General features: G+C 28.3%; 8 protein-coding genes and 1 pseudogene across 15 annotated transcripts in view; 8 read left to right on the forward strand and 1 right to left on the reverse strand.

Moving 5' to 3' along the window:
* Positions 1-11743: 11743 nt before the first annotated feature.
* Positions 11744-20581, reverse strand: LOC149878520 (uncharacterized). 2 transcript variants are annotated; one of them, XM_090073343.1, is made up of 8 exons: positions 20447-20581; positions 18199-18508; positions 15687-16215; positions 15350-15426; positions 14271-14375; positions 13022-13088; positions 12443-12522; positions 11804-12337 (listed from the first exon to the last, which is right to left on the reverse strand). In XM_090073343.1, the coding sequence occupies exons 1-8, from the start codon at positions 20547-20549 to the stop codon at positions 12247-12249; spliced, it is 1362 nt and encodes a 453-aa protein (XP_089929469.1). In that variant the 5' UTR covers positions 20550-20581; the 3' UTR covers positions 11804-12246. The 2 variants fall into 2 exon arrangements, with proteins under 2 accessions (XP_089929470.1, XP_089929469.1); XM_090073344.1 differs by lacking the exon at positions 13022-13088 and having other exon boundaries at positions 11744-12337.
* A 4110-nt stretch (positions 20582-24691) lies between these two features.
* LOC145193046 (proteasome subunit alpha type-7-like) lies at positions 24692-28749 on the forward strand. The gene is made up of 6 exons (XM_090073349.1): positions 24692-25385; positions 25592-25718; positions 27331-27455; positions 27558-27680; positions 27759-27878; positions 28055-28749. Exons 1-6 carry the CDS (start codon positions 25284-25286, stop codon positions 28223-28225), a joined length of 768 nt encoding a protein of 255 aa, XP_089929475.1. The 5' UTR covers positions 24692-25283; the 3' UTR covers positions 28226-28749.
* Positions 28750-30159: 1410 nt separating this feature from the next.
* Positions 30160-33258, forward strand: LOC145192941 (armadillo repeat-containing protein 7-like). Its single transcript, XM_090073351.1, has 7 exons — positions 30160-30308; positions 30421-30519; positions 30765-30833; positions 32259-32325; positions 32399-32469; positions 32654-32745; positions 32850-33258. The coding sequence occupies exons 1-7, from the start codon at positions 30200-30202 to the stop codon at positions 32859-32861; spliced, it is 519 nt and encodes a 172-aa protein (XP_089929477.1). The 5' UTR covers positions 30160-30199; the 3' UTR covers positions 32862-33258.
* A 290-nt stretch (positions 33259-33548) lies between these two features.
* Positions 33549-38400, forward strand: LOC149878521 (phosphatidylinositol N-acetylglucosaminyltransferase subunit A-like). 4 transcript variants are annotated; one of them, XM_090073347.1, is made up of 13 exons: positions 33549-33675; positions 33894-33952; positions 34220-34282; positions 35039-35161; positions 35255-35430; positions 35518-35633; positions 35740-35847; positions 36043-36232; positions 36441-36526; positions 36611-36738; positions 37801-37856; positions 37962-38061; positions 38306-38400. In XM_090073347.1, the coding sequence occupies exons 5-13, from the start codon at positions 35300-35302 to the stop codon at positions 38348-38350; spliced, it is 960 nt and encodes a 319-aa protein (XP_089929473.1). In that variant the 5' UTR covers positions 33549-33675; positions 33894-33952; positions 34220-34282; positions 35039-35161; positions 35255-35299; the 3' UTR covers positions 38351-38400. The 4 variants fall into 4 exon arrangements, with proteins under 4 accessions (XP_089929473.1, XP_089929471.1, XP_089929472.1 ...); XM_090073345.1 differs by having other exon boundaries at positions 33556-33675; positions 33862-33952; XM_090073346.1 differs by having other exon boundaries at positions 33556-33675; positions 33862-33952; positions 37968-38061.
* Positions 38401-38670: 270 nt separating this feature from the next.
* LOC149878522 (HIG1 domain family member 2A, mitochondrial-like) lies at positions 38671-39130 on the forward strand. Its single transcript, XM_090073352.1, has one exon. The coding sequence runs from the start codon at positions 38764-38766 to the stop codon at positions 39049-39051; it is 288 nt and encodes a 95-aa protein (XP_089929478.1). The 5' UTR covers positions 38671-38763; the 3' UTR covers positions 39052-39130.
* A 3979-nt stretch (positions 39131-43109) lies between these two features.
* Positions 43110-51701, forward strand: LOC145193416 (HEAT repeat-containing protein 3-like). Of its 4 annotated transcripts, none has more exons than XM_090073335.1 (15): positions 43110-43295; positions 43545-43720; positions 43828-43915; positions 46305-46408; positions 46678-46787; positions 47682-47822; positions 47945-48127; positions 48325-48407; positions 49781-49834; positions 49939-50003; positions 50093-50229; positions 50308-50402; positions 50580-50723; positions 51048-51227; positions 51409-51701. In XM_090073335.1, exons 1-15 carry the CDS (start codon positions 43149-43151, stop codon positions 51508-51510), a joined length of 1809 nt encoding a protein of 602 aa, XP_089929461.1. In that variant the 5' UTR covers positions 43110-43148; the 3' UTR covers positions 51511-51701. The 4 variants fall into 4 exon arrangements, with proteins under 4 accessions (XP_089929461.1, XP_089929462.1, XP_089929465.1 ...); XM_090073336.1 differs by having other exon boundaries at positions 48334-48407; XM_090073339.1 differs by having other exon boundaries at positions 43142-43295; positions 46310-46408; positions 48334-48407.
* A 6047-nt stretch (positions 51702-57748) lies between these two features.
* LOC145192776 (uncharacterized) lies at positions 57749-60562 on the forward strand. Its single transcript, XM_090073340.1, has 5 exons — positions 57749-58026; positions 58165-58402; positions 58596-58780; positions 58960-59934; positions 60290-60562. The coding sequence occupies exons 1-5, from the start codon at positions 57763-57765 to the stop codon at positions 60479-60481; spliced, it is 1854 nt and encodes a 617-aa protein (XP_089929466.1). The 5' UTR covers positions 57749-57762; the 3' UTR covers positions 60482-60562.
* Positions 60563-64329: 3767 nt separating this feature from the next.
* On the forward strand, positions 64330-65526 carry LOC149878523 (uncharacterized; annotated as a pseudogene).
* Positions 65527-68173: 2647 nt separating this feature from the next.
* LOC145192930 (uncharacterized) overlaps positions 68174-70429 on the forward strand; it is a 3971-nt gene continuing 1715 nt past the window's right edge. Inside the window, exons 1-3 of the mRNA XM_090073124.1 lie at positions 68174-69805; positions 70032-70269; positions 70391-70429. The exon at positions 70391-70429 is cut by the window's right edge and continues 146 nt beyond it. Of these exons, the coding sequence (XP_089929250.1) occupies positions 69542-69805; positions 70032-70269; positions 70391-70429 (541 nt within the window). The 5' untranslated portion in view covers positions 68174-69541. The remainder of the gene's footprint in view (positions 69806-70031; positions 70270-70390) is intronic.

A 70429-nucleotide genomic window follows, 5' to 3' on the forward strand; every position in this document is an offset into this window, starting at 1 on the left:
GGATCACCTTTGGTAGTAATTACAGATTAAATACGGTAAATGTTCAATAATATTAAGATCAGGCGATTGTGGTGGCCAGATAAGATTAGTTACTTCCTCAGAATATTCATCATGTCATTCTGAGACTACTTTTACGATGTAATACTGCGTTGCCTTCCGGGAATAGTTCTAAGATTCTTGGATGGATTTGATCTGGTAAAATAGTCAAATAGTCATGACTATTTGATTCTGCCATGAAGGGAAACTATTGAGCCAGCTAATTTCTACGATATTGCTCCCCAGATCATAATAGATCCTCCTCCGTGTTTCACAGTAGAAAAAAGCCAATTGGGCTCATATGCTTCTTTAGGCTGCCTCCAGACGTAAACTCAACCAGTGGTCGGAAGTAGTGTAAATGACGATTCATCTGGGAATATTACATCTTTCCACTACTTCATAGACCAGTTTTGGTGATTTTTACACCACTCTAAACGTTTTTTAACGTTTGTTATTGAAAACAAAGTTTTCCGAATAGCAGCCCTTTCATAAAATCTAGAAATTGAATTTTTGAAATGCTCATTAAGTTCAGCAGCACAATAACGGCGGCTGTTCGGTGGTTTTGGTGACAATTCGAGTTAGAGTACGACAGTCAGAAAGCTTTTTTTTTCAATCAAGAATTGAGCTTTGATGACGAGGTTTTATCGTGCTTTTTAAATCCTTTCATTACTTTCGAGATACCTCTTGAAGTATTTAGCATCTGGGCTGTTTTGATCACGCTTATTCTTGCCATACGAGCACCGACAATTTGGCCTCTTTTGAAAATGGATAGGCTGTAATGTCCGAGCAATTTTATTTTGTTAAACCAATTTTATGTGAAAAAAAAAAATATTACTTAGAAATATAGACAAGGTACATTAGAAATAAATGATAAAAGTAAAAATAAAACGGTCATTGACGGCTTTACAGACACTTGAATATCAGGTTGTTATTATTAGGGGTGGTTCCATTATTTTGCCCAACCCCGGTATATGTAAATCAATAATGATAGTCATTAAAAAAAAGTTTTAGTAAAAGAATGCAATAATTAAAATAAATACAGTTATTGCTATAATTGTAACAGTGAATTTACGAAAGATTCAATAAAGCGTAGGAATTTCTTTGAAGCTTTCAGAACATTTTGCAAAATTATTTCATAATTTACAAAAATCGGCACCGATTGTAATTTGATTGTTGTTGGTAACTAACAACTATCGAATGGAATTTTAATAACAAACTTTGATTGGTTTCTGATTTTGATTTCTGATGTCGATTCTGAAAAAAAAAGTTTAAACGATTAAACGTGGTTTAAGCTTTTAATTATATAAATGAGTAATCTCTGATAGTTTTTAACCAATAACTATAAGCGATTAATTGGTCTCTCTTGTTACTGACTTTAATCGGTTATCAGATTACAAAAAAAAAAAAAAAAAAAATGCAACCGATTATATACGATTTATCATTGATCGTTTCTAACCGCAAACAACTTGATCACAATTGATTCTACTCGCTACTGATCTTATTCAAGCTATTTGAAGTCTCTTATGAAATCAAAAATTCCTGGATTATAGTTAATTGAGTACCCGAAATCAACATCTAAATGAAATATATCTTGCAATTCACAAGTTTTTCGTTGTTTATTTTATAAAACATTCGTTTTTCATAAAAATGGTGATCCAAAGCATTCCTCAAAACCTTTTAGGAATTATTTATGTGAGCTAGAAAATTAAAAAATGGTTTAAAGAGTGATTTGGCTGTGTGAAATGAAGTAGACAAAAATGATAAAAGCTAAAGAGTGAAAAAGATATGTATAAAAAAAAATAAATGTGGGTGGTGTAAAGTAGGAACATGTTAGCTCGAGTTTGAAACTTGATAAATTTGAAAAACTCGAGTAAACTTGAACTATTTGATTATCAAATATTTGAACTGTTTGAACTCGCAAAAATTCGATGAAAAAATTTAATTGGTTTTTGAAAACTCGATTAGTTTGACTCAAGTTTATGTTATTATTGGATATTTGTTTTAAAATCAAGTTTATCGAGATTTTCGAGTTGTTTAATTTTATTGATTTTTTATGTTCTCTTGTTAAAAATTTTCGTTTTCCTACTTTTAATTCTTAACTAATCTTACAAGAAAAATTAAATTCACAGCTTCAGTTTATTTCCAAACAATTAGCTGCCAAAGTTTGCTAGTGTGATAAAGGCCTTAAAGTGAAAAACTATCGATAAAAAAACAAACACAGTTTTAGAGCTGTTCAAGTTTAAATTTAATATTTGATAAATTTCATCACGTAATTTTTGAGTTTTGTCAAACTTGTGTTATGTATATATATATATATATATATATATATATATATATATATATATATATATATATATATATATATATATACAGTGGCGTACCTAGGGTAAATAGCGCCTGGGGCAAACACCGATCTCGCGCCCCTCTTCCCCCACATAAAGTGCTTAATTACAATTTTTTAATAAATGATGACACAAACTTTAATTTATATAATATATTTATTTTATATGATATATTATTTCTTAATTTATTTTATATAATTCTCGCTTATTGTATCGCAACCAAGCCTCTTTTGCGCCCCTTTCAGGCTGGCGCCCATGGCATGTGCCCTGCCTGCCCTACCCTAGATACGCCACTGTATATATATATATTTATATATGAATGTATGTATATGTATATGTATATATTTAATGTAGTGGTGTACAGCATTCTAGAAAATTTCAACAATTTCATTTTCAGTAACTGTTTAAAGATAATAATATTAATTCGTTAATTTTAATCACACTACTATTATTTTGTCCACAACTGTATATATATATATATATATATATATATATATATATATATATATATATATATATATATATATATATATATATATATATATATATATATATGGCAACTGGGAAATTTTATCAAAACTCATGTTAAAAAGCGATCTTGCTACTATTGTACTACTATTACCCAATTTAAAAATATTCGAACGCACTATTGCAGCAAAGCTGATAATAGCGATTTCGACAGTGTGGAAGTCGTCGTATAAAGACTGGAATATACCTTTATTCACGGTGATGGGGCCTTTGTGCACCGTGAATCTACTCTTAATAAATAATGAAAGACAAGATGTGGAATATCTTGAAAGATAGTGGGACATCATATCCAAAAAAAGTTGATTGCTCAGACTAGTAAATACAGTGTTAAATCTAAGGGGAGTTTTTTCGATGAAAAAATATGTATAGACATCAGTATTTAAATCTTGTTTGATCGCCGAAAAAAAACCTTTTTCTAGATATTAAGTCAATAAATTTCAATTTTCCTAAAAATTTTTGAAACGCACCTCCCAAAAAATACTTAATAGCATTTACCTTGTTTATAAGGCTACTCATAAAGCCCCTATACATATGTGGTATACATGCGTATCGCTGTTTTACTATACGTGTGTTTTCGTTACAAAAAAAAAAAATTGTAAATACATGTTTTTATTTAAGTGACTTATGGTTTATGATTTTAATCATTTATCTGTTAAATAATTATTTGACAGTAAATAATTATTTGACTGTAAATAATTATTTGACTGTAATTTATTATTTGACTGATTGACTAAATAAAAATAACAGCTTGTTTTATCAGTTCCACTATACAATTTGATTTATAGCTATTTTAACAATTATCTGAAATATTATACATCGAAGTTTGTTAAGAAATCTGTTATTTGTAATTCTAACGTTATTAATTAATTGCTAATTAGGGCTAATTTAAACTTATGAATATTTCATGACGCAGAAAAAAAAATTATGAATATTTCATAACTATGAATAAAAAGAAAAGAAAAATAAAAACGTCAATTTTGCAACAAAAAAACAACAACAAGTATTTGTATAAAGTAAGAATCTAAAACCAAATGTGTTTGAGGACGCATTGTAAACATGCAAACATTATAAACGTTCATAACAAACTTTTAAAGACGTGTTTTTTAAAATTCAACAAAAGTTTGATAACTCATTAAAAGTTATTATAGCCTTATAACACCTTTACAAATTTTAGACGCGTAAAAAAAAATGTGTGGTAAACGGAAAATAAAATCAACTTAACGACAATCTGAAATGTTAAACTGCTCTTGTAAATAGCTCACTTAAATCTGGTTTTAAGAAATATATACATATTTACGACATACTTCAAATATTTCGTCTCGTTTTTTCTTTTCTTCTCACAAATCCTGAAGCTTTTTAATTATTCAAATAAAAAACGTTTTAGTTTTTGTTTTGTTATATAACGAGGATCACACAGCGCGTGATAATATTCGTAAACTATTTATGTGCAAGATTTAAATACTCTGTTGGATTGCAAGTAGACTCGCATTAACTGCATAAAAATGTCTGACGGTAAAACTGAACTCTATTACCGACCCAAAAGTTACCTGGAAATGAAGATAAGCACAGAAGGTTACAAAAAGGATACAAACAAATCGCATATTTTAATTTCTGCACTGCCACTACCAGGGAGAGCGTTAAGTATGGAAAATTTAAGAGCTGGTACTAGCGAAACTGAATTCAAACAAAAAAGTGAATCTTGCTTATGTTTGTGTAAAGAAGCCGTTGCTGGTGTACGTGAAATCTAGAAATTTAACAACAAAAAGACATTTTCATAAGCTTTAAATCTAATTTGAGTTTTAAAAAATCACTTCGACAAAAGATAATACATCGATAAACCTTTTCTCATCAAAGCATTAGTTCATGAATAACGGTTTTTTTATGTAGGCTGTTAATAAAGGCGTTTAAAATACAGCTAAAAAACCTTATTGTTATCACTTAAAATAAACAACGGTCCTGATTATTGGAACTCTTTTGTTATTAAATGGAAAAATAAAAATATGAGTTTGAACTTTTTTCAGCATAATCCAAACTTTATCTACGCTATGGTTGGCTCAGCAACTTATCTATATTTTCACAGATTAGAGCTGCTAAATTTTTCTGTAGCCATTATTACATTTGCTCACAGAGCTGAACCCATAGATTTATTTCATGTCACATAGGCCGAGAAGACGATGATCCAGATAAATGGGTTTAGACGGCATTAAATATTCAAGCAGGTTGTCCAGTCCCTGATCAAATTAGTAGTCCGAGTTGCTATTTTTTTTATTATTTGCTATTCTAGTTATAAAACTTGTTTATATATATATGTATGTATGTATATATATATATATATATATATATATATATATATATATATATATATATATATATATATACATATATATATATATATATATATATATATATATATATATATATATATATATATATATATATATATATATATATATATATATATATATATATATATATATATATATATACAGAAGTTTTACATTTATGTAAAATACAATTACTTTCTAACAAAAAATACACAAAGTAATAATAATAATAATAATAAGAATATGTTTATTAAAAGAAATCCTCAATATTTTGTTGATTCTCCCTTATTTTTTTATTACCACACGAAGACGACGCAAAATAACTTTTTCAAATCACTTGGTTTTTATTTAAGACCTCCATGGAAATTTCTCTTTTTTTATAACTCCCATACATTTTATATGGAGTTTATATCTGAGGAGTTCTCTGGCAAATCCAATTGTGGAATTGAGAAGCTAATAACTTTTTAATAGATTTTGCAGTGTGGCATGAGGCTCCATCTTGCATATTTATTTTTTTCTGCTTATTGGGAAACCATTTCTTCAATTGAAGTAAAAGATAAGTTTAAGACTTTTTTGTACTGGTCCTTTCCAATCATCAACCGTGAAACTAGCATTCTTCTTTACTCAATCCAGGTGTTTATTTCTTTGGGCATAAGTTAATTTTTGCGTTTTTGCTTGCCTTCTCTTTCTAATGCCCAATCCATACAAACTTCGTAGAACTGTGATTATTGCTACATTTAGTCCCACCTCGTTTAACTTGCTGGTAATTGCAGAACATGTAGCAAATCTATTTTCATTTCCTATTTTTGCTGGCATTCTCTCGTTTCTGGGTGTTATTTTCTTTTTTCGACCGCATTTGTCTTGTCTCCGAACACATAATGGGAGGCCATTTTTAAATTTATCTTGGATTCGCTCAATAGTGCGTCTTTATATATCACCTTTAATTAATATTTCACTTATTGAGTGATGCTTATTGGTCAAAAGATATTGAATAACTGTTTGTTTTTTTTTTAAAACTGATGTCTTCTTTTTTTCTCATTTTGTAATTTAGAACTTTTATACTTTCCCTTCCTAAAAATTATTATAAAAATGAGTAACAAAATGTTGCAATCCGATTGGCACCTAGAACATTAAACTATCAAAACTCTACAAAATTGATAACGTGGAACAAAATTTACAAGGTGGGGTGGTAAATTCTCTCCTACTTGGAAGATACTATTAATTGAAACATGGTTTTGAGCAGAAAATTACTTATCATAACTATATATAAATCTCTTATTTCAAAGCAAATAAAACGCTGAAGCGATTTTGCGCTGCATCAAAAAATCAAAAGCACGCATCCTGGAAAATGAGAGCGACTTAAATTTCATGATTTGAATTCTGTAAAAGTGTGATTTTACATTGAGCATTCATTGTGTTCATTAATTATATCTTTTTCTTTCCGAATTAAAAAAGTGTTTCAAAATAAAAACGTATAACAACTCATAAATATAACAAGCTTTAAATAATTTTTAAATAATTAAGTTTTAAATAAGTTTTAAATAATTTTTTTGTAATTCTTGTATACCTTGGTTAATCCGGATATCTTGATTTATACTGTAATAATATTTATATTGTGTTATTATAAATTTAAGCTTAATTCTTTGAAAATATAAAAACCAAAACGAGAAGTAGCTCGAACTTTTCACATTTCTCCAAGAGACTGGAGACTAAAGAGACTGGAACTAAACAGGAATTTAAAAAAAAAACAAAAAAAAAAAAACAGACGTATTAAAATTTTTATTTGTTTAAAAAGTTTAAATTACCATGAAATAAAAACTAAAGAAGATTTTGAAATAACTTTTTTTTTTAAGGAAAATTTGTTAGGTACCATACTAAAACATACAATTATAGCTTTAACTATCGTCGAACACAGTGATAAAATGAATTAATAAAAGAAAACTACGGTAAATGAAAATTAGTGCAGCAGCAATAAATGTTTCAATAAGTATTTAAAATATACCCCTACGTGCTTTTTTGCAAGCTCTGAATATCTTTTGGATTGGTTTAACAAGATTGCAAATTTAGGAATTGAATCAACTAACACATCTACATTAAAAAAGCATTTTTATGTAGATGTGTTAGTTGATTCAACTTGTATAGATATTACAAAAATCTACTTAATTAAATTTAGAAAAACCAATACTTTAAATAGGCATTTTAGTCACGTGACTTTTCCTATGTCGCTAGTTCAACATAAACGCGAATTTTTCGGCAACTTTTTCAGGAAATATTTTTAAAGCTATCTAATTTCAAACCAAATTGTCAGTTGCATTCCATTGGCAAATGTTAAATAAAAATATAGTTCTGTAAAGGTTATTTTTTAAAGCTCCTTAAAAAAGAAGCCAGAAAATTTTTCAAGTCGTTTTCTTCATAGTTATGTTAATTTACACATTTTGACAAGTAAATATGCTGTTTTACATCGCTTTTTTGGGATTCTAGCACCTCATAAAAGAATATTAAGCTTATTAAATTACAGTATCTGATATTTGTTTTTATAACAATTTGCTTTTTATATCTGATTTTAGCAATTTAAAAAATAAATTTCCATGATTTTTTCGATTTTTTCCTTGGCGCTATTATGGTTCTCCGTTCAACCTACATCGCTAGTTATTTACATGCTTACATAGAAAGCGCTTATTGATGTAACTTTGATATATAGTTAGTTTTTTTATATCTTGGTGTTTGAAATGCAGAATGGAGATTTGTATTTCTGGCATCAAAATATAGAAGACAAAAGCTTAGCCAATATGTGCATATTTTTAGACAACAATTTTTTTACAGTTTCCAAATTGCTAAAAATGACCTTACTTCGTTTTCGAAAATGAGACGAGTGATTCAAAAAGTTAGGTTACTAACTAAGAAAAAGAAAGTAGATTTTTTCCTTTTAAAGTTTATATCACCATTATGTGAAACAAATGTTCAATCATCTTTACAATCAACATCATCTGAAAAAGAAAAAAATCTTATAAAAGACTTACATCTCAAAACCAAAACTCTAAAATTTTTGAAGACTATTATAACCAGTTGAATAATTTTGAAAGTGAAAATAAAAAAACTTAAATTAGCTGTAAAAACCAGCAATGGAGAGAAGTTAGATTTTGTAAGATAAGCCACGCAGTGTAACGCACTAAATCAACAACAAACAAAAGCCTGTTGAATCCTAGAAAAAAAGTTTAGTGCATTGAAGCTAAAGAATAAAACGAACAAAATTCGAAATTTAAACACGAAGATTGTTTATCAAGATATAAAGTTGAAAAAAAAAAAGAAAAAGAAATTGTTGCATCAAAAGCACAATTTGAAAAACAATCTCAAACTTTAAATTTGGAATTCAATAACCTTACTCAAATGCTAGAAAATAAAAATGCAAATGTTGAAATGTCAAGAAAAAAGAAATCTCAAAAAGAAATTAAACCGTGTGAAAAATAATTTAAGTAAAACGAACGAAAGAATTTCAATTTTCGATTAAAAATCTCACTTTTATAAAGTCAGAAGTTAAAGGACTTTTTAAAAGTTGAAGCATAAAAACAAAGAAAACATTTACGTAAATGTTCTTTTTGGAATTGTTGGAAGATGAGGAAATTGTAACATTTGAAAGAGGACGTTATTCAAATGGTATTCGAGAAGTTATCATTAAAAGTCAGTATGAACAAGGTCAATAATGTTATTAAAGTTGTTTTAAAAAACTCCCCTGAGTAGGTACAAGATCTAGATTTATGTCAGAAGCTTTAATTCTTGCACAGCTTCAAGTATAAGAGGAAATGTTAGATAATATTGAGAAAGATACTGGAAACTGTTTCCATGGAGATGGAACCAGTGGCGTATCTAGGGTAGGGTAGGCAGGGCACGTGCCATGGGCGCCAGCCTGAAAGGGGCGCAAAAGAGGCTTGGTTGCGATACAATAAGCGAGAATTATATAAAATAAGTTAAGAAATAATATATCATATAAAATGAATATATTATATAAAATAAAGTTTGTGTCATCATTTATCAAAAAATTGTAATTAAGTACTTTATCTGGGGGAAGAGGGGCGCGAGATCGATGTTTGCCCCAGGCGCTATTTACCCTAGGTACGCCACTGGATGGAACAAACAAATATTAAAACATTATCAAAACTTTCAGTTGATTAACTGATCAAGAAATCATTAGGGTTATTAGAAATGGCCTCCAGGGATGCTGTACCAAGTTTGAGTTCTTTAACAGATTTATTGGATCATATTTGTGATATTCTAGACACAAAGACATGGAAAAAAACTTTGAAAAAGTCAATTTGTTCGTTTAAGACAAATATGTCAGATTTAGATTCTGTCAATCCACTGTTTAACATTAAGTTCAAAGAAATGAGGGATTACCAAAATGATTGTTACCAAAAGTTATAGAACATTGGGATAGTTTAACATGTGAACAGAAATATGAACTTAAGGATATGTCAAACTTTTTTTGTAAATTACGTCTTTGAAAAAACTTTGCAAATGAGACAGATAAAGTTCTAAATTTATTTGAAAAAATTGCTTTGAGTGATGCTCACAAAAACACTTTTGCATTTAAAATTTTTGAATCTGGGGCAGTAAGACTAATATGCACTGCATGTAAAGAATTCCACAAACGAGAAAATAAAAAATTTGGTACCAGTTAACACAAAACGTTCAAATACGTTCGAAGAACGTTTCTAGATTGTTTTGTGTTAGCTGGGGTGTGGCACGATATTTCAATTCTTTTCTTATTGGAAAAGGTGAAGACAAGTGTAAGTTTGCTCCTTTAATAGGTAATAGATTTAGCATTTTGTTGTATAATGGGGCTGCACTATATTATCATTCTGAATCTGTTAAAGAATTTTTGTGTCAATGGCCAAATACTATTATATACTGAGGACAGTTAATTCCCAGCTAACACAAAACGTTCAAGTACGTTCGAAAAATGATGGAAAAGTTTTTAGAACGTGCCCGACCGTTTCTTGAACGTTTTGTGTTACCTGGGTTGCTATTTCAGATCCTACTGTTGAAATGTAAACAAAGATAAATCTATCATAATTTTTAATGATAATCATATTGACTATTGACAATTTTACTTTCAGGAACATAAGAACTAAAGTTGTTTTTTATGGTTTCCACAAACATTTTATTGCTTTAGACCCAATTCCCCTAAATGGAAAAATTGAGCCCAGGGATTTTAACATACTTTCTTGATATTCTTCTTGTTTTTTTAACTAGTTGTTTTTACGGCTTATGCAGAAATTGTATTTTGTTTGACTCAATTGCCCCAAATGGAGAAAAGAGCCCTTGGATTCTTACATATTTTTAGAACTTTCGTAAATTTATATGAATTAGTTTATTCTGAGAATTTAAAAAGCTCTTTTTCCTTAACTCAAGTTAATTTTTATTACTTTTACTGTGATAGCTCTTGACCCATATGCCCCAAAAGGAAAAACAACCCCTGCACCAACTATACCACAAAAAAAATTTGTGTAATTTAAATGCATTGATTCCTTTGTTTTAAAAAAAAAAGAAAAAAAGAATGAATATACTCTATTGTTTGTGCTCAACTGTAAGAATTCTTGTTGATTGAAAAATAAATAAAATTTTTAAACTCGGTACCATTATCCTTAAGAAAAACCCCACAAATTTCGACCCAAAATATGTATTATTGGACAGCACATGTTTACAGTGTTTCTGAAGTAACTCTCGGAAAATGTCTACAGAGTATTTCTGACGCAACTCTCGGAAAAGCATTAATTTATTTGCTGCTTTTGTCGTTGATCCTAGAACCATCCTTCATATCTACTGTCTGCCACTCCGTTGTTTCGTTTACTGCTTTTCAACTCATTTTTGTGTATTCTAACTTTCGGGTCTTCTCGAATTCTCAAAAAAGCTTAAATGCGACTAAACTGGTCATTACTCGCAGTTTTGTCCAACCTTTTATAGAAAATGATCAAACTGACATCAACTAATAAAATAGTTGTGAATAACAATTGGTTTAAGAGGAAAATAGAACGAAAATTAACGGAAAACCTATTTTTTCTTTTTCTGGTGAGTAAAGATGTTGTGAAAAAAATTATTAATTTTAAAGCACCAATTTCTTTTCAAAAACCATTAAATACAAGCAACGAAAATTTTAAGACTAACCTCAGGTTAACTTAACTTTGAGCAAGACCCAGTAAAACTGTGCGATGTTTTGACTCGTTTACTAAGCTAATTTTTAAAATTAGAATTAATTATATTATATTAGTTCAGTTGCACACCTTAAAATAGGCTCGATAATTAAGTTTTTATTAAATTATTTAAAGGTTGAAAAAGCGAAATTTTGTAAAGGTATTAAAGCAAGATATTATTTGCAGTACTTATCGAAGGCGCTAAATTAACTAAATCTGTACATTGACTGAATTACCTCCAAATGAATTTTCTTAAAAAATATTAACCTAAGGTTAAAAATTACGGCTGCGTGCTATTTTTTCTCTGAAAAATTATTATAAAGTAAGCTTTTTTATGCTAATCAATCGCAATTTGTTATAAACTTCGGTTTTAACAACAATAAGATTTATTTGGTTATAAACTATGTTCTAAGAGTTTTCGATGCAAATCACACTAAAGCAACAAAAACACGAAAACAGCTGATTTCAGACGTCACAAAACATCTACTTGGATAATAAACAACACAAAAAAAAAGATAAAACGAGAAATTGGAATAAAAAATTTCACACCTTGTACATTTCAAAACCAACAGTTTCGAAAAAAAAAAAAAAGGGAAAATATAAACACAAAAGAAAGGAGAGTTTGTACACATTTCACAACACAGATGCGTAAAGCATTTTTCATTTTCATCATATAAACATTTTTCAGCTGTTGTTGCTATAGGCGCAATAATTAAATAATTATCTTTTTAAAATTGTTCCAAACGCGCTTATAGTAAAAGTTTTAAAATAAATAAAACTGCAACTCTGACCACAAATCACCAGCATAATCTTTACTTGGATTAATAATCATTTACGATTGGTATATAAACGCATTTCTCTCTCTCTTTCCCACTGCTGATAATCAACACGATTAAGAAAATCTTGTTTATCAAGGTATCTATAATGATACTCAGAAGTAAAAACAAAACTCGTTAAAAACAAAGAAACTTTAACTGTTTTCCAACAATTTTAACTTTTATACAAAGCAAAAAAAACTCCATACCCAACACCCTTATTGCGCTTCATTTCGTCAGCTAGGTCAGCCTCTGCTTTGTAGCTTTCCCAATCATGCTTTGATTTTTCCTGAAAAAAAATATATTAAACTGTCATCAAATAAACTTTGCACCGAAAAATGATAAAGATATAGGGACCATAATGAAACTTTTGGAGTTTTAAGAAATGTCATGGAATCATAAATTTAAAATAGCCAAATTCTAATTTCAGAATAAAAAGCAGCTCCAGTTTTTACGGAAAAGATGAAATTAATAATAAGATCAAATTGAACGTCTTTCTGTCTGCTTATTTTTCAAAGATGATGTTTTAATGCTTCGAAATATACAAACTGTATTCCAAGACATTAAGTCTAATATTTTTCGTTGTCATTTTTACCGCACAACATCAGTTGAGCTCCTACGATGAGACGAGATCCTATAGACATTTATGCACATTAAACGAAGACCTTACTGACATAAAGTTTAGTAAGAGAAATCCTGATGACGTGTGGTGAGTTTAGAGTGTTAAGTTAGTTAAAATATGACGTCACAGTTTCTTTCTGTTATAAAAATGATTTTGTTTTCCGTACCAGAACGCTCATCTTCTTCTTCTTTGTAAATGAATCAAGGACATTGGCCACACCACCTCGCTTTGAACTTTAAATAACACAAACACAAATTCAAAGCAAAAAAAAAAAAAAAAAAAAAAAAAAAAGAAAAGCAAAACAAGAAGATTCATTGCAACTAAAACAAATAAATTTAGGAAAAACTTTTAACCCTGCAATTCTTTAAAACTTTTAACCCTGAAATTCTTTAAAACTTTTAACCCTGCAATTCTTTAAAACTTTTAACACTGCAATTCTTTAAAACTTTTAATCCTGCAATTCTTTAAAACTTTTAACCCTGCAATTCTTTTAAAAAAAAATTTTTAACAACCTGTTAATGTTTTGTTTTTTTTAAAAAAGAAAAACTTTTTATTCACTAATGCAATTAGTTTAAAGAATTAAATATAACAATAGAGAAAAAAGAAATTTTTTAACTGGAATTTAAATTGTTAAGTTTGTTAAGAAATATTTTCTAGGAGTGCAATGAACCTTGTAAAATAGTCACAAAAAAACAACCCTACTATTATAAAACAAAAAGGTTATTTGTAAAATCATAAATCTTGAGTTTCACTTCTAAAAAACAAACTATATACGAGTCACAATGTCGGATCGATTCAACAAATTTAACTCAGTTGTCTTTTATTAAACAAATGAAGTGGAGAAAAAAAAGAATAAACCTTGACGTTACAGAAAACCTTAACTAAAAAAAGGCCGAATTCTCCTTTCATTGACTGTTCAGACTGTTGATTCAGATAAAGATTTCAAAGGCAATGAAAAATGTTCATTACAAAAACTGAAAAGATGACAAATACATGCTAATACACAGCAAAAAAAAAAAACAAACTCTCAAAACATCACCTTCAAGAATAGTTTTGTAATTATTGTAATAATTCTGTAATTATTATAATAATTATTACAATTATTATTGTAACAGAACATAAACATCGAATACCAAAATTTTTAAAAAGATAATCCCAAAATCTAGTATCTAATGAAGTGAAAACGAAATAATGAAGAGTTAATAAATCCATATGATGAACATAGAAGAAGATAAGTATAAGGAAAAGAACTATATCGTATAGGTAGCAGAAAAATGCTCAAACTTTTGCAGTTGAAAATCTTAAAACTTATTTGAACTTGTAGTTACTTCAATTGCTATACAATTAGGACTTGTTCTCAAATAAATATAAGTTAATTCAATTTTTAAAAAATAAATAATGATTGAAGGACTTACTCATTTGATGACAAGCTACTTGATGATGAACTATTTGAAAGACTGCTATTAAAGCTACTTGAACTTTGTGACACGTCATCAGTTGCTTGAACTTGTTTAGTGACTCTGAAATAGTTAGAAATTTATGTATGAACTGCATAGATAAAATAAATACATGAACACTACTCTGACAGTCAACTCATAAAAAACAAAAATGCCAAAAGCAAAATAAATCTAAAAGTTAAAAATTTGTTAAACAGATAAAGAAAAGAAAGCTCTCTACATGTTAACATATCACATGTTATTTTAGCCATTTTTTTTTTTTAGGCATAAGAACATAAATATGAACTTAATTTTTCTCAATCAGGCAAAGTTTTTTCTCAACAGCATACCTTTTTTTTTTAAATTATAAAAAATAACTTCTTTTCTTATAAATTTAAAAACCACTAAAGATTAAAGGTAGTAAAAAAAAAGAAAATAATGAAAAAAAAAAAATAATGAAAAAAAAGTGTACATTTTAATACTACTATTAAACTAGTATCAAAGTGAACGCTTTTTCATTTTTAAATTTATATACAGTTAAAAAATCTAAGCTTATTAATAAGAAATATTTTTATCATGAATACAAGTGGATAATTTGAAAGGACTTTCAAATTCTTCTTTTTTCCCTAAAGGATATGTCAATGTATTTTGATCTGATTTCAAAAAAGCTTCAGAACATTAGTGAAAACTTGGAAAGAACTTAAATGAGAGAACTTACAAAGACCTAGTTTATAATAATCCAGTTTGAAAAATTGGGGCAAATATAAACACTAAACTTTGCCACTTTCACTAGATCATTCTTCATAAACCTTGGTGATATAGGCAATGATACAAGAAAAATATTTTCGCCAAAAATTTGAAGTTATAAAAAATTAAAAGTAATTACATTTTAAAATACTTTTCTAAAAAAATGTCCTGCAGGAAAAAAAAACTAGACCTGATTGAGAAAAAACAGTTTTGAAACTGCCAAATCTCAAGACAATAACAATTTCCTTAAAAAACTTGTTAAAGAAATACTTTTTTGTCCTTGTGTTATTAATTAGGAAAATAAATCTTACTTGACAGTTTCACCAGCAAAATCATATGTTTCAGTAACAGAGACAGTTTTCTTTGCTCCTTCTCCCATTATTGAAACCTTGGATTGAATTTTTAGGATTGAATATTAATTTCTCAGGTAATATAACATAATAATTCTAGCAAACTGTAACAAGAAGAATTTAAAAAATTAGGGTTTAAAAATTTGTTGGTTGATTTGTAAGTAACTAAAATTGTGTTTAACAAATTAAAATTATTCTTTTTTTTTTTTTTAAACTATTTTTAAAATTATTTATTTATTTTTTAAAACTATTTGCTGAGTTTGAAGTTAAACTACCACTTTACACTGAAAGCACTTACAGGTTTTTGAAGCTGCTCCTCAACTTTGCTTTCTAAAAAAGTTTTTCTTTTCTCATCTTGAAAAGTACCTACAATGTTTTCATTATTGTTTTTTAATTCTTTTTCAGAATTCCCAGTGGGCTCAAATTCTTTTTTTTCAGAGATATTTGTTTCAGTCACTACATCACCTTCCAATTTTTCTACATTAGCCTCTTGCAACTTATCCAATTGTTTCTCATTATGAATTGAAACTGATTTTGTATCTTGATTGGTCTTGCCATGCTTTGCTACATCAGTTTCTTTATCGATTTTTTCAAAATTGTTTTTTAAAGTTTCATTGGTTTCAACATTTTTAGTTTTTTTATTGACATCATCTTTAAAAGTTGACCATAAATTCTCGACATGCTGCTTCTTGTTTACTTGTTCATCTGCTTTTGATTTTTTATCTTCTAAAACATCATCTTCAAGTTCATCATACTCAGATTGATGTTCTTCTCCTGAAAAATCAGCATCAGCATAAGAAACTAATTTTCGAGTGCTTCTTGAGCTCCTGAAAATCGAGAAAGAATTAACCAAAATTTTTAGAATTCTTCATTATTATTGGGCTAAAATTTAAACAAGATGCATTTTTGCATTCCATCTTAATATACTCTTTCTTGATAAAATGAAAATGGCAAATAAGGAATTTATTTACTTTAGGAAAAATTTTAAAACATTAAAAATCTGAATGGGTTTCTATACAATTAAAAGGAAAATAAGGAATTTACTTACTTTAGGAAAAATTTTAAAACATTAAAAATCTGAATGGGTTTCTATACAATTAAATAAAAGTTTTTTAAAAAATTTAAAAAATGAAAGAAAAAAAACTACTTTGTTTCTTAGACTATTGTCCATTGATTTACAACCCAATCCAAACTTATTACTTTGGCTGACACAATCAATCAAACAGCAAATAGACAAAGGTTTATAGCTTAGTCATTCACTAACTACATAATACTTTTATTCTCATACTATATCTACATCAAAATGGTGTAAATTAATTTTTATATCAAAATGCTAAATCTATAATGCTGCATTACGTTAAAAGCATTGATACAATTATTTTGTACAGTGATTATGTGCAGTTATGTTTGTACAGTCATCTATTGATATAAATGACTGTACAAACAATTAATGATTACAAGTTTCTTATAATGCAAATATTTCAATTTTTAGCATATATAGAATAATAGCTGTCAACCTGCATTGCTAAACAGTAAGGATGATTTACTTACTGTGAAATACTTTTGTAAAGCATGTAAACTAAAAAAACGTAAAATGTTAAATACACCTTTTTCTTCAGTGGTTATATTGATAAAATTCTTATTGTGTTTGTATTTTGTTTACTAAATGTTGTAACTATGAAATGTTTTAATTTTACCATTAAATTATAATTCCGTTAAATTGTATTTAAAAAAAAGACTAAAGACATTAGAGAAACAATTATACACAAATATTTGGAAGTTTTTAATAGAAGTTAATTCACCCCTACATCATTAGTTGTTTTACTTAACATTTTTCTTAAACAAAGTCAATTAGACCAAAATCTGGTGATGGAAAATTGATGATGGATGGTTTTCAAAATTAAAAACTGATTAGAAAACTTGTTAATGGTTTCAAGATTAACCCAGGTCTCTAACTCAGAGAATGACCAAAAAATATGGATTCTTTCATTCACAGTTTTGTTGTAAAAGTTTGAAATGAATATGGTCTTCACTCTTTCAACTCACAAAAAGTGCCAAATTACAATAGAACTTACATCAAGTACAATCGTCAACAAAATCCTAGGGCTGTCTACTATAATTCCAATTATAGAGAAGCAAATAAAAAATTTAAATATATAAAACATGATAAATTTGCTAAAAAAGCCTTTATTTAGTAAGTAATTCACAGTTGTGGCAAAAAATCAGCACTTTATATGTGTAAGTTGACACTAACTGGTGAAATATATTTTAAAGAGTGCTTACAAAAACATCTTTTACCTCTCATTAAATCAAATGATAATGGACCTGTATTCTGGTCTGACTTAAGTCATTATGATAAACTGACTATAGAATAAAATGATGTAAACATTGATTAAAAATGGCTAATCCTCTAAACTACCCAGAATTGATAGTTTTTGAAAAGTGCTGGGTAATCATGAATCAAAAAAATGAAAAAAATAAAAACCCTTTGCAGAGACACTAAAGATTTGAATTTTTTTGTAAAAAAAAAAAACATCAAATAGTTATGATTACGCTGTGCTTATGGGGACCACAAAAGCAAAAGCTTGAAATTTTATTGGACATCCACAAGAATAAAACTGAGGGAAGGAATGCAAAGAATTAATTTCAGAAATTAATTCTTTGCATTCCTTCCCTCAGTTTCTTCCGATTAACTTTTATTGATTGTAAACAATAAGGTAAATGAAACTGGTAAATGAAACTGGTAAATGAAAGTTTACCACCTAAACGAATTCTATTTTACTATTTTCTACTGGTTAATAAAAATTTACCTTCTAAGTGAATTTCTTTTTGAATCAATCACATCTTTAGTTTTCTCTGTTTCTTCACTTAAATTATTGTGAGTAACTTTTGATATAGAACGTGGTCTTCCTCTTTGACCTGGAGTTTTAGGAACAGGTGCTTTGGTAGGGGACGATTTTTTGGGTCTTCCTTTGGCTTTTTTAATAGATGTATCAGTAACTTTTGCTTTTTTTTCTGGTGGTGAACTTCTAGAAGAACGGCCTCTCTTACTTGTTGATGATTTGCGTTTTTTTGCATTGAAGTCAGGATCAGAATCATCAGCATCATCAGACACAACAACTTAAAAAAAAAACTAACAGGTTTCTAATATATATACAACAAGATTTAAACTTGAATAATATAAAGGTAATATGTAATTATAAATAATTTAAACAATATAAATCTCATTTTTGCATAAAATAACAGTTTTTTAAATAATGTTGAGAAATTGAATTTGATATATTTCATAAACAATTTTTTAAGTTACAAAAACCCAATATAGTTATAACTACATCTTAATGACAAAATTATATTAGAAAATTTTTTGAACAATTTAAATTTCATTTTTACTGATATATATATTCTAAAATAATTGTTTTGTAAGGTTTTTTTATTCTTCTACACACCAAATTAAGGATGAACTAATCAGTTTATTTAAAATGATAAATTTTTTTTTCATTTTAATACATTTTAAATGATTGATATAGAAGTTTGTTCATTCAACAGAAAATCAAAAGGTTGATGATTAATACTATTATTAGGATTAACAGCGTAATATTAAACTACTAAAAGTAAAGTATAATAAACACTTAATTGATATTTGTTTGCAGAGTTCAGTACACTGACAGTTTAAAACAATTGATATTTATAATTGCAAGAGAAAACTGTAATGGTAATAACAAGAAACTGAACAAAAGTCTGGTTGATAGAGAATGGTAAACCAGGCTCACATCTTCCAACAAATGGGGATATTCTTTGACTGTTTATATCACTAAAAGAGACAGCATCACTTCTCATGTCAAATGTTATTTAGGTTTAGCAGCAAACTCTAACATAGAGAAATGATTCCAGAATACAAATCCTGACAAAACTTTGTGATAGCTACAAAAAGCTAAAATAGAACTAGAAGGAACAACAATAAAGGATCAGGCCATATATAGACAGATATGTAGAGACAGTTTCTTATCATACAGAAAAAATATTTCATTACGCACCATTGTAGGTATCGAAATTGTTACTGGTAAAGGAGGTGAGGAAACATGCTCAAGAGTAACAATTTGAAACTTTTTCCACAAAGGTAATACCTCAGTATTGTCAGCAACTAGGTTTACTTTGCAGCATCTAATCTGGCTTCCTTTTTGCCAAGAGTCTTGTGCAATCCACCTTATCCTTCCAATCAAGTGAACTAAACTCACCATGTGTAACCGCAATATAGTGGTTAGCCCACTAAATTGTGGTTGTACATGGTGGATGAATTTACTAGATTGGAAGTACACATAGACTTGACTCAGGAACTGTATTAGCTTTTCTCTGAATCTATACATATATGGAGGATCTTAACAGATTCACAACAGATTTCCAAGTGACTAAATGTTTGGTAATACTAATGCAGGAGCTGTTTATGTATAATAGCTTAGTTACAAGAACATATGCATTGTTCTTGAGCAAATTTAGTGTATTAAAGATGAAAAAGATACGAGATACAAGAAAAGCAGCATGAAATATTATAACTTTTTCATCTTAAGAAGCTGACATATTATATTAAATGCTGAACAACATACTACAACCCTTCAATGTAGTATTAATCTGTAGAGTTTAGAAATAGATGTTTTGACAGCACTTGTTTTTGGTACCTACAGCTTACTGAGGCAAGGAAAAAAGCAATGTTGAACATCATAAACTAATATACATATATTTATTTGTACTAACTTTGTTTACATTATCATTTTGTTTGCAAAATTAGGCTAATTTTAAGTAATTTAGTGTAAATTGGATTGTTTCTAAGCTTTGTGGTCTTGCATTCTTATTTTTCATGAAAAAATACCATGTGTCAGTCTTTGTTGAGTACAAATGTAGTTAATGAAATCATTATTTTTTAAACTTGAATGCTTTTATACTATTAATATTGAACAACAAAAAGTTACAATTTCTAATCTTATTTACTAAAAATTATGATTCAGATTTTAAAAGAAATAATTTTTCAAAACCAATTGTAATAATATTTTAAGTGATGCATACCTTGTTTTTCTGGGATATAGTCATCATCTTCTTCATCATCTTCATCATTTGCAACCATTTCATTGACACCTCCATCTTCGTCAGAATCAAAGACATTAGCCATTTTTATTAAATTTTTGATTTTAAGTTCTATTAATAACTAGTGTGCATAAATATGTACATATAAGCATCAAAATAATTCTTGTCAAGCTAGAGCATCTTAAACTACTGTTTATATAATTAATGGATTAAATATTTAGTTTTGTGTTAGTTAATATTATTTGATATCTTATACACCTAAAATAGCTTTAGTATTTACTTAAGTAAAATTAAACTTATCCAAAAGCGATTGATTATATTCGGTTTTGCAGGAAGCTTGATCTTTAAGCAGAAAAATAATTATACAACACATGAATAGCATATATTTCTATGTTAATTCGGTATATCATTTTAAATTTTCACTTGAAAAAATCTTGCTGATGATTTATTGAATTAAAACCTACTTTCAATACCTGAATTGTTAGACACGAGGGCTAAATTAATGCCATAGTTTAACTCAAGTATATTGATGTCGTTAGTTTTGATAATCTAACAAAATAAGAGAGGACGCAACGTCGTTGCAAGTAGCAATAAATGTAATTAGAAAGATGAAAAATAGTTGCAAAGTAGTTATACAATAGTTAATTAAAAGAGGTTCTAGACGGTATTCAGATGTTAGTGGCCATGCCCCCATAACCTTGGTCAATTCATAGTCTGCCTATGACTGTTTCACAAAAATCTACATAAATGCGCGCGCGAAAAGCAGCAATCCAGAATGTTAACTTATATATTTTAACATATCATAAACTTTAAGATTTTCTTGCTTATAGTTAATTCAAAGTACTAAAAAATAAGAACCAAAGAAGATATTGAGTTATAAAAAGTGTTAATCCGAGTGATTTCTAGTTCCTAATTAACATATATACTAATGCTATATATCGAATTTACGTTGTCCTTGATTAATTTCTTACCATCCAAATCTTAATAGATTTAATTTGATTCGAATCTGATGATTAGAAAAATTTCCTCTTGAAAAATCTTTTCTAAAAGAGGACGAAACTCGTGTGTTTTTACAGAAAAATAACTAAGCATCCACGAGAAGATTATATGGTAGCTGCAAAATTAGCATTATCTCTTAGGCATACCAAAATTAAAAATATAGTAGAGTTGTGGAGCAAATCAGAGTTTTAGTTTTAATACATTAGAATCAAGGAAATCTTCTTAAAGCACAAATATCTTTTGCGCATTCAGCATTTGCTGAATGCGCAAAAGATATTTGTGCTTTAAGAAGATTTCCTTGATTCTAATGTATTAAAACTAAAACTTTGGCTTTTAAGAGCTCTGTAAAATTTCTTAAGCTTCACTGGTGTACCACAGAAAGCTAAAGAATTTTTTAACAAGCCTCTTTTCTAATAAACTTTCTGCATATGAAAAACTCAAGCTTTTTTTAAGTTGAAGGATGTGCGTGCAAGCTTCCTTAAGAGGAAGATAACCTTAGATTTTGTTTTTGATAATCAATGAAAAAAAGGTCAGCAATAATAGTCAACTATAGCAGCTCAAGAAGTATTCTAACTTTGGAAATGAGCTAACTATCTTTCTGTTCTTGTTTCTCGGGTGGAAATGAGTAATCTTTTTGGTGCTCCTCGGTGGAAAAAATAATCTCCTCGGTGTTTCCTGTTCTTGTTTTTAGGGTGGAATAAATAACCAGAGATCCTAAAGGCTAATATGATTGTGGATGATACAGGCCATATTAACGGTGGGTGTAAATTTATTAAAGACAAAATTACTAAAAAGTTATTTTATCTGACATGTCATCATCGTGCATTTAAAAATAATTTTAGCAAATGCCAAATATAAAAATATTTAAAAACATTTCAACTGCAGTGGAAAAATAGTAGATTAATATACGATGCGAAAATCAGTTAACTTAAACTTGTTTATGTAAAGATTACTGGGAGTTGCTTGAACAAATTATGATCATTCTTGGTGGTGTATCTTCTAGTAGTATAAAACTTATGCAGCTAGAAACTATGAATTGTTTGCAATAGGTTGCATGTACTATTTATGTTCCAATATTCCAGTTGAAATTTCAACCGGAATGTCAGTATGTTATATAATTTTATTAAACCGTATTTAGACAACTTTACAGCTGAAGCACCCAGCTTAGCTCCTAGAAAGATATCGATGTTTATTTATAAGCTATAAAAGTAGAATAACTATAAAAATCAATATGAAACAACCAAACAAGTTTGAAGCAACAAGTTTGAAGCGGTATGAAAAGCTTTTGATTGTATTTTATTTAAGTCTATATCTATTGTTTTAAATTTCTTTACACAGCATTTGCTCCTGCAATACTTTAAACTTATTGAATTAATTGTCATCAGATTGTAGCAGCAGTAGCAACTGTAGCCTTTTCTGACATCAACTGCATTTATCAGATAATATCGTAGCAGCATTAGCAACTTTAGCTTTTTATGGCATCAATTGTATTTATCAGATTTACTTATGAGTAAAAACAGGTATTGCCGCTTCATCATTTACTAAAAAAAAACAAAAAATCAGTTGTTTTTTTTAAATATTAAACACACCAGTGAAAAATTTTAAAACTGATTCGGAGAATTTGGTAATGTAGAAAAGATTACCTTTCTCTGAATGTTATTAGGAGTATAAAATTTACCAACTACTTTACCGAAAGAGGAGTGGCCTCAATTCAAAAATACAACAAAATATTTGAAAAAAAAGAAAATCAAAAGTAAAATCTTGAAAACGTTGTTAAAGATCTTATATGATCTTTAAAATGACTTAAGGGTCCCTTAAGGGGTTGCCCTTAATGAACCCTGAAGTTTTTTTAAGGCGGGTTAGAAAGCCGCTTCCTGATGCTTGAGAACTAATATTTGCTCAAAAATTTATATATATATATATATATATATATATATATATATATATATATATATATATATATATATATATATATATATATATATATATATATATATATATATATATATATATATATATATATATAGCATAGATTATAACATTTTATAAAAAAATTTTTTTTTTCGTATTTATGTATAGATTTGTAAGAAATACGTCATTTTATTAGGAGCATTAATTAACCATCAAAATTAATGTAAAATTTTTGCTGAGCCATTTTAAATTTAAAATAATTTTTTTCGTTAGTTATTTTATTGTATATTCAGCCATTCGTCAAATATATTTAAATAATCATAAAAGTTTCATTATGTAAATGAAAATTTTAATATTTTATTATTTTTCTATTAGCTAATAAAAAAAAAGAATTTTTTTTTAATATTTTTTTATATTAATATTGATTTCTGTAATATTGTATAGTGCATTAATTTTAATGCCTAAATGATGAAAAGTTTTAACTAAAGTCGAAAAAACATAAAGCTCTTCAGTAATCTTTTCAGTAATCTTTCAAAACTTTATTGGGGCACAGGAAAGGGATAAATACACATAACCCAAAATACTTTCTAACAGTTGTGAATAAAATGGAGATCTTAAGTGTAAAATATTCAGAAGCTAAAAATTTTGATATCAAAATCCCTTTTTTTTTAATTTAAAAGATAATAGTTATACTGATTTTTACTAATATTCCTGAAAACTAAAATACAGACCTAGAATGACTTATTGAATATCTTGATTGGTCCTTTAAACAAGCATTATCAATTTTTAAACCAAATTTTCACTAGTTCAGAAAAAAGACGCTTTTAAGGCAGCAGTTCAAAGCATTAATGATATACAAAAATAATTTTTTTTTTTACCATTTTATTTACATTATATATTTTGGCTCTCAAAGCGTTTTTTCTTTTAAAATTGGCCCTTCTTTATTTTGAGTTTGATATACTTGATCTAAGAGAACACTATGTGTTGGCCTTTTTAAACTGTCATATTTTTTTTTTAATCCGAGTTTTAAATTTGATTCTATCATTAAAAAAAACTTTCAATTAAAATTTTTGTGAAAACATCACTTGTTGGTAAAAAACTAAAAAAAGGTACTAACATTTTAAAAAGCAAAATATAAACAGTATGCATGTGCTCATTTTAAGTCGTTAAAAAAATTATATAATTTTATGTTTTATGTGCTTTCTTTTAAAATGACGTTTATATTTTAATTGATATCAAATATTCTATCGAAAAAAGAAAGTTAAAATAAGTTCGATATTTCCTTTGCCAACCCGCTCCCCCAACCCCCATATCTCCAGTATAATGTTCACTTGTAGTTCGGATCTTACTCTTCGAGATGATGACAGCAATTTAAGAACATTTTCAAAAAAAATTAAAGCAATTATGCAAATCATGTTAACGATTCTTTTAAATCTAATCGACTATTCTCAACAGCTCTAAATTTTTTGTATGCCTAATTAATATATTTTTCTATGTAACTTACGTTTAGTTGTTGTACCGTTCTGCTTAGCCTTAGTATATTGTTAGGTCTTTAGATACTTCGGCAAAAAAAGGCATCAAAAATAACTATAATACCATATCATAGTGTCCATAAAATTTTCAATATTTTTCTGTTTACAACTGAAATGTCCTCGAGGTTATCCTCAATCAAAATTGTCTCGAGGTAATCCTTTATCTAGATTGTCTCGAGGTAATCCTTGATCTAGATTTTGTTCAAGCTAGAAAAGAGAATATGATAAAGGGATGATATATGCTAAATATATGTTGTTTTTTAATTCATAATATACTGCTATCAAATTCTATGTTATTTGAATGGCAGTATTGCTGAGAAGTTAGAGACATACGTTGTTGTTGTTGTTTTTTTAAATAGAAATTAAGTTCATAAAACATGTCTGCAAACTATGACAGAGCCATTACAATATTTTCTCCTGATGGTCATCTTTTTCAAGTTGAATATGCTCAAGAAGCTGTAAAGAAAGGATCTACTGCAGTAATTCATGTTTTACAATAATCCTAAATTTTTATATTAGCACTTTTGATGAATTACTCTTAACTAAATAATTTTTGTAAAGTATTTTGATGTTTTATTTATTGCAAAAATATCTTAAAAAAGGAAGTTAAATTTTATTTGCTCTTCATTACAAAAATCCACATAGCTCTCACAAATAGCTCAGAGTATTTATATTTTTCAACTAGGTTGGTGTAAGGGGGACCAATATTGTTGCACTAGGGGTTGAAAGAAAATCAGTAGCCAAACTACAAGAAGCTAGAACAGTACGAAAGATTTTTCCCTTAGATGATCATGTTTTTTTAGCATTTGCAGGTAGCAAAATGTTGCTTTAGAATCTTGCTTTTTAATTTGTATTAATATGTTTACACAAATAATCTCATGGTGAAATTAGGACTATTTTAAATTGTAGTTTATTTTAAATATGAGATAAAATTAATTCATGTTAGTTCTATCAAGGTTTTTTAAGGATTTCTTAACTAACTTTTTTATTCTATTTACTATTTAATTCTTTTTTAAAACAATATTACTCACAGGTCTATATAAGAATCTCCAAGATAAAAGTGTTTGAAAAAATTCTAGGCTTCTATTAACCTCTTCCTAACAATAGGAATAGTGAGTAAAATACTGAAATACATTTTGTTATAATATAATTGAAAGTTAAATTATTTTCTTATTCAAAATTTAAAACTGAAAACTGTTTCCTCATTACAAAACCTGTAATGTTTACCTTGAATAGAACACCATGGCTTAATAAAAAAACTTCACTGATTATTAATAAGCTCCTGTTTTAACTGTTTTTAGTCATTTATAAATTCAATAGTTATTATTTTTAAGAAAAAAGAGCATTAAACATGTTTCAAAACTTTAAAAATATGTTTAATGCTCTTTTTCCTTCCCCATCTTTTTGTTATCCTTTTCAGTTCATAGCCTATTGAAAAAAATGTTGTACAAAGAAATATACTAAACTAATATAAATGTACATTTATAACATGATGAAGACTAAGTCTTATTTAAAAAATTAATATATAAGCTGAAAAGTGTTTCTGTGTTAAATCTTTATTAGAAAACAAAAAAAAGATTTGTTAGTTAAGAATTTTAAAAATTATTTTCTTAGAACAGGAAGTTTAAGAAGTATATAAAAATTAATTTAAGTAAATCAGTAAAGTAAATCTAGAAAGATTGAAAAAGTTAGGGTTTAAAAGGCCTTAAGTGTTTTTGGGCTTCAGAGGCTAAGGTGTCCTAATCTCTGAGAATTTAAGCATCTGGCATCCAGCATTTATATGAAAGAAATATATTTTATAAAGTTCACTCTAATAATGCAAAATTGTCAAAAACTCATTAAATCTGAAAAATTAGTTTTAATTGGCAGTTTTGAGTAAAAGAAATTACTTAGCATATAATATTTGATTATTTCTATAACAAATATTTAGCTTATGAATTTTTGATTTTTTAAAATTATAGCCTATTTTTAAAAAAGACATAATATTTGCCTTATTTTCATCAAAAGTTTTACATATGCAGATGACTCATGTGAAGAAATATCAAATTATTGATAATGGTAGACTTTAATTTATTGACATATTATTTTAAAGTTTGACACGATCTCAAAAATATTAAAAAGCTTTAGTAAAAAAAAAAAAAAAAAAAAAAATAGTAAAAAGCTTTGGGAAAGATTAACAAAATTTGAAAGTGTCAGTGCTGTATTAAAACAGTGGCAATTAATTACTGACATCAAAATTTTATCTGTGAACTAAATCCTTAAATGATTATTTTTATTTTTTTATGCATTGAATGTAATGTATTTCTTTCTTTTAAAACTGTTTTGAATTTTGGAACTTTTGTTAATATAACTAGCTTGATTGCTAAAGAAATTAAAACTATATATTTCTTAAAATCTCTGATGTTTTAAAATGATTTATTCAAGGACTGACAGCAGATGCTCGCATTCTTGTTAATGCAGCTCGTGTTGAATGTCAAAGTCATAAACTAAATGTTGAAGATCCTGTGTCTTTGGAATATATTACTCGGTATATTGCTAGTCTTAAACAAGTAAGTTGATACATAGTAAAATACTTATAAAACATTTTCACCTAAATATAGTTTTTTTAGAGCTTTCTATAATTTTCAAATTCCAGAAGTATTTTTGTTTAGAAATATACACAAAGTAATGGTATGCGTCCATTTGGCATTAGTATGTTAATTGTTGGCTTTGATGATGATGGTTCAGCACATTTATATCAAACAGATCCCTCTGGAACCTATCACGAATGGAAGGTATGATAAATGTTAAAGAAAAAAATTTTAATGTAAATTTTATCACATGATGATTTATGTTTATAATCATCGTTTCAGGCTAATGCCATTGGACGAAGTTCTAAGACAGTTCAAGAATATTTAGAGAAAAATTATTCAGATGAAGAAGCAAATAATGATGATAGCGTCGTCAAACTTGCTTTGAAAGCCTTACTGGAGGTTAGGATTTTTTAAATTATCTTAAAGGTCAATATTTTAGCCAAGTAATAATTTTTAAACACAGATTATCAAATGACCATCTCCTATCACAGATAAATTTTTAAACATAGTTTATCAAATAGAACCATCTCCTACTACAGTTGAATTTTTTTAATTTAAAAAGAAATATTTTTCAGGTTGTTCAAACTGGTGGTAAAAATGTAGAAATGGCTGTAATGAGAAAAGATGAACCAATGCACCTTCTAAGCACAGAGGATATAGAGAAATATGTTAAAGAAATAGAAAAAGAAAAAGAAGAAGAATTAGAAAAGAAAAAAGCCAAAAAACTTGCAGCACAAACAGAATAAAAATAGTTCATTCAATAATTGTATAGTATTCTAACAGTTCTAATGCCAGATCATTGGTTAGGGTTTCATAACGATTTCACTTATGTTACTGTAATTTTTGATAGCATACAAGTGAACAAGCTCTCAAAGTTTATTTATTGTTTTTTTTTGGATGAAAAAAAAAAGTTTGATGTTTATTGTTTTCTTCAGAAAAAAAAACATCAATAAGAAAATAACAAAATATAATTAGATAAATCATGAAAAAGACTCTTTCTTACATCTAGAGATTTATGATATTTACCTAAGATTCACCCACATTTTAATTCTATTTAAAATCTTTTCTATGGGATGATTTTCAGGATAACCTATTTATAAAAGACCTTATAGCTTTTTATTTTAATTTTAATTGAGATCAGCATCCTAGGAAAGTATTCTGCAAAAATTATATTGGTTAAGAATAAAATAAAATTTATAATTTCTTTAAACTTTGAATATATGTTAATAGATGTTATCTCAAGTTCAATAATAGGCAATTAAAGTGAAATTTTTTTGTAATAAGTAAAACATAATAAGTTGAATGTCCATTAAAAATGATGTCTGTCATTTATAGCTATGAATAAATGTGATTCTAGAATTTTTATTTTATATTTTTTTCTAGATGAATACTTATAGAACTTTTTGGAAGGCCACAAAATCTATTCACTCTTTGAAACTGTCTGTTTGTAAAACTTGCAGTTTTTGGAAATCTCTTCAGATTGAAAATGGTTTCTCAAAGAATATTTTACTCACTCATAAAAGAAATCTTTTTGTTTCAAATATATTTAGTAATAACCATAAAAATGGGAATGAAACAGGTTCTGAAAATACAACAGTAAATATAACATACATCGATCGTGAAAATAATCATATAACTGTAAGAGGGAAAGTTGGTGACAATGTTTTATATTTAGCTCATCAACATAAAATTGATTTAGAAGGTGCATGTGAAGCTTCGTTAGCATGTTCAACGTGTCATGTATATGTAAATACTGATTTTCTTGATAAGTTGGATGAACCTCTTGAAGAAGAAGAGGACATGTTAGACATGGCTCCATTTTTACAAGACAATTCTCGACTTGGTTGTCAAATAGTTTTAAAAAAAGAACTTGATGGTATAACTGTTCAGTTGCCAAAGGTTACAAGAAACTTTTATGTCGATGGTCATGTTCCAAAACCGCATTAACATAGTATTTCACACTGATTCACCTAATCGCTTCACAAAAGACCTCAAAATATTAAAAGCATAAAAAGTTGTATAATATTTATTGCTTTATTGATTTTTTTATGTATCAAATTTTATAAAAAAATTTTTTAAGTCTTTCTTAAGTCTTAAATATGAAATAATTGTTTAAAAAAATTTTTTTTTTTTTTAAATTTAGCTTAGAACAATAAAAATATTATGTGAGTATTATTGCACCTCCAGAACAATATTATTGCAATTAAAAATGATTAAATATTTATGAAAATAATACTACTCTAATGAAAACGACACTATCAATATGTTATAGAATGTAAGTTACTAAAAGGTTGTGTGCAGCTAAAATATTGCACCTAAACATTTCCTCTGAACTATAATTCACTGTTAAACTGCAAATTTTAATTCCATTTTCCTCAATTCAATAGATTTTCAATCTTGTCCTTTTAGTGGATTGCAATGAATGCTTTGCAATCTTTATTTTTTTAAAAAAGTATTTTTTATTTAGGCTTTGTAATAATTAAAATTGGTTTCTTAAATTTGAAATTTTAGGGTTTCTAGTCTTTAGTTAAACTTGAGTTGGGTTTATTCAGTGTTTATAATAATATCGCAATTCTAAAAACTTTTTCTCTATAAACTTAAGTATTAATAATCTGTTTACATTTTTAAACTAAGATTTTTGTAATGAAAATTGAGTGCTAGATTTTTTTAGATAATGATTGAAGATGTTTTGATTACAAAAAAATGTACTCTGGATTAATATGTTCTCCACACAAGATTATGTCCATGAGAAAGGCAAAAAAAGTGGAAGAGGAAGATTTGAGTATTTGCAAGCTCTTGTAACAGAGTTTCAGGATACTGATAAGCAAGGTGTTTTTTTTCTTCAAAAATTTGAGATTTTAAGTGAAAGGTTTAATTGACATTTAAAAAAATCAACTACAAATCTTTTTTTATTTTGAATTTTTTTTTTTTTTGATTTTAGAATCAAAAGTAGAAGTTTTAGCTAACCTTGCTAATTTTGCTTATGATCCTATTAACTATGAACATTTGCGCAAGTTAAATGTGGTTGATCTATTTTTGGGTATTTATATTTATATATCTAAATATAATTTTAGGTAAATATTTTATCCCCTGTTTTGTATGCTTACTTATTTTTGTGCTTAAATAATTTATTTTGGTATTTTATAAAATTTTGCTCATTCTGATCTAGTAATGTAATGTGTAAATAGTAATAGGAATAGTAATGTGTAACACAACCTTCATATTCTCCCTACCATTTATGGCATTTATGGGGAGAAAAAAAACTTTAAGAATTCTTTCTTTTAGACATGTTGAGTGAGGAAAATGATAAGCTCATGGAGTTTGGTATTGCTGGACTATGTAATCTTTGTCTAGGTAGACTTTCCACGAAAATATAAAGAGTGGGATTATTTTTGTAAAAAATTTTAAAACAGATTAAAAAAAGTTGTCTGAAAAACTTCAAAACAGGTATAATTTACAGATTTCATATAAATTTAGTACAGATAATAAGCTTCCTAAATAATATAACTTTTGCTTCCTAGAAAATCCCTCACTTAAACATATTCAAGTTTAATTACAAAAATGCAAAGATCTTAAATATGTTTATGTGCATTTTATAAAAACCAAAAAATAGTAAATAAAAGAGTTTGATAACTTAAACACTTGCATTTAGTTGATGTCACATATTTGCATTCATGCGTAAGAGTGTTGCGTATAAAGTTTAGTATTGAGTTTAAAGTTGTGTAGAGTATTGAGCATTGGTAGAGTGTATGTACACAACTAAAACTAGGACTAGAACTGTTGTTTTACTCTTTTTTCTCACCTTTTTCATCTTTTTCTCTCTCTATAAGCTTTGGCATAAGACCTCTATTATACATTAACATTGTAAGAGCATTTCATGGATAGTTTTGGAACATGGTTTGTGATTTGTTTTGTTTTTTGAAAATGGTTCCATATCCTGCAGTTTTTACAATTAATATTTTTCAAGCTTTCCATACATTTGCATTATCAAAAAAAATCCAAAATGTCTACATGGTTTGTCAAATATTTGAGATCACCTTACTGGGATGTTAATCCTTCAAAAGACTAAAAGTCACTTTGTAAGGTGTATAAGAAGGAGTAGTGGGTTAATGCTGATTTTTTTTAAACAATAAATGCCATACCACAACTTAACAATGCAAACAAAATAAATGAGGCAAATCAAAAAATTTATGCTTTTCTACTTCCAAAACTACTTTAATCTTGTTGCAAAAAATCACTATTTACCTCAATTCAGGAGAGTAAAAGAAGAAAGGTATTAATGTGTTTTTTATCTATGTGTTAAACTACTTGTTAAACGTTTGCTATTTTATGCCACTTACAGTTATTATATTTATTATAAGCCTAATTATTAGTTATGCATATGTAAGTGTTTGTAGTAGATCTATGGTTCACTGCTTTACAACTCAGATTCTGTTTGAGTTGATTTGTTTTCCATATTTTATTGTTATTTCTTTCAAGGCTTTCCTTTTGACTAGACCATTTTTATCTCAATTATAAAAATGGTCTAGTCAAAAGGAAAGCCTTGAAAGAAATAACAATAAAATATGGAAAACAACTTTTTTACAAACTGTTAACCAGACAATCATTTTAAAATAGGATCACCAGATAATGATTTTAAAATATGATCACCAGACAATAATTTTAAAATAGGATCACCAGACAATAATTTTAAAATAGAATCTGATAGGTTTTTTTGTAATATTAACAAAGTAACAGATAAAAAATCATTTTTTTAAATTTTTTTTTGTTTCATTATAGATGATACAAATAGAGAACATATTTTAAAGAATGATGGAGTTGAAAGTATTATAGGATGTCTCTCAAGGTCAGTTTAATGATGTCTTTTTGCATAGTGTAAAGCTTATTTTTTCAATTGCATATTTTAAAACTTTGTTTAGTTCAAATGAGGAGACTGTATTGAATGCTATTACAACTCTTATGTACCTTGTAACTCCTGAAAGTAAAGCCGGTATGTTGATCTTTACAAATACAGCCAGACAAACAATATATTAGTATATCATTTTTTATTGCTAAAAGAAAGCATATTGCAGTATATAACATACCTTAAGAAGTTAAAATATTTCTATTAAAATCTTTTAACTTAAAAGTAGGTTTTTTATGTATGTGTATTTATAAAACTTGTTTACTTACAGAAATAGTTTGTGAGCAAGTAAAAGATTGCATGGTACAACTTACAGAATCAAAGAATTCTAGATTAAAGAATCTTGCTCAAATTTTTCTGGAGGTAAAATGAAAATGATTGTATTCTGGTCAAAAAAGACTAGTGATTTAAGTAGTGTTTTAAGTTAATGCTATACATTAAGCTTGCTTTTAATTCTTATCTTATAGGATTTTAGTTGAATTGTTACAAGCATTGTAAGTTGGATGATAGGAATTATTTGCATGTTACGCGTTTGGGTAGCTTCTTAGCCAAAAAGCTGCAAACAATGATGCTTCATATATTTCTTGCAAAACAACTTTTGTATTGTGGGAAGTTTAACCTGATTTGATTATCAAAAATATGAAAACTTTGTTTCAAAAACTGAGAATTTTTATTTGTTTTTTATGTCACTGAAACAAAGCTTATTATCTTTTTAAAAGTCTCCATGAAAATGCGTTGAGATCAATATTTATTTTGGTTTAGTATTCAGAATTTACATCATTTATGAATGAACTCTTAGTTATATGTTGTAGCTGTTATAAGATAATGTTGTAATAATATTATAGTTGTTATACTAGATATTATAATAATCAATGCTATTGCTGTTGTTTAAATGCTGAAAACCTGATGAAAGTAGAGCCGTTTGATCTGCAAGTTTTTTTCTCTGTTTATTTTATGCTAACAATGATTTTTTAAACATGGAGTGGAATACTTTTATTGAATTACTTTTTGAACAGTTTGGTGTGTATTAAATAGTGGAATTGTGTGCAAGGAAGGGATTGAATGGTGGGTATGAGGTGTGAGGAATGGTAATAAGTAATTTTATTACTTTACAGAAAAAAAGTTTAACAAAATTTCTTTTGTTTGCAATTTCTTGAATCTTTGGTGCCACTTAATATTAGTTCAAAAAACATAACAAAGCTTGTTATTTAAAAATTTAGAATTACATAAAACTTAGTTCTCTTTCAAAAGAGATCAAGAATGAACTTTATAGATTATGAAGCATCATATATGGTAAGTTTTAAAATTTGTTGCTGTTGATTGAAATTAAATAAAATGCTGTGCATTTAAATAAAGAATCTCTAATATCCTTTTGTATTGTTCAATCAACAAAGTAAATTAGAAAGCCTTCTATTGAATGTTTTAGAAAATTTTAGATGTTTGGTACAAATGTGTTTTATTATTTTTTTTTTTTTTAAGTATGGTTTCTGATTTTTTTTATCCAAATCAAGGAGGAGTTGAAAGTCATATATACCAGCTATCACAGCATCTAATTGAAAAAGGGCATAAGGTTTTTTTTTCCCACTTTTTAGTTGTTTTATTATTTATTTAATGGCATTTTTTAAAATTCAATTCAAAAAATGACAAGTTTAAAGTTTGAAAGTAATTGCTTTTATATTTTATGACTGCAAGTAGGAGTTTAAATTAAGTAAAAATCTGTGATGAAATTAAAAAATCTGTGTTGAGCATTTCCAAAATCATGAATACACTGATTTTGATTCACTTTAATTTATTATGAAGAGATTTTTTTATGAAGAAAATGTTTAACTATTTTAAGGTTGTGGTGATTACACATGCCTATGGCCAAAAGAAAGGAATTCACTATTTAAAAAATCTAAAGGTATTTAATTTTAAACATTCTTGTCATTATTTTTTTTTTTTTTTTTTTTTTCAATAAACAATATTAAACTATCAAAACCATTTTTACATAGACAGTTATTTTTTAAAATACGGAATAATAAACTTTAAAACAAGAGTCCATTAACCACAAATGGACCCTTTTGTTTCAAAGGTTTTTTTAAATTTTTTTGTTTATAGTTTTAATTTTTTTTGTTAAAACTAACTTTTAAACAAACATATTTAAAATAAAATCGATCTGTGTATTCAAAAACTAAAACCTCTCTATTGCAAAGAGAAACATGGCCTTTATTGCAAACAAAAGTATGGCTAAGTCTACTTGTTAAGACTCTTAGTACTTTTTTAGACTATCAACAATATCTCAATAGATATAAGAAACATGTGATGAGATTTCAGGAGCAATTATAAAAATCATTTTTTGATAATGTAAAAGACATCAGGTTTTTTAGGAAAATTGATGCCAGTAAAAAGTGTTAGTGGAATAAATATCATTCAAGTAATTTTTTGCCATTTTTAAAATCATTTTTGAAAGCAGAGTAATATAAAAATTCCTGTAAAAATGTTCACTTTTTAAACAAGCATAAAAAAGTAAAACTTCTCTTTAAAGTTAAAATAGATGAGATCAACTTCAACACTAACCATAACTATAGGAGATAAATTATTTTATACACATTAATATACAGTAAAAGAGTTATTACTTCAATCAATTTGGTGTTGATAACTTGTGTTTTAATATCAGATTTATTATTTACCATTTGGTATCTTTTACAACAACTGTGCTCTCCCGACAATATATTCAACTTTTCCAACCTTGCGTAAGATATTCATCAGGGAGCAGATCACTATTGTTCATGGTCATTCGGTATGCAAACTTTTTGTATATATTCATGCATCAAAAATTTTCCTGCATTTTTTCATTTCTTAGCTTATTTTGTTTATTACTTTGCTTTTTAAGGCTTTCTCTACCCTTTGCCATGATGCACTTGTGCATGGAAAGACAATGAGTTTAAAAACTGTTTTCACAGATCACTCTTTATTTGGTTTTGCTGATGCTTCTTCTATTATCACTAACAAATTCCTTGAGTTTTCACTAAGTGACGTTGACCATGTTATCTGTGTATCCAACACAAGGTATTTTTACTTTTTTTTTTTTTAATGGAATCAAGTTTTCAAAACTCTTTAAATTTTGACTAAAATATTGTTTTAATTTTTTTTTAGCAAAGAAAACACTGTTCTTCGAGCTTCTTTATATCCTGACATAGTTTCTGTCATTCCAAATGCTGTGGAGTCAACTCTCTTCTTGCCTGATCCTTCACGCAGACACAAAGACAAAGGTGTAATTTTAATTATCGTTTATATGAAAAAGGATATCATTTCATTTCTTTTAGTGTTGTTTAAATATGTAGAAACAAAGTTCATTAATAGTTTGTTTGGTTGTAGTAACTCTGGTTGTGATTAGTCGCATTGTTTATCGAAAAGGTGTTGATCTATTAGTGGGCATTATACCAAAGATCTGTGAAAAATTTCCTGAAGTACAATTTTTGATTGGTAATATCATTATGTAGATGCACGATAAACTTTTAAAATTACTTTATAAATAAATTTTTAAAGTAAGTAGTCTTTTTGAGATTTCAATTTTCAGTTGTTTTTTTGTTGAATAATTTATTAGTAGAATAAATTTTATTAGTTTTTATTTTAGTAGTTTTATTAGAATGTTTTTATTAGTAGAATGTTTATATTTAGGAGGAGATGGGCCAAGAAAAATTTTAATTGAAGAGTTGATAGAAAAATACCAACTTCATGAAAGAGTACTGTTCATGGGTGAGCTGCAGCATAATGAAGTACGCGATGTATTAGTACAAGGAGACATCTTTTTGAATACATCTTTAACTGAAGCATTTTGCATGGCTATTGTTGAAGCAGCTTCATGTGGGTCTGTTTTTTAATATCTAATGTTGCCATTATTAATTTGAAATATTGTTACAGTGCTTTAAAATCTTAAGGTAGTTAAATAAATACAGAAGCCGTTAAACCATAATGCTTTCATGATTTTTCTTATGGGATTTAAATAAATACAGAAAACATTAAAGATTTTGAAGCATAATACTTTTGTAATTTTCTTGTAAAGTTTTTTCTTTTAGATTAAAAGTGGTCAGTACAAATGTAGGAGGTATTCCAGAAGTCTTACCACCTGATATGATATATTTGTGTGAGCCTAGCATCAAAGGTTAATATCAAGTGTTATTTTAGATAATGAAATCAGTTTTTAAAATTATTATTAAATATTATGTTTCATCATACTATGTGATAGGTTTAAACGAAGCTGTTGAGAAAGCTATCTTTGATCATAAGTCTGGTCATTTTCCTAGCTCTCATGATTATCATGATAGAATAAAGAGTATGTACACTTGGGAAAACATTACTTCAAGAACTGAAAAGGTAAAAAGTTTTTATAGTTATTTTTTCCATATTGTTGACAAATTTCATTCCTCTATGTTTGCATCTTGAGTGGCATTTTACAGGGACTTAAAAGTGTCAGCTAAATTTTTAAAATTGGTTTTAAAGACTGGTTTCAAAAAAGCTTAAAAATAGTTTATTCCAGATAATATCAGGTATTTAGAGGTCTACTTTATCACTGCATATTTAAATTAGCTTTTTTTTTTCAAGTATCTTGACTGAGTTGTTTCTGTCTGAACCATTTTTAGTTAATCTCAACAAATGTTTTTCAGAGAAATGATATAATATTACCTATAATTCCAATTCTTCCATAATACATGTATGATTAAAAAGTTTACATCTTGTTATATTAAATTATTTAACATCAGTGTTTGCTACTAACACTCAAGATAAATTCTATGCTTCCAAATAATAGATAACCTAGGATCCATGCTTCCAAATAATAGCTCACCTAGGACCCATGCTTCTACATAATAGCTAACCTAGGATCCATGCTTCCTTAATTGAATATAAGTTGTTTTATCTGTGAATCAATGGAGTTCCAAATCAGAGTCTTAAAAAATGTAAATCTTAATAATATGTCAAAACTTAATTTCAAATTCGTTTAAAAAGAAGCCATTTAGCTGTCTATTTCAAAAAAGTTTTTCAATCAATTTTTAAATTGCAACTTAATATTCATTATTTAAATTAATCATAATCATGTAAAAACTTTAAATGTACAGAAAGAAATTATCTAATTAAAAGTTGAAAGTTGAAATATTTAAGAAATGCTTAACCTTGTTGCTGTTTTCTCACAAAATTGTTTCTAGAAATCATTTTTTGTGCTAACTTCCACTTCATCATCATCCACAACATCCATTTCTATTAAATATAAATTGTTACTAAAGAACAAAAATTTTTCAGAAATGTAAACAATCACAAGTTTGATTATTTTTTTTTTATTCTGATTCAAAATAATTCTCCAAAAATAAATTTTTGAAATTCTAAAAATCATGAGAGTTCTTCTCTTTTGAGTTTAAGTATTTGATTTAGTTTATTGTTTAGGTATATGATTTAGTAAGCATTAAAAAAAATCATACGGTACTGGAGAGAATGGAAATGTAAGTTATTAATTTTTTTATGTTATTTTCTCTTTTTTTTTTTTTTTTTTTTTAAAAAAAAAAAAGATGGTTCAAAATTTAATTTTCAATAAATCTTGTTTTAAGTTTTAGAAAAAGAGCATGGATTGCGGGAAAGATTTATGTTCTACTTGTATTTGTTGACATTTTGTTGCTCTACATACTAGAGTTTTTCTGGCCACAAAAGGTGAAAGTTGCATGTATCATATTTTTTTTAGGCTAGATAACCATTTAGACTATTAGTCATTATTTGATTGTTAAAAGTAGCCATTATGATTTTGTGTAAAATTGATTTTAGTAAATCTTTAAAATTGTTTTAATGTCATAAAAAGGAAATTAAAATTTTATTTACAATGCTTAAGCCGCTGCTTGTTTTTTCTTAATAAAGTTGCTTTTGCTTTTTGTTAAGAAAATAAAAATATTCCTTTTAGAAAATCAAGATTGCTCATGCTACAAATAAGAAGAAAATGGAGTAGTTTTGTGTGTGTAAAATCAATATCTTAAATTATTAGTTGTTATTTAAAAATATATTGTCATTTATGTTTCTCAAAAGACATTCTAGTTTCTTAAATATTTTGGCAATTATGGAATCAATTTTTACTTTTTTAATTATAATAGAGTCATTTTTAAATAGATCAAAAAATTTTATTTCAATATTTCTGCTTCTTGGTCTTGTAATGTGATTTGTGTGTTTAAATGAGTTAAATCATAGGGAGAAACTTTTAAAGAGTTTACATTTACACAATTTTAAAATACATTATCCATCATACATTTAGAAATTGGTGCTTGCTTTTTTACAGTCATTTTGAATCTTGCCTGTATTAATTGATATGTAATTGTTAGTAATCAAGTATAATCAAACATATCTCTGCCAAACAAACATTTAAAAATGGTTGCTGACTTGGAAGAAAACAAAGATGAACCTGATTTTACTTGGTATCCCATGCCAATTGAGAGTCGTTCCCAAAGGTTAGTTCGTAAAATAAAAGAAAATCCATTTGTACCACTTGGAGCAGGTCTAACAGTCACAGCGCTGGTACTAGGGTTAGTTAATTTAAAACGTGGCAATAAATCAAAGCAGCAACTAATGATGCGTGCACGAGTAATTGCTCAAGGTGGAACAATTTTTGCAATTATACTAGGCTTTATTTATCACCAAAACAAAAAAAAAGAATAACTTTTTATGATTTTACTTGTTTGTCTAAGTGTTTTACTTGTATTATTGCGTTTTTATTTTCTTTTATTAACTTTATTTTTCATAATTTAAGCTTAGAATTTTATTTCATTTTACTTATTTTTAAGTTTCTTTTTTAAAAGTGTCTTTTTAAAATTTGACTATTGATTGAAAATTTGACAATTTTCAGTAGTAATAAATTAATTTTTTAATTATTTCATAAAAGAAAAATTGCTTTGAAAAAGATAAATTGTTTAATAAGAAATTGCAAACATTATGGCTGTAAAATATCATATTGCATGATTTATTAACTTGTAAGCCTTTTTGATGAACACTCTTATGACATTTTTTAGTATTTTTTTCTCTCATTGGATATTTTACTTTACTGGATATTGTGCTCATAGTTTTTGGTATTTTTTTCTCTCATTGGATATTCTACATCAAAAAATAAATTCATATGATAAAAGTACCATTTGTCAAAAATCTCTTCTGCTTCATTTATTTTTAAAAATGCTTACTAAGTAAGTTTTTCTAAAACAATGTAATTGCCTACAATAGTTTTGAAAGTTGCTTCTTTTTGCTGAACTGTAAATTATTATTATTATTATTTTTTATAGTATAAATGAAAATTTTGTTGGGTTTAAAGTATCTATTTAAATCTGATAAACCTGCTGCTTCTGTAGTTTTAACTAGTCATCTTCAAAACCGAGGCAAACCCCATTGGACATCATACTTTGTGCCCTATCTATCTGTTTGCAATGATCAATTTGGCTGCTCACACTTCAACTGGAATGTTGATGGAGTAAACTATCACATTTTAAGAACTGGATGTTTTCCATTTATAAAATACCATTGCAGCAAGCATCCTTGGGTGGACTTGCGAGCTCAAAATTATTTTTTCAATTTTTTGAAAGTTTTGAATTTGGGTATACCTACTTTAGTTTATGGATTAATAACTATGCTTTTAATAACATGCCATGAAGATGTACCATTAAACAATAGTTTGTCTGGAAAAAAGACTGTCAGAATATATTTTCATAATGAAGAAAATAAGAATGCTGTTCATTGATAAACTTGTATCAGAAGTGTGCTTTTTGTATAAATAATTATATCTATATCTATATATATATATATATATATATATATATATATATATATATATATATATATATATATATATATATATATATATATATATATATATAGTCAGAGAAATAAGTATCCAAATAAAACGTTTTATTGTGAAAAATAAACTTTGTCAGGTTATTTCAGAAAAAAATATGTTTTTGATAAATACTTTTATAATTATTCTAAAAGCAAACTTAATAACAATTTTATATAGCAAAAAATTAATCAACGGTAATTTAACTTGTGTTGCTAAAATTTAATGATTCTCGAAAGGAGTGTTAAAACTTCAACAAAAAGAAATTATCCAAATATGTTGTTTTGTAAATGAAGTTTTGAAATTGGTTATTAAAAAAAGTTTTTAAATTAATAGTTTTAGAAATATTTTTGTTTTACAACATGTAATTTTTAACAATTGACTGATATTTTTAAATTCATTTGATTTACCATTGATATCATCAAGTATGTGAGTTAAAATCAAGGAATGGTCCAAGCTCAGCACAATTTGGTTATTGACTTGTTCAAGCAAGGTAAAACATTTAGGTCGATAAATAAAGCAATTGGAATGGTTTTAGGAACCATCAGCAATCTAATTAAAAAGTATAATAAGTTTGGATATGTGCAAAATCAGCCAAGTTTCGGAGCTAAGCGTAAAACAACATCAAGAATAGATTGACAAATTGTTAAGATGGTGCAAAGAAAATGCTTTTTATCAGCACCAAAAGTGTCAAGTCTCTTTGAGAAAGATTTTGGGCTCATGTGCAATTAGAAATTAAATGAAAGAAAGTGGATTCAAAGCAAGAGTTTCACGCAAGAAACCATCCCTTTCAAAAATCCATTGAAAACGAAGACTTGCATTTGCTAAAAAATATGTAAATATGCCGGTATCATTTTTAGAGGAAAGTTTTGTGGACAGAGGAGTCAAAATTTAATCTTGTGAAGTCCCATGGAGCTCAAAAAGTATGGAGAAAAAAGGTGAAGCATTTATACTCAGTTGTATTAGAGACACAGTAAAATTTAGCAGAGGCAATGCTATGGTATGGGGATTGATACCTTGGAACAGAACAGGAAAACTGGAGTTTATTGATGGAATTATGGACTCTGAGGTTTGTGCTAACATTCTCAATATAAATCTTCTGGCTTCAACTAAAAAACTGCGACAAGGAAAACATTTTATCTTCCAACAAAACAATGACCCTAAATATACGTCAAAGAAAGCGAAAGAGTTTTTTATCCAAAAGCAAATTGAGTTACTTGAATGGCCAGCACAAAGTCCAGATTCAATCCAATTGAACAACTCTGGACTATTCTCGATAAAAAATGTGGCACACGATGTCTAAAAAGAAAAAAAGAGCTAAAGATCATGCTTCAAGAAGCTTGGGCTGATATTGACTCAGATACGACAAAGAAATTAGTTAAATCGATGCCATGTCGGCTTGCAGAAGTCATAAAAGCTAAAGGCGGTCCAACTCCATATTAAAAAGTCATAAAAATAATTACTCGGAGAAGCATTAGTCTTTAAGCCTTTATGTTTAAAATTTTGTTCGGATACTTATTTAATGCTAAAAAATTGCATAGTTTAAATGTATCTTAATTTTTTATCAATTAAATATTATTATTGATATTTTTTTTTTTTGCATATTGAATTCGTAATAAAATTTTCTTTCAGAATAATTATTTTTTTTATTTTTATAGTTATTTTTTTCTAAAATAACCTGACAAAGTTTATTTTCCATAATAAAATGTTTTGTTCAGATACTTATTTCTCTAACTGTATATATATATATATATATATATATATATATATATATATATATATATATATATATATATATATATATATATATATATATATATACACACACACACACACACACACACACACATAAAATATATTATACATACATACACATATATGTATGTATAATATATTATGTATATTATACATACATATATTGCTTGCTAATATACATAGTATTATGTATATTAGCAAGCCTTTGACATCATTTGAAAGTAGTGGTATTATAGATTTTTTGAAGTTCCCTCCCAAATTCCATTAAATTTGGAGGACATTGGGGTGGCCATTCTAAAACATTAACTTTATTTTCCTCTATCTAAGACTTTACAGGTTCTTGCATTTTGCTTTGGGTTATTGTGGGGAGTTAAAATCTAACTAACAGGTCGGTTATCATCAGTATATGGCTCCATTACATTTTGCCAGGACAAAGCTCCCCATATCTTAATATTACCTCCACTGTGCTTTACTCTATTTAGCGTATATAATGGGTTGTTTTTTTTGCTTCATAGGATGCAAAAATGTTCTTAAATAAAATTTTTTCCAAAAGGAAATATTTTTATTTACAAACATTTTTTTGGTGGTGGCTGTCTAATTTTATCATCAGCGGTTTTGTATCTTTCAATATATCTACAACATTTTTTTAACAATTTTCTAAAACACCCTTGTTGACATGAAGTTTGAGAAATATTAAGTCGATTTGATAACATATTTAAAACTATTTTTCTTTATGCTCAAATACTACAAGATAATTAAATGTACATTGTTAATAATATTTACTATGGCTTGTTCCAGTACTTACTTAAAAATTCTATTGAAAATCTCCAATTTTTAATAATAAATGTGATTCTCCACTAGCTTGTGCTATTTAATTGGTCACACCCACATAATGAAATTTGATAATAAAAGTTTTTCTTACCACATTATTGTATTTGCATAAAACAACAATGCAAGTTATCATAAGAAATGCCATTAAATACTTAGAAACACAAAATGCAATTAAAAGGATGTATGTATGCATGATGTATGTATGTATGTATGTATGTATGTATGTATGTATGTATGTATGTATGTATGTATGTATGTATGTATGTATGTATGTATGTATGTATGTATGTATATGTATATGTATATGACTTTTTTATGCATAAACATTTTTTATTTCAATTTTCTAGTAGAGATGGGTCGGTCTAATAATAAAAAAAAAAGTAAGTTAGTTTCATCAAGTAAAGTTATAGATGAAAAGAAAAAGCTGCAGAAAGCACTAGCTTCAGATCTCGAAAATGGAAGTCATGAGGAAGAGAGAATGCAAGAACTGTTAGATGTGGTATGTATTCCTATCTTTTGATTTAGGCTCATAATATACATATCCACTGCAGTTTTTTTTTTGTATCTTTAAATTGAGTTTACAATATTTTAAAGTTCTTGTTTGTACAGACATTTTGCTAATTTGCAATTTAAATAGACTGAAATATGTTTCTGTTTTTTCTACTATCTTTAAGGCTACCTTTTTTTTTTTATATATACATTTTTTTATTTATCAACAAATAATATTTAATTTAAATTTTTATCACAGATTAGTAATGAAAACTTTGATGAAGACATCATTTGCACTCTAGCTACAATTTCAGGGTTTGTCTTAGAAAGTAAAGGAGTAATTCTGTTCCTTAAGTTAAATGGTATTAAACATGTTTCTTCATGTATATTGCATTCAAATGTGGAGATAAGAGAAAAGGTTTTGGGAGTTGTAAGGTACAATCAGTTACTTGTTTTATATGTTTTGAGAACATGGAATCTTTTGAGAATATAGATTTTTTTTTAAAATATGGAATTTAATAACTATGTACTTTGCTTTTCAGTAACTTCCTTTTGACAGGTGGGGATGGTGTGATTGAGAGTGTTCATAGCAGTAATATTATATCAAACCTCACACAGCTTCTTATCCAGGTATATGAATCCTTTTTATTTAAATTCCAATTAAATAATATATTGCTATCAGAAAATGTTCTGTAAATACAAACAAATATTTCTGCAATAGCAAGTTATTTGAATCCTATGAGCATTAGTGGGCTGTCCAACAAAAATGAAAATCTCCAGATAATTATACTATATATTGTTTATTTATTATTTGATCTTTTTAAGATGGTAAATGTGTTTACTTGAAAAGTGCATTCTATTTGTTTCCTTTAAAACTTTTGGCTGAAAAAAGTGTTTACAAGATGTGTAGAATAAAAAATTCAAAGTGCACACTGAAACAAAGTAATTGCCAGGTTTAAAGTGGTGGCACTTGAAAAGAATTGATAAGTGAATTTCTGGTGAAAAAAGCAAGTTCCACAAAAAGTGTTTTATGGTGCAGATCCAGATAAATATCTTCTATAAATATTATTACATGAAACTAATTGTTAAACCATTGAAACGATTTGAACTTTTATAGATGCAAATATTCAAAATACTTATCTTTAATTTAAATCAGTTTGCACCTTATACACACTGGGTATAAATCTGGCAATATATGGTTACAATACACAAGACTAACTATTCCTGAAAGAAAGCGATTCAGGGCAATTTGCAATACATGTAAAAAAGAAATGGAAGATCAAGTTTAAGGAATGCGGAAATATATTAATTGATGCACAGTGAATCACTTGAAATTGTTGAATCAATTAAAATTCAAGAACTTGTTGAAGAAAGTTAAATAAAATTATTGATATTACATTTTTTAATCTACATTAGTTCTAAAGTTACTAAACTTGTAAAGTTAAATCTGAGTTCCTATAATATTTCCACACACTGATGTAGCAATAATCCCTTCACTGATGTTTTACTTTCGGGCAATTTACAGCCTTCAACATCCCAAGGGCACATGAAAGGTTCAACTCACTTCAACCTCTGCTATTAAATGGTTGAAAATGTAAAATTGTTAGTTGAAATTGATTTTAATCAAATCAAATTGATTTTAATTGAATAGTAGCTCTGTGCAATGTCTTGAAGCAAAATAACATAAGCTTCACAAGGTATTGCAATTTTTCTCTGATATCCTAAAAATTTGTTTGTCTAAATTTAAAAGTTATTTAAATCAAAGTTATTTTAAACAACATATAAAAATTTTTATTTTAATCATTAATTGTAAGAAATCAAAAAACCAAAGTCAGGTGTCTATTCAATATCCTTCATCCTGGATACACTTGACCTAATAGATTTCAAATGAGAGAAGAAATATTAGAAAAGATTTATGTGGAAGAAATTGAAAAATGTAAGGTATTAAATGGGAAAACTGCATCAATGTCTTTATATGGTTTGAATAATGCAAATAATGAATTAAAAAAGTGTTTCTCTGTAACAGCAGCTGAAACTTTATTAGAAATAGTAAATACTTCTGGTCATTCACCTAATGGTATCTTGCACTGATTAGCAAAATGAAAAATAGAATCTGTGAAATGTAAAATTCGATGCATTGTGAAAAGCTTTGTAAATGACAATCCAGAATAAATTGTCATCTGAAGTAAATGTAATAATCAATTATGGATGTGCTCTTCGTATTTAAAATATTTTAGCAAATATTTAAAACTGAAAATTTGAGTACAATGAATCAAATGATTAGTTGTAACCATAAAACTAGAGAATGTTATAGAAAAAGCAGAGGAATAAAACTGCCACTTCCAGCTGAAATATGCTGGAATTCAGTATGTGATTCATTTAAAATATATGTAGATAATTGGAGCATTATCTTCATTATTATTAAAAAATGAAATAACAGAGATTTCAATATTGTTAGAAAAGTGTAACCTGCAAATAAAGGTGGTTTATTGAAAATATTAAAACCAGATGCTTTACCTCTTGAGAAATTGCAGAGGGATCTAATTAAGTGAAACTTAAACGTTTTAAAGAGTTAATAAATGATTTGTCATTGTTACCTAATCATAAGGTTGAGCCAGAACAAAGCAATATGTAATCACACAATAACAATTTTCCAAAATAGGCTGATAATTCTAACGGATATTATTTATTAAAATTTTAGTCAATAACATTAACAATGCTTAAAAACACTTTAAGAGTTTTTGATGAAACTAAATTCAAAATGAATGTAACAATTAGGTTGTGTATTAATAAAAATTATAAAAGGTTGTGTATTAATAAAAATGGTAAATGTGTTTTAGATGTATAAATTATGAGACTAAATTAACTTTAGACTTATATTTCTTGTTTAATTATTGATAATTCAATGTTTTGCTGGATGGCTCACTAACTGTTAAAAGAAGTTTACATCACATAAAAATGTCCTGTAGTTTAGATTTTATTTATGTAATTTTTTAAAAATACTTTTAATTTTTTTAAGTCTAGTAAAATTCTGGAACTCAGCTTTACTCTCGTATCTAAGGAAAATTTAAAAAAAGAATTATCTGTGTTAGAGCAAGCATTGCAGTTGCTTACATCATTATGGTATGAGACATTTTTTCCAGATTAATTTATTTTCTGTAAAACAATAGCAAACTAAAGGTTGTTTTTTTGAAATAATTTGAATAAGAATTAAGAACTAATGATGTATTTTTTTGATCCAGGTTAAAATGAAATAGAATTAAGTAAATTTTATGTGATTCATGTTTTAATAGAATTAAAATTTTGTTATGTGTTTCGATGCAAAACAAAAAATTTTTCAACTGTGTTATCAGAATTATCATCACTGTAATCTTTTTTCTTGTATTTTTAAGTGAGACATCTTCAGTGTTGGTAGATTCTATGGACTTACAACTACTATTTCCTATTCTTTTAACTCTTATTATTAATGAATCACTGGGGTTTGATTTAAGATGTGTTGCAGGTAGATCAAATTACTTCCTTATTATAGTTTAGTTTATGTTAATTATGCAAATGCTCTGTAGAATAATAATGATTTACATAATTTGGTTATATCACAAGGCTTCTTATTGTTTCCTAAGAACATATTTTTGTACGTATTGCTGTTATGTTTTGTCGGTGTTTTATAAAAAAAAATTTTTCTTTTTATATTAACATATAACTGAAACTTTGAACTTTTAAACAAGAAAATTAATCAAAGTTGTATTAATTAACATCATAGATGCGAAATTCTTGCAGTAAATTTAATTATCTACAAAATGCAGTTCATTATGATTTTTAATTATTTTAAAGCATTCAAAAATGTTCTCAAAGAAAGAGGAAAGAAAAAAGAGAAATATTTAATGTTTAGAAAAATATTCAGATAGAAAAATATGGCAAACAATTTTCTTGACCACCTAACAATTCAGTTAATCATATTAAAGTAGGAAAAGTTCATTAAATGGCTGCTGATCAACTGCCACTAATAATAATTCAAGACACAAGAGATTTCAAATAAAATGATTGTAAAACCAATATTGACAAAACGAGCTTAAAGTACATCTTTGGATATCTTTACGCATAACTGGCAAGAGAATTATCTAGATCTAATTCAAAACAAGATGAAGATGTACCACAAGAGAAACTATTTCAACCTTGCTAAGCTGCAATTTGTTCTCATAAAAATTTTGTAGTCATAAAAATCTAGAGAAGTTATGGTATTGAAAAAAAAATTATAAAGTTGATGAAAGAAAAAAACTCCATATTTAGTTTTATTCTTATCTTAAATATGTAGGAATTTTAAGCTCCACACAAAATTTTAGTGATCATGTTATATTTTTGTTATCAACCAAGTAAATTCTTATTTTTTATATTTCAGGTAATTGTTTATACACTGTGTCAGAGGAAAACCAAACTCTTAGAAATTTAATTGTTGCTCATACAGACCTGTTACAGGGGTTACTTCATATTGTTTCAAATAATACATCACCTTCTATGTTGCTCTCCATTCTTTGTTCAGGTAAAGTTACAGTTGCCCTAATTTTTTCTTCTGTTGTCTGTATTATTTTTGTTAGTTAAAAAACTCACAATTTATATCTTTTTTATATCTATTTATGATGCTATTTTTTGTTGCTCATATAGGTATATTGATAAATGTCAGTCCAGCTCTTCCATCTCAACATATTTCAGAAGTAAAAGAAACTTCAATAAAACTTGCATCTCATTGTCTGAATTTAACAAGCTCCTCAGAGTTGCCAAACTCACAATACCTTCGAACTCAAGATGTATCCCTAGAAATTCTAACTAATATGTTGTGCTCAGAAGGTATTAGTAATGTAAACTGTAGTGTTATAAAATTAAAAGTATTTTTAAAAATTAGTTTTTAAAATTTGTTTTATCTAAACTTTCTTAAAACTAATTATCATATATTTTTGTGGCTCAAAAAAAGACAATTTAGTATCAAGTTTTCAAATTTTAACTGTTTTCTTTAGCTTGTTATTTATTTGTTTCTATGCTTTGAGTTTTTTCAGATGATCAAGCTAATTGGGAAGATATAGATGATGAAGATGATCAGTTGTCATTTGTTGAAGAAGAGCACACTGATGTAATTTTTTTTTAAAACATAGAAAACTTAGATAATTTTTTTTTTAATAAACACTGGTCAATAAAGTTTTTTCATCAACAACTTGAATACTTGAATTAGTAATTTGAACATTGATTTCAATCCAATAAATGCATTTTGTATTTCTCCAGCAAGTCTAGTTCGAGATAAGACTGACTATATTATGTTTGTTAACAACATACTAATGCTGATCTAAAAAAAGAGGATGTTAATTTGGCAATCATGATAATGCTTGGGCTAACTTCAAGCAGCACTCAACTTGGTTGGCTGAATAGAATTTAAGCATCAAAGCTTTCATTATTCCAATGTTGTAGAGACAGTTGCTATTTCTTTTTAATACCTGTATATTTACTCTTAGACCATTAACACAAGACAATTAATTATTAGTCCCTGTTCCTCCACCAAATGGAATGGAGTCTAAGATGAAGATAGAAGAAGGTACATCTAGCAGAAAACAAAAACTTTCAGCAGATCCAGACTCTATCCCTGTTTACTACTGGAGGAATTCTCAGTGTGTAGTTATTGTAAATGAAATCTGGATCAGTTGCATTCTTCAAAACAGATGATTCCTTTCATACTTCCATGGTATTAAAATTCCTTTTAGAGACTTTTTACAGGACTATGCTGTATAAGAGTGACACTTCAAAGCCATCTGTTCCAATACAATCCTTATCTTTAAGGAGAAATTGTGAACCCTGTAGAGACAGCTTGAAATTCAATCCATTTATGTATGCAATTGACATTTTACTTCCAATTTTATACAAGATAAGTTTGGCTTGATAAAAAACTTAGTGATAAGAATGCCAAAAACAAACTCAAAGGTTTTTAATACTGACCTTGTTAACCACAAGACTTTTTGGAGTGAATGAATGTTGTCAAACTATTGTGGTATAATCCAGATCAAATATACTGTCAATAATCATCTTCATGCCAGTTTTAAGTGATTACATTTAGATTGCAGTAAACTAAACCATTCTAATTATAAAGGATTATTATCACTACCATAGGAAATTCAGCAAAAAGCTTTTTTCAGGAATTTAATGTGTTACAGTTAAACCAATTACAGATTAGAATTCAGCAAGAAAAACCAAGTTCGCTTTGTCCGTGATTAAAAAAAAAAGCTTTTTTTGTTGACCAATGTCATTTAATCCTTGAAAATGTAATAGTTTCTCTTTCTTTTGTTCTTTTAGAGAGAAAAAAACTTTGAAAACTACTATTTTAATAGTTTTTAAATGTTTTAGTTTTTACTAAAATTCGGAATCAAATTTTTTAGCATATTATGCCTATCATTAAAATGCAGAAGTATTATGTACAAGTATTTTATCTCATGTAATTTCACCTCGGATATCTTTTAGAGCAGCAATATAAGATTACTTGAAGTTATGATTAACAATCAAGTACATGCAAAGGTATGTTGTTTTTTTTGTTATTTCTTTATCTTTTTTTTTTCTTTTTCGAAACATGGCTTTTTTGTTCTCTAGAAGCATTTTTTGTTTTTGCAACTTTTTCTTAGGTTGTAGCAATGTGTCAGGCATACAATGAGATCGCTCTTTTGTCAAATGGAAAATTGTTACAATCGTAAATGCTTTTTTTGAAAAATATTTTCTTTTATTCTTTCTTCATTACATCAATAACCTTACCTAATGATTATTGATTGTTTATTTCAGCTTAAATAACACTAGAAGCAGATGTTGGCAATTTCTGAGCAACTTCGTGTCTGTTACCCCTCTGGAGGTCTTAGGAGGATTGGAGCATATTCAAATGCTTTGGCTGCTCTTGAAAAATACACTATTTAATGATCAAGGTAGAGTAAGTTCAGTATCAAATTTTTAAAGAGATAACTGTACTGATTGCTTTCAACATAATCACGGTTATCTTTTAGGTGATCTTCAAAATAAGAGTTTTGAAATCATGGATGCTGCCTGCAGTGCAATGAGATCTATCGCATTAAAGCTCACTCAGTGTAACTCTTTGACGGTATTTTAATCCACTTTACTTTATAATTTTATCAACTTCAAAATCTTTCCTCAACAAAAGAGAAGGGGAATAGAAATAATGATCTTTAGAACAAGTTTAACTCTGTTATCAGAAATTGCGTAAGCTTTTTTTATTCGTGTGAAAGTAATATTGGTAGCAAGATAAATTATATTGTAGGCTTGCTCTCAAGATGTTGTTTCTATGGTAGCAAATATTCTAACAATGGACATAAGTACATCAGGAAAAATGAACCTCGTAAATATTCTGGGAATAATTGGCAAAGAGTCGTGTAATAGTGATGCAACAATTAGTATATTAATGGTGTGTCTCATATTTTATCATAGTATTGGGTTATTACATAAGTTCCTTCGTATTTGATGCTTCGAGACCAAGGACAAAACCTTGGAGAAAAGGACAGAGAATTGCGATGTTGTCTGAGCGTTAGGCCCAAGAGACACTAATCAGTATATTTGCTAATAAAATATTTCTTCAGAAGATGTATATCATTAAATAAATGATAAAAAGTGAATGAAACATGAACTTATGTAATAACTCAATATCAATTTTATATCTATACCTACCTAATTTTAAATTACTCTTGTCTTTATAAGAAAAAAAGCAGTTGTCAATCTGTTTCTCGTTCAGAAAATCGGAGAGATATTTGGAAATTTGTTGTGTTCTACAAATACCACTTTATTGCTGAAGGCTGAAGTAATTGACGCATCTGTCGATACTTTTGCTGACGGCCCTCTCGTTGATGTCGTCCTTCAAAATACAAAGTTGCTGGAAAATCTCAAGAATTTTTCCAAGGGATTTAAAGCTCAAGTTAGTTTTTTTTTTATATTTATCTTTGTGTTTTTTTTATAAAATATTATATTTTTTTATACTTTTTAATTTTTTTTTTTTTAACTTATCTTTCATTCAAAATTTGATTTTACTTTTAGACAAAATTTCATGTGGCTTTTTTGGTCTTCATAAATTTTAACAATCATAATTGTTTTTTTAGATAAAAATTGAAAGATCAACATTAGGGGAAAATATAGGCATCGTTGACATGGCACGAATAAATCTGATTCGTTTCTTGTCTTACAAAGAAAGCAATAGATAAAAGGACGGTTTTTTCCTTAATCTCTTACAGTGTGTTGTACGCTTCATGGAAAGAACAACTGCTTCTTATGTTAGACGATAATATGATCGTTTCTTAGCAACTTGGCTGAAAAACAGGGAGCTGTATTTTGTATTTGCTTCGATGATATGTAGCATGGAGTATTTCAGTCAATAATTGTTGAATATTACAAATTTTAAACATTTTTTCTTTGTTAGTCGATAGGATTTTTTTTAAACGTCGGCGTTTTTAGATGTCTACAATTTTCTTTTTATTTCAACCCCTAATCGTCTGCTTCGCTTCTTTATTTTGATGGTATATTCAACGGATGGCCTAAACTTTTAGAAAGTCTTAAAGTCTGGAAAGTTTTTGTGGAGTTAATAATATTGAGTTCTTGCAGATTTTCACAAAAGGCCTGGTATAAACTTTTCCAAACAAATGATTTCCCACCTAAGCTTTCTGACCCAATGAAATCCTCTGAACGGTTGATTGTACAGATTCCAAGAGGATCAAAAAAATACTTATCCCAAAATTAACCATTGCCGTCCGAAAATTACATCTAAAGTTTTTGCAGTTAATACCAAAGTATAAAATAATGAACTTAGGAATTTTTATGATACCAAAGTACATTTTCCTTCATAAACACTTCTGATAAAGGATGAGTATGGTTTTAACTAAAGCAAAGATAAAATTCTTTATTCTACGTATTGGAATAATTATCTCAATTCTGAACAGAGTTCATATTTTTCACTTTTCACATATTTTTGTTGTTTTTTGCCAGTGGAGCTTAAACTCATGATGAAAAGCTTCTATTCCTTGCTCAATGAAAATTCCAAGAGGGCATCTCTTTCTGTTGATGAAAGGCTGAGATTGGCAAAAGATTGAATCTTATGTGTTATAGATGGTTGGTTGAGAGTAATGTAGGACCTCCTTGAAGCTTTGGATTTTTCAGAGTTAGCTTTGTCAAGCTCGTTTCCAAAGCAAGAGTCAACAACTGCATTGAACTTTCACAGTGTATCAAACTTGAAACGCAGATTCTCTTTCAGCAAGCTGCTGAAGTTAGCCTATGTTTTTCAAGAGTTTTCTCTAATCTGATCCTGCTAACTGATCACCTTAGTATGCCTTAATTTGAAAGTGAAGTGCAGCAAGGCACTTGTCAGTGTTAGGCTTTGAATCTTTAAGTAATTTAAGCAGATGGTTCATAACTCCCAAAGGCAGATGGAATTACATTGGGGGAATAAGGTCAGCACTGAGAGAATCATCAGGGATGCTTATAATTGGAAAATGAACAATGCTGTTACACCTCTTTGTTTTTTTGCACCACCAGAAGAGACAGATACTTCATAGTTTTTCTTGACAGAACCAAATGCTCTAGGAGCTCCACAGCTTGCAAGGTTCTTTGCACCAACATCACACCAAGTACAGGGGTGTGAACCAGCATGGGGCTGATTTCCATATATAACGTTTGCAAGTTTTATTTCACTAGGCAAGAAGAAACCGATTTGGTGCACTTGGACAATTTCCAAAATGGTTTTGACATTATCATAAGTTTTTGAGAGCTCCTTGAAAGCACCAAGCAAGAGCTGACTTTTTACACTTGAATCCTTTTAAGTCTGATGAGTCAGAAGTTCTCTTGTGACTTGTTGAATGGGTTGTTGCAAATTCATTACAACCAATTTGAAAATCAACTCTCGCTGCAGTTCCAACCTTCACAAGACCTTCTTGTGAACTCTCTCCTTTGAAGGAGGGTTTGTTCCAGAACTGATTTTGCACTGATGCAGTGTGCAACTAATTTCGGTGCTGTTGATTTTTGGGAAAATTAACTTCAATGAGTTTAAATCCAGGCGCAAATAGTTTCCCAAAAGACTGAAAGTCCGGTATAAAGTTTTTTTGCACAATGCGGATTGTGATACACTTTTCAAAGTTGAAACCAATTTACTTGAACTTTTGCAAATTCTTAGGCTGCAAGGTAATTTTTTTCTTGAAAGAGGCATTTAGAGGATTCAGAGGAACATGTAAATAAAGTACCTAATTTGAGAAAAATTGTTGAACTATCTGAATTTAAAGAATCATCTAACAAAGATATTACATACTTTGAAGTACTGTGCTTGTCGTACTTCTTCATGCGGGGAAGCACTAGATGAAAAAGTGACTAACTCTGGAACTCTGTTTTTTGTTGTGGCTTCTACCAAGTCTTTGTGCATACATGAGAAATACTCTGACCAATAGCAGAAAAGCATTTTACACAACTTTTGAAGGTTTTAAGTCATGTTGACATTAGGGTCTTGGAATAGTTAAGTTTTTAGGGAAACTTAGCATTATTTTCCCAGATAGTCTTGCAATTGATTAAATTTGGCAATCACAGGTTGAGGTCTTTATCAGTGTTTTTAGACGGATTGAATTAAAGTCATGAAGTTGAGGCAAAGTGACTTTCTGATTTTTATCAAATCTTCTAAGAGACTACGAGCCTCACAATCTCCAAAAGGCACCCTAGGGTGGTGAAAATCGATTTGCTTCTTTAAAATAGTTTGTGATTTTTGTTTCATATCACCAGTCAGTGTTCTAGAAGCTTTTTTGAGACAAAGCCATCTTATGCATTTTTGGTTTTCTTAGTGAGTTTTAGCCTTATTTGGCATTTTGTCAAATAAAGCATAGTCCAGAAAAAATCCGGCCACTTTTAATAGGAAAATTAAATATGAAAACTAAAGCTTTTTTACTTTACAGTATTACTTTATTATAGTACATAATTTTAAGATATATATACATTTAAATATCAAGTTATTCTTGCTGTCGAAGAAATACTCGACTTTTTCGTTTAATACCCGCCATTATTTTTTGCACAACTTTTTTAACTTGTCTTCTTACTCTATTCCAATTATCACGCATTTCTGTGTGATTATGAACAATTTTATTATTCTTCTTTAAATATCTTTTCATTATGGCCCAGTATTTCTTGATCGGACGAAATTGTGAATGATTTGGTGGGTTTGGTGTTTGGAAACGAATTAGACGCCATTTTTGTTACACCACTCAATTGTCGTTGTAGACTAATGTGAATAAACTAAATTAGGCCAAAATCTAGAAAGGCCTCTTTATTTTTTAATGAAAGGCAGCAAACGTTTTTTTAAGACATTTTTTAACGTTTTTTTGTTCGATATATAAATTACTGTCAAGTATTGACAGTGCTACGAAAATTTTATTTTTTTATCCGCAACTACAAATACATTGCAATATCATTATCTTCTCACTAAATTTATCTACTGAAACGTACTTGTACTTTTGTGCAACCCTTCTACGATTAATTACCGAGATTTTTTAACCGGGCATTGATTCGAATCACATTTAACTTTGGTTTCGTCATCCATAATTATGCAGCCGTCATGTTTTGTAAGAATATTGTCATACAATAATCTTGTACTTTTTTTTGCTTGAACACTGTTTTTCCGGCCGGTTTGGATACTTAATGTAACGATATGCTTAAAAGGCTCATTTTATTTTGAACGTCTTACAGTGGTTCTAACTGATTTTGAACTTTTTGCTCGATCATAATTTGACAGTCCCACTCTTTCGCCCAGTTCCAGGTTTTCTTTTGATTGATAGAGTTTCTTTATATTGTCTTAGATCATCACCAAGTAAACTTCGCGGAACCGTGAATTGTTTTGCAATAAGTTTAGCAGAAGCCAGCGGATTTTCAAGATATTTGTGCAGAATTTTTTTTCTCGAAACTTCTTTCTTTGTTGACATTTTGCCACTAATTGAGAGCAACTGAAATACGTCAATCTATTCAAAATATGCTTGCTTTGGCTGTTATTTAAATATTAAAAAGAAGTTAAATAGTTTTTTCATATTTATTTTTGCTATCAAAAGTGGCCGGATTTTTTCTGGACCATGTTTTAAGGTTAAAATCATGAAGAAAAAATTTTCGGACAATCAGGTTTAAGAATTTTTTTCACCAAAATTTTAATCACCAACAATATCATTTAACAATAATTCAAGTTTGCTTATCTAAATATTTTACATCTTATATATATATATATATATATATATATATATATATATATATATATATATATATATATATATATATATATATATATATATATATATATATATATATATATATACGGGTACAAACGATGTTATATAATTCCAATAACTTATTGATTCATAACTGTAATGTTTCGCTCGTCTATTTTATTTCGAAGTCACACCGAATAAAAAACCATTGGTACAATGGAAAGATGCCGAAACTTGTAAAAAGAGAGTTTTAAGAAACCCTAAACCTTTATATTTGTGAAAAATAATCCCAAAAATAACTGTTTAACAATAAAAGTTTAGAACAAGTGTAGACATTTTTTTGATGTTTAGTTAAAGAACAATTTGAGAATAACAGCTAAAAATAAACGCTTGACGTTGTTTTAGTTTACAAAACTTAAAATTAAAGACTGATTATGTTTCAATAAAATCAAACCACTATACTATTTAGAAAATTATCACGATCCCCACTCTAAATGATAATAAAAAAAAAAATCTAAAATTAAAAAAAAATAATCTTCTAAACAAATTTCGGTTCATTATGGTAAAAGCTTGAACCAAAATTTCGACAGCACAAGTTGAAGGTTACCGATACTGAAGCCGAAAATTTCCGTACATTAATTAGAAGTTTAAAAATGGCTGTCTTACATTAATATAGCTTCGCCTTATATAAAGTCTTTTCATTTACAAAAGTTATTTACTAGGATATGTAAGACATAAAAATTATAACTCATTCAATTTCGGCTATATTTTATGATCATTGACGTGTATCTTAAAAGTACGTCTATAACGTATGTCGTAAAACCTTTTTGTTTTGATAGTTTTTCCTTAAAAAGCAGAATGAAGAAAAGGATTCTATCAAAGAAATTATTATTATTTTACTGGAATTCTTCAACTGAATTTATCCTTTAATAATAAAAGCAGAATTGTTTGCTAAAGAATTCCCATTATTCACATAGATAGGTTGACGTCTTACGGATTTTACCCTTAAAGTTTTTGAATTGTTTTGTATTTAAAAAAGTTTTACAGTTTTAAACATGAAACATACAAAATCGAGAATATAAGTTGTAATATAATATTTTCTGATTCGTTTCACGATTTTACATTCGTTTTGTATTGCCAGTTTGATTTATATAAATGACGTAAGCAGGAAAAGAATTTTAAATTAACGTTTAATGAGCGTTTCGAAGATCTTTAACACAAGCGAAGATTCATATCGAAAAATTTGAAAATAGCACAACTTTAAAAAAATGTCTTATAATGTCTGTTTAAGTATCAGAAAAATCCACAATAAATATTTGTTTCTTTAAAAAATTCTCCGACAAACATACGTTTAAAAAAATACCATAAATGCCGATAGTTCCCGGAAACATGTTAAACAAGCAAGGAAAAAACTTTGAATTTCATAAAAAATTTAAAAACTGCCATTAGACTAATAAAAGAAAACCACTATATAACTATCAACATAATTCTTACTTTGGGTAGTTCATTTTTATTGCTATTTTGAATAAATACCGATCATATGTATAGCTTATAAAAAAAATATATATCATTGTAAAAAAAAAAAAAAAAACAAAGAAGGCCGTTGCTTCTCTCTGATCATCAAATTATAGAGATTTTATTTTCACGAAATCAACATATATCAAAGTTGAAAAATTCAACTGCCACTGCTTGTGTCGTTTTCCTTGATTTCGCAATTTTTAAATGTTTTAATAAAAAGTTTCTTTTTATTAAATAATTGACTGATTATATTTGGTGATTAGTTGAAGAGAAAAATCCAGTTGGATGAAAAATACGTTCAATAAAAAACAATTAATTCTGACGAGAAAAATTCATGCAGTGGCGTAAGAACCTTTGATATTCTAAATGATGATCACGCGACATTCTTTTTTGCACGCTTTCAGCTGATCATATAAACTTATGATTTTACAATTTAGTACAAAACAAGTATAACTTTACCTGTACAACTGAATAAATATCAAATAAATCCCTTCTATAAATTCTGCTTCTCAATATCGCTCAGGTTAAAATGGTTTGGCTAAAAAATTGGTTCACTATGAATGCTAAAATGCAAATAGGTGTAAATAGATAGATACAATATATATATATATATATATATATATATATATATATATATATATATATATATATATATATATATATATATATATATATATATATATATACATACGCGTCTTTATTTTTTTTAGTTTATAAAAAATGTATTTTTTGGTGCTTTTGTTGTTTACCTATCTAAGCAAAGGTTCAGCTTCACCGTATTGCAATGCTGAATGGTGTAATCCAGGTCATGAGCCCTATCCTAATATTGTTTCAACAATGACAGGTTACAATATTCTTCAGGGAAATCCATTTACTTCAGCTTATATCACTGACCCAGGTTTCTCAACAGGTTACATTTTTGTGCCGACTTACAAAACGTCTGGAGACAAATATGCGCTTCATGGTGGAGTTACAGTGCGACAGGCATTAAAATTTTTTCGTCACATTTCCTTTAAATAAATTAGCAAAACGTGGTTCACTTTTATTACTTTTTATTGTTTATTGCTGTGTAGATATAAAGTTTGATTTAATTTTATATATTACTTTGAAATTCTATTTTAGTCCGTTCAGTGTAGTCTGTCGTCAAGTTCGGACACTATAACAACTGTTGATGATTATGTTAAGAAGATTGGATCAAAATCTTCCCAGGGAACAACCTTTACTTCAAACCTTCAGTACGAGGTTAGTGCTGAACTTAAAGGAGTGGGAGTAAAAACGACAGTTCCCCCTCTGGTTGATGCTGCTTTCTCATCGAGCAGCGAATACAAAAATAATGAAGCTTTTTTTAGCCAAAAAAGAGGTAGAGATTTATACTCAATGTCTATACGTAGAAATTTACCTGTCAAGATCTAGCATAAATAATTTAAAGTTAGCTCAAAATATTATAAATAAATGCTGCTTAGTAATAAATATATTATTAGTATTATAAATGTATGTTTTATAAGTTCCAAAAATACTAAAGTAACTTTATTTTTTCTTTATCCGTTTTGTAGGTGTTTTGACTTTACGAGACGCAACTTGCGCTACATATACCGTCCGTATAAGTCCTTTTGATCCACCACCATTTAGTGATGGCTTCGTTTATTCCCTGATACGTTTAAATAACACTTTGGAAGCTAATCGGCAGTCGGTTCTTAACGACTTCATTCGAGAGTTCGGAACACATTTCCTTCAGCAGGTAAAACTTCCCGAAAACTAGCAACAAAAGTTCGCTTCAAAAGTTTTTATTTATATATGTTTTTACGTGTTTTTATGTTTACACAATTTGAAAAAATAAATTTATAGCTTAATTTATATTAACTTATTCCCTATTTTTTAATGATGAACCGAAATGCAAATTGCTATTATGATAAATAGACAACAATGGGTGCACGAACAGCTATTGTACGACGATACTCTGCAGATGAATTTAAACGAAGTACAGATGACCAAATCCAAAAATGCAACGAAGATCGTCTTAAATTAACAATAGCAGGAGTAGGTATTGGTAAAACATCACAGAGTTGTAACGACATAGCTAACTCAGCAAACAGTAATTCAGTAGAAGGATTTGAAAGAGAGTCTGTAACATCTTACGGTTCTAAGCCAGCAGCTGATCTTGTTTCGTGGTCGCAGCAAAAGTTCGAGTCTCCCTCACCAATTAAGATGGAGCTGAGTTCAATACTAAATCTATTCACCGCAACGCACATGAAGAATCACCCAACCATTGATTACAAAAACATCTTGAAATGGTTAGGGCCTTTGTACTATGATTATTGTGAGAGAAATAAAGCTGAGCTTGGCATTAAAACTTGCAACCCACAAACAAAGAATAGTTGCGGATGGAATGACAACTGCATACCCAGACAACAAGTTTGCAATAACAATCCCAACAACATCGGATTCACTTGTTGCACTCCTAAATGTCAAAACCTTCCTTGTAAAAATGGAGGAACCTGCCAAGATATTACTGACCATTCTTGTACTTTCCGATGTACTTGTCGCAATGGTTGGCAAGGACAGACATGCGAAGAAAAAGTTGTTGTTCACGACATTTTGAAAGGAGAAATTGAACACCAAATGATGCTGCATAGTGGAAGAAGCAACGATGATTTCAGAATTATATTGCATCAGTATTTATCCCAACTTTACCCAAATTATTACTTCACAGTAAATGCCTACAACGAGGTCAGCGGTTTTGACACTCATGCAGTTATGGGTAATTACGTGTACTTTTTTAGACAACATAGGCGAAACCTTGTTGTCGGATGGGCGAAAAAATCATCAAATTTTCCAACAACAGAAAAGTTTAATGAAATAGCTGGTGCTGTTCTTCGCTCTGTTACTAACTATGTAAGAATTCAATCTATATTTTAGTATTAAAACTCACATTTTTTTCAAAATAAAAATAAACTTATTACACACACAACACACACACACACACACACACACACACACACACACACACACACACATATATGCACCAAACAAATATGAACGCATAAAAAAAATATCTGAGTTACTTTCATAAAATTTTACTTTTTTGTAATTTTTGCTCTACAGCAAGATAACCGCAGCATGTTGCTTAAAGATAACTTTTGTATCAAAATGATGATGTAATTATAATATAAAAAAGTTTTCATAAAGTTAATGACATTAAAAAGATGATAAATTTATTACATTGCAATATATGCAATTTTTTTTCCAGAACAAAGATGCAAAAGCTAGCATGGAAAGAGCATGGGGTGTTGCAACGTCTTATGGCTATCCAATCGTAATGGTGCACGTCGTAAGATTCGGCTGTGGTCTTCGTTCTAATTATAACGGGTTCACGTCCTTCCAAAATTTTAAAGTTGGTAGAGATGAGTCAAGTGTTGTTGTTATGTTTGGAAATATTTAAGAACTATTTGCAAAAAACAATCCTGCTCAATATATTCTTTGTAGATGAGAGAACATCAGTTAATATAAAATTGTCCTTAAATTAATTTTTTTTTTGTTTGCTTTTTAAACGAGTTAGCGAGATAAAACTCGCTTGCTAAGCCAATCATCATACCAATCATCTAGGTTTTATGACCAGATATTATTCTTCTACATAAAACAAATATCATTGTAAAGTATAGTTGAATTACTTATCAAAAAAAGATGTTTCATTTTTCCCCCGCATGCTAAAGATAATATAACTAAGGATCATACCAGCATTGACTAAGCCAAGTCTTCTACATAACACAAGTCATTTAAATAATAAATCAAAAAGAAATGTGGTACCATAAGTTGTGAACCTGATAAAGTAATTTTCTTAAAAATACAGTTAAATTATTGCATTTTTTAAAAATAATGTAAAATTCACTTAAGACATAAAATTAAAAATACAGTCAGTAAACATCTAGTCAACTTATTAATGCTGATTAGTAGACATCTTGTGTCATAGGCTTTATGGTCAGTTAAACATGCTTTTTAAACAGTTGAATGAGAACGTGATCCATTTTATCAGAGCAAAATGTTTCAGGGTGTAGATGGAGCTAATGAAAGCATGCTATCATTATGGTAAATGATTTGATTGCAACTTCATTGTAAAGATACCCGTCTGCAGTGATCATCAACTATTGATTTTATCTTATGATACAAAGTTATAAATATAAGAGTGTTGGTGAGAAAATCAGGCCTTGCAAAAAAACTTTAAATTATCATCTGGTTTTTGTCAGCTCAGAAAAGCTGCGATCAGGAGAAAGAAAAAACAAGAATTAAGTAAAAACTAAAAGATTAAGAGCTCCATCAAACAACTCATGTAATTTTAAAATGGTGCACAAGTTGTGTAAAACCAACTGCTCCGTTTGCTGATAACTAGGCAAGTGATTTTCCAGACATTTTCCATTCATAGAAAAAAATATTCAGAAGACTCGTGGAGTAATTTTTCATTAAAAGTTAAAAAAAACAACGAGTGCATTGTTAAACTATGACCACTGTAACAAACAAGAATATAGTGATCATAGTTTACTAACACACTCATTTTTTTAAAAAGAAACTTTTATTAATGCAGATATACTTTAACTAGAATTTAATTCGTTGATACTTTGTTTACAATTTAAAAAAAAAAGATAAGCATCTCTATGGCTACTTATACTCAATGCTGAAAAATAATAGGATATACAAGCTCAATATTGTGAATTAGATACAAAAAAGCTATAATAAAAAAAATATTTTTTTAAATTGAATTTTCACTAGCAGATGTACGGCACCATTTTTTCACAAGATTTTTGGTAATTTTTGAGTTGAAATGTTTTTTATTGTCATCATCCAAGGTCCAGAAGTCATCAATTATTACTTGACGCTCAATCTCAGGTATATTAGTAGAGCTTTTGAACTTACAATTTCAGCAATTTTTTAGTGTTACAATAGATTTTTCTGGCACTTCTTTTCCTTTTGATTTGTTATAAGCATTACCCGATTGACGTTTTTTTACTTATATTTTGCTTCCAAGTACTCGCTTCCAAGATACCCCACCGTGAGGTGACCCCTACAAGAAGCCGTAACAACAATCGGTTCTAAAGATATAAATCTTAACTTAATATTGTCCATTTTCTTTTTTATTTGATTATTCAGGAAGCATAAGCAAGAAATTGTTTTTTAAGTTTTGGAAAACTTGGAAAATCAGAATCCGGCTGTTGCTAGGTTCACTTCGATTAGAACCTAGCAACAGCCGGATTCTGATTTTCCAAATTTGTATTCAATTAAATGTTTCTTAAACGATCACGACAGATTATCATTATTCATCACATCGTAATCTTTATCATCTCATTGTAATCTTTGAATTAAGTCAAGAAATTATCTCCGTTTTGATTTAGAGTAGATTCCATTTCTTAATCGATATTTCAGTTGTCATTTTGAAAACATCAAAACCAATAAAATTATTCCGTACAAATAGTAGGGATGGTTGATCGGAGATTAAATAATATTTTCAAATTTTTATTAAGCAGATAGGAGAATGCAATGTGGCATGCAACACCGTGTTAAAAGCTTTGTATAATTTATTATAACTAATTATAATTAAAATAAACAACATAATGCTAAATTATTCAAAAATACACTTAATCGCAATATCAACGCACTACTTATACATTTCGATTAATTTTAATTGTCGTCAATATTATCATATATTTTGACAAACATATTAAGAATGGTACATATGAACACAATTATTTCCATGATAATAATAAAACTGACTTTGAGGATGGTGAAAAAAAATTTAAAACCGAAAATATGGTTCGTTTAACAAAATGAAGTAAAATCATTATTATTATGCGCATTATTACAGCTTAAATTGAAACATTTTTGACTTATCAGTAAATAGTGTTACCACCTCTTGATGTTATTACAGCCTGACAGCGCCGTGGCATACTTTCAATTAGAGATGTAATCGTTTCTTGAGGGATATCTTCCCACACGCTGATATAACTTTATCACAGCTCGTCTAGGTTGTTAGGTGGTGGATGTTGGCTTCTAACACGGCGTCCCATTACGCTCCAAAGATGCTCTATTGGACTTATATCTGGACTGCAAACTGGCCACTCCAAAACTTGAAGATTTACATTGTTTAAGTATTCAGTGACAAGTTGTGCCATATGTGGTCAAGCATTATCCTGCATAAGAAGGAATCCATCTTCAATGTACGGTGCAAAAGGTAACACAAAAGGATCTAAAATGTCTGCTATTTATCGTTGACAAGTCAGACGTCCACCATCAACAACAAAAAGCTAAGTGCAAGCTGTTAAAGATATTCCGCCCCATACCATCAATGAGACACCTCCATATAAAGGGGTTTCTTGAACGTTACAAGCAAAACATCTTTCATTCGGTTTTTTGTACACTCTTGGGCGGCAATCAGAAAGTTATGGCAAAACCTTGACTCATCTGTAAATAAGACCTGTCCCCAATCTTTTATTTCCCAATTCATATGCCTCCTTGCAAAAACCAGTCTCCCATCCAACATAAGACAATTTTAAGACGTGTTTCACTCATCTTTAAGTCGTCTAGATGTCATAAAGTTGTCTTAAAGACGTCTTATGTTGGGTGGGCTGTTTCTTTGGTGGTCTAGAGACAATCTAGGACCAGTAGCTGCGGTGAGGTGGAAGATTTTAAGCACAAAGTCTTCTTCTTACGGTATCTTGACTAACAGCAGGTCTATGAACCTCAGCAAGTTGTATTTGGAGACTTCGTACAGTAGAGAACTTTCTTTTCGAAACATCAAAAATTGTTCCTCCATGGCATTGGTAGCTCCTGGTCTGCCTTGGCCAAGTCCTATAGTGTAATAATTGGTCTCTACAAACTTTGTAGAACCCTACCGACTGTTCTATGAGACACTCCAATCTTCTACCAAGCTCACGATTTGTCAATCCTTTATTGGACAAAGTAAGAATTGCAATAAATTCATCACGACTTAAATTGCAATAAATTCATCACGACTTAAATACTTCTTTCGATGAAGACTTCTATCAAGTAGAACACTTCTCATTTGAAAAGAAAACTTTGGCAAATGCAAATCATGTTGATGAAAACTTCTGGTTTATCCAGCTACAAGAGCAAAAGGGCAGACAATATTTACTGTTTTTTTCATTTGAAGGAAAGATGTAGAAATAACTGCCAGATCTAACTATTGAGCAAGGAACATACAGTAGTCCATGTGAGAAGCATAGAGCTTCCAGGTTGGTTCCTGCAACCTTAAGTGACTTGCCTTGGGCCTTGTTTATTCTCATGGCAAATGACAACCCATTTGCATACCCAGACAAGAGGTTTGCAACAACAATGTTTCACTTGTTGCACCCCTTAAATGTCATAATCTTCCTTGTAAAAACGGAGGAACCTGTGAAGATATAACTGACCATTTCTGCACTTTCCAATTTTTTTGCAAAAATGATTGGCAAGGCCAAAAGTGCGACGGAAAAGCTGTTACTTTTGACATTTTGAAAAGTGAAATTGAACACCAAATGATGCTGCATAGTGAAAGAAGCAACGATAATTTCAGAAATATGTTGCATCAGTACTTATCCCAACATTACTCATATTAAAACTTCACAGTAAAGGCCTACAATTTGTCAGAGGTTTTGACACTCATGCAGTTACAGGTAATTACATTCACTTTTATAGACAACTCAGGCGGAATATTGTTGTCTGATAGGCGAAGAAATCATCAAACTTTTCAACAACAGAAAAGTTTAATGAAATAGCTGATGCTGTTCTTCGCTCTGTTACGAACTATGTAAGTATTCAATAAAAGATTTCTCTCCGCAAAAGCCTGACTTTTTTAAAATAAAACCTCAGTTCTATTTGCATATCGGATTATTCTCAATGTACCAAATACACATTGCAGAGTGCATAAAAAATACCTAATTAACTTTCATAATATTTTTCAAAAAAATTCTAATAGCTATTAACTTCTGTAAAACAATTTCAAAATCTGAAAATGTTTATTCAGTGACTTGTTGCTGTGCTATATGGTTGCCTACTACAGCATGTTGCATAAAGCCAACTTTTGTATTGTAATGGCGATGGAATTTTAACTATAGGTTTTGCTTTGTTTTTTAAAAAAGTTTTAATTAATTTTAGGACACTAAAAAAATACCAAGTTTTTTACATTATAATATATGCAAATATTTTTATCTTTTATAGAGCAACGATGCAAAATCTAACATGGAAAGAGTATGAGCTGTTGCAACGTCTTTTGGTTATCCAGTAGTTATGGTGCACGTTGTAAGATTTGGTGGTGGTCTTCGTTCAAAAAATGTCGGGTTCACGAGCTTCCAAAGTTTCAAAAATGCTAGTCATCAACCAAGTGTTGTCGTTATGTTTGAAAATATTTAAGACTTGTTATCAAAAAACAATGCCTTCAACAAATTATCTGGAGTTTACAGAGAAGAAGCAACATTAACTAAAAATAAAGTAGTATTTAAATGGGGCCTGTTTTTTAAAATTGGTAAGCGAGAGAAAAATGCCATGTTTAACCTATTATTATATCAGCCATCTATGTTTTCTAGCAAGATACCATATTTCTATATTTAAATTTGTTGAAACAATTAATACCACATACTAAAATTGAATTACTTATCAAAAAAAGATGACTCATTATACCCCGAATATCCTAAACATAATACAACTAGATCATATCAACATTCACTAAGTCCTTTGCATGTCATAGTCATTTAACTGATAAATTAAAAAGTTATCAGATACCACATGTTGTTAACTTTATAAAGTAAATTTCAATAAAATTCAGTTAAGATAGTCATCTTATAAACATAATGTAAAAATCACTCAAGACATAAAGTTAAAAAGATAGTCAGTTTAAGTGTGAGTTTAAGTGTAAACAATGACCACTGAAACTAACAAGGTTACCAGTTTAATCAGTTGCTACTGATTTCATAAAAAACTAAAATGTAAATACGCTAAACTTTTATTGATATTAGTATACTTTTCTAACTAGAATTTAATTCGTGGATACTTACTTTATTATCAATTCTAAAAAAAAAGTATAATACCAAAACTACAGCAAAAAAGGAAGAGAGAAGAAAAGCTTACATCATTAAATACTCAGTTTGTTTATCTGATATATATGTGATATCTTCGTTGTTTAAGAAAAATGAAAATAGTAAAAAAAATATCATCAAATAAATAAAAATTATTATGAAATATATATTTACAGTACATAGTACTTTTTGGAAACTTAAAATTAAACATGAGGTGAAGTTTGATTGAATTTTTCTCACTTTTAGATAATATTGTGATGAGGGAGAATTAAGTTAAAAACAACGATTATGAAATGACATTTATTTACTTGACAGGTGAAAAACTTTTTTTTACCTGTCAAGTAAATAAATGATAAACAGGTATAATTTTTGGATAAACAAGAAGTTTTATAAATGAGCAAAGAAGATAAAAAAGAGAAATTTTTGATAAACAGAAGAAGTAAAGAGTTAAACAGAAATAAGGAAAAGTATTGATTGAAGAAAAGTAAGATGAAGTTTGGCCAATTCTAATAAAGAAAGAAGAAATATTCGTTTAAAGAAGAAGAAAAAAATGGGATTAATTGATAAAGATAGTGTCGGACACTAGAAGGAGAGTAAAAAATTGTTATTTGCTAGTTTTTTTAACGTAATGAATAAAAGAGTGCTGATCACCATAGCACATTAATAGAACAATGTATTAAGAATAATCGTATAATAAAAAGTTTACGGAGGACGAAAAACATATTCTTAATCCTTTAAAAATTAACCCTTGTCCTTTCCATCCAAACAGTCCCAAAACCCTCAACCTCAACCCCAACCTCCGCTTTCCTTTCATTTAATACTGGAACACATCCCTCCTTTATCGTCCTAATACTTCCTTTACCTTAGTAACAACAACAAATAAATAAACATTTTTATGAAATAATTGCCCTAACATTATTACTGCCCCGGTTGCACATCTAGTATTTTGAATTGCATAAAGAATTGCCAATACTTTAAAAATAAAACTCTGTTTTAAAAAATTTTTTTTAAAAATCACTGCTTCGCCATGTTTAATATTTTTGATGCCCTGGGCAAAAAGTATTTTTCACATTTTCCTCCCATGGTGTGAAATCACAGTGTCCCACCCTTTGAGATTTTTACACCATGACATCACACGTACTACCCGATTTATAACATTCTTTTTATTTGAAATATGGATATATTGCAAGTTACCCAACTAAAGTACTGGTAAAAATTTAACCAACGGTTAAAAAAGAGGTCTGGGCTTTAAATTATTGCTTTGCTACATAAGCCATGAATTTATTAAATGTATTTATCAAATGAAAGTTCTTAACACATATTCAAATAAAATATATATGCTTACATATATTTACAAGATCTGATTGGCTTTTAAGCAATACTTTTCTCTGCTAATTGTTTCCAACTGTAGTTGAAGTTACTAGTATTTTTGTTGTAATTAATTTTTCAACTATAAAATGTCAACACCTTGTATTGAGCTGTAGGAGCGTTGGATAAATGAGGTTGGTTGGGTAAATAAACTTTTTTATATTGTATTTAGTCTTTTAAACGCATATAAGTAGCTCCGAGATGATCTACAATAGCATACATCTTAGATTATACATTTTTCTTAGTTAATATTTTTGTTATTTACATCGATTGTCTTTTTTTAGGTGGCAAATCGTTTATCATTTGATTTGAATTTCAAAAGGATTTAAGTTTCAAATAAAAGATCGAGGGATGCATAAGTCCATTAATTATAATAAATTTTCTAAGAGGGATAACTTTAAGTTCTAGACAAGGTAGGAAATGTTTTCAGACTGGAGTGGTGAGTAAGGTATTGTCATAAATGTATACTATGGTACAAATACATATAAAATGTAAACATGAGGTTATCTAATGTGTATTATCCGACTTTACTTGGCTTATATATAAATCGATATCGGATAGTCAGTTTTCGTTCATTTTAATTTTTTAATTAAAAATAGTACATTATAATAAAAATAGTTAATGATAAAAAAAAAAAAAAAAATACTACATGATAAAAAATTACTACATGATAAAAAAAAACACTGGATGATAAGACTATTTTCAATGAGAAAATTTAATCAAAGAAGCTTTTTCTTTTAAAATTTGGCACGACCACGAACATGCAAAATACTTCAAAAAATAAGTCAAAAACTTATTAAATCTAAACTTTGGTGTTTTTGTATCCATAAAATAAAATCGACGATGAAAGCTGATTAAACAGTAGGATTTCATTGAAACTTTTACCAGCACTTTTTTATTTACACATCTGTAAAAAAGAATTTTAAAAAAAAGAAAATCTTGCATTTTTTGATGACATTTACTAATTTGCTTCAGGTTCTTTAAATTTTTCATCTTACCGTTAAAATTTTTTAACTTTTTTTGTGATTTTCGTTTTGCAGTTTCACGTTTCGCCGTTTTACACAAAATTTCCCAAAATCTACCGAATAGCATAAACATATGCAATAAAAATATGACCGTATGAAATATACATATGACCGTATAAAATTTAAGATATTAGGAATATAATTAACAAGCTAAGACAAAATTTCAGTAAACTAAAAGAATAGATTAAAATTACAAACAAAACTCTTTATCATGTGTTTTTATTATATTAGGAACTGTTAAAAAAAGCATTCAAACTTCTCATACTAGAATAAGGGGAGTATCATATTCACATTAAATCTCAATGAGGTTTGTAAAAACATCTCTACTAATCTGCTATATATCCTGAATAATTTGGATGATGAAAACAGAAATCCTGAATAAACCTCTTCATCTCGTTTATCGTGTGGATTGTTAGTCCCATTTAAAAAGTTTAATATTACGATTTAAAATTTTTTTACGACAAAATGCGTAACGGTATAACGAAAAATCATCAAGTTAAGGAATTTAACAGAGCAAAACGAGAAATGGCAAAAGTGAAAGATAATCAATAATACGAAGTCTATTTTTTTGCTAATAGTTCCCAAACATGTGTCAGTCTTTACAACTGTATTTAATCAAGCAGCCTAAACATTGGCTGATTCTCGCTAAATAACTTTTTTTCTTAAAGCAGCAAGAAGTAAAGGCGTTTTTATAGAAAAGGTTTATTCAGTTGCAGATAAACAAACACACCTACGTATTTATTTTAAAATATTTATATAAATTAAGAGTAAAAGTGCTATCATTAATAGAAACAACGATAATTGATAATAATGTTAAGGATAGTGATGATACTGATGATGATGATCATAATCATGATCATGATCATATGATCATGATGAAGATCATGATTATGATCATAATGATGATTATTGTGATGATCATTATGATTATCATGATAATGACGATCATCATGATTAAAAGAAGAATCTAAGAAGAAGCCAGAGAAGTTGTGCAAGCATGAGATTTTTGATTATCTATAAACTTGTTTTATTTAGATAAAACTAACAGAGATGTTCACTTTACTGCTAATCCTAGTTCACTATATAAGTGTTGTTGCAGCTTCGCCATATTGCAAAGCTGAGTGGTGTAATCCTAATCACGAGCCCTATCCTAACATTGGCTCCATAATGACGGGTTATAACATTCTTCTAGGAAATCCGTTTACCTCAAGTGCTCTTCATGACCCCGGATTCTCCACCGGCTACATTTTTGTTCCCACTTATAAAACATCTTCAGGAGCTTATGCACTTCACGGGGGAGTTACAGTACGCCAGGTAAAAATCATTTTAGATGAAAAGGACTTTTATCATATCCAGTACATTCGTAAATTTATCAAAGTGACCCGATTAAAACAGTTTTGTTGTAATTGTAGTGCAAAGTGTAAAGCTAAAACTCCTACGATTTTGAAAATACAATAGTAAAATACTTTGAAAAGTTTTTAACTTTGAATCTTACTCATGTGTTTCATCAAAAATGTCTTTTTTAAAATTTTTAAATTAGGGAGTTCAATGTAGTCTAACATCAAGTTCAGATATTATAACTACTGTCGACGATTACGCAAAAAAAATTGGCTCAAAATCTTCCCATGGCACAAGTTTTACTTCAAATCTTCAGTTTGAAGTCAGTGCAGAACTTAAAGGTGTTGGAGTCAAAACAACAATTCCACCTCTAATAGAATCTGCTTTTTCATTGAGCAAGGAATATAAAGACAATGAAATTTTCTTCATTCAAAAAAGAGGTTAGTAACTTTGCTATTGAGGCATAAAAATGATTTTAGTGGTAAGAACGTTAAAAAAGTTACTTTACATAACTAACGTAGAAATCTTTGCAGCAAAACCTAAACAACTATATTTTTTCAGGAGTTTTGACTGTACATGATGCAACGTGCGCAACATACA

The sequence above is a fragment of the Hydra viridissima genome, unplaced genomic scaffold (assembly GCF_058129835.1).
Source record: "Hydra viridissima isolate aposymbiotic clone 2 unplaced genomic scaffold, HvirCarnegie_v1 scaffold_15, whole genome shotgun sequence".
In the NCBI taxonomy this organism is placed as follows: Eukaryota; Metazoa; Cnidaria; class Hydrozoa; order Anthoathecata; family Hydridae; genus Hydra; species Hydra viridissima.

Coding starts and splice junctions, on each gene's coding strand:
- LOC145193046 (XM_090073349.1), top strand. CDS start 25,284: ATGTCTGCAAACTATGACAGAGCCATTACAATATTTTCTCCTGATGGT. Junction 27,456..27,557: donor ATATTGCTAGTCTTAAACAA/GTAAGTTGATAC, acceptor ATTTTTGTTTAG/AAATATACACAAAGTAATGG. Junction 27,879..28,054: donor CTTTGAAAGCCTTACTGGAG/GTTAGGATTTTT, acceptor AATATTTTTCAG/GTTGTTCAAACTGGTGGTAA.
- LOC145192941 (XM_090073351.1), top strand. CDS start 30,200: ATGTTCTCCACACAAGATTATGTCCATGAGAAAGGCAAAAAAAGTGGA. Junction 30,520..30,764: donor TGTGGTTGATCTATTTTTGG/GTATTTATATTT, acceptor TCTTTCTTTTAG/ACATGTTGAGTGAGGAAAAT. Junction 32,470..32,653: donor AACTCCTGAAAGTAAAGCCG/GTATGTTGATCT, acceptor GTTTACTTACAG/AAATAGTTTGTGAGCAAGTA.
- LOC149878522 (XM_090073352.1), top strand. CDS start 38,764: ATGGTTGCTGACTTGGAAGAAAACAAAGATGAACCTGATTTTACTTGG.
- LOC149878521 (XM_090073345.1), top strand. Junction 33,953..34,219: donor TAATTGAAAAAGGGCATAAG/GTTTTTTTTTCC, acceptor AACTATTTTAAG/GTTGTGGTGATTACACATGC. Junction 34,283..35,038: donor ACTATTTAAAAAATCTAAAG/GTATTTAATTTT, acceptor TTTTAATATCAG/ATTTATTATTTACCATTTGG.
- LOC145192776 (XM_090073340.1), top strand. CDS start 57,763: ATGTATTTTTTGGTGCTTTTGTTGTTTACCTATCTAAGCAAAGGTTCA. Junction 58,027..58,164: donor GTGGAGTTACAGTGCGACAG/GCATTAAAATTT, acceptor ATTCTATTTTAG/TCCGTTCAGTGTAGTCTGTC. Junction 58,403..58,595: donor TTTTTTTAGCCAAAAAAGAG/GTAGAGATTTAT, acceptor TCCGTTTTGTAG/GTGTTTTGACTTTACGAGAC.
- LOC145193416 (XM_090073335.1), top strand. CDS start 43,149: ATGGGTCGGTCTAATAATAAAAAAAAAAGTAAGTTAGTTTCATCAAGT. Junction 43,721..43,827: donor AAGGTTTTGGGAGTTGTAAG/GTACAATCAGTT, acceptor TTTGCTTTTCAG/TAACTTCCTTTTGACAGGTG. Junction 47,823..47,944: donor GCTCTCCATTCTTTGTTCAG/GTAAAGTTACAG, acceptor TTGCTCATATAG/GTATATTGATAAATGTCAGT.
- LOC149878520 (XM_090073343.1), bottom strand. CDS start 20,549: ATGGCTAATGTCTTTGATTCTGACGAAGATGGAGGTGTCAATGAAATG. Junction 16,216..18,198: donor AAAAGAAATTCACTTAGAAG/GTAAATTTTTAT, acceptor CTCGATTTTCAG/GAGCTCAAGAAGCACTCGAA. Junction 15,427..15,686: donor AGGAGCAGCTTCAAAAACCT/GTAAGTGCTTTC, acceptor ATTCAATCCAAG/GTTTCAATAATGGGAGAAGG.